Raw genomic sequence first — 52129 nt, forward strand, 5'->3', positions numbered from 1 at the left:
CCATGAAAAATGTGACCTCTAGAGATGTCACAAGGAAAAGTTTACGCACGGACGGACAGACGGACGACGGACACTGCGCGATCACAAAAGCTCACCTTGTCACTTCGTGACAGGTGAGCTTAAAAATGACAAAAATTCCTTAGCTGAAAACAGAGGCATAATTTCGTAATCAAGACCCATCAAGTGGTTAAAATGAAGAACCTATTTAAATGTTTCTTTTTCTATTTTAATCTTGAGTGACTTCCTAAATGATCCAAGCTAAACAATCTGAATAAAATTTGATAGAGGTCTATGCCAAGATGTTACTGACCAAAGGTGTACCGGTAAGTCTGACCAGTGGTTTTGAGGGTAGAAAATGTTTAAGTAAAAATGCTGACTATGGGCAATGGACAACAGAAAATGAACACCAGACCATCAATCAGCAAAGGAGTCAATATTACCTGTGGTAAGCTCATCCTCTGACTCTGACTTATCACTTTCAATATCTCTTTCATCATCATCCTCCTCCAAAATTTCTAAAAAATAAATACACAAAGAGTTGAAGAGTGTACCAAATGCTGCAGCCAACCTGCTTAGCTCAAGAGTGTAGATCTACAGATTGCGGGGTTGTAAGGAATCGATAATCGAGCAAGGGGTATGTTCTCAGTGATGATTTAATAAAGGATGTTGTGTCTGAAGTCATTCGTAGTCCACCTCTGACTCATGAGGTATATAAAACTGTTAAATTCCAGATGTATTGAAATATCTTTTACTAATTACTATATTCTACTTCAGACATTAAAATCAGAAAGCGCAATTCTACTGTCAGTCAGTCTGATAATTTCCTTAAAGTAACTGAGCCGCATCATGAGAAAATCAGCACAGTGCATATGCGACCAACATGGATTCAGACCTGTCTGCGCATCCATGCAGTCTGGTCAGGATCCATGCTGTTCACTTTCAAAGCCTATTGCAATCTGAGAAACCGTTAGCTAACAGCATGGATCCTGACCAGACTGCGCAGATGTGCAGGCTGGTCTGGATCCATGCTGGTCGCATTTGCACTGTGCTGATTTTCTCATCGTGCAGCTCAATTACTTTAAAGTTTAAAATATGCCAGAGAAAATCTAAAAGAAATACCTTGAAGGTCTACATCTAGGTCATCAAAATCGCACCCTTTGTACTTGTTAATTGTGCCACTGTTAAGGCAATTGAGTAAGTTGAAGGTCTTTGCCACATGTAATGTACTCCCTGGTGACTGGATAAATTGTCCATGAACAATGATATCATGTTCCTTGAAAGATTCCAAAACATCTTGATAATTTTCCCCGAGGTTAAGAATTTGAGTCAGTGTTGCAAGCTGTTTTCTCGCTTTTGTTGATGTTATACATTCAGGATGCTTCAAATTACAGTCACTGGCAAACTCCCTCAGCACATCACATCCTCTGTATGGCTGCTCAGCAGAGCCTGGCCTTGCAAACAGGAATGTTTTATCATCGACACCTGCTGCATCTCTATACTTGAGAAGCTTATTTAAGCAAAAAGCCATTTTTGCTGTTAACAGGATTGGCATTCTGGCTCCTTTTTCCCCTTTAATTTCAACTCTCGAATGTGACTTGCTCAGTTTCTGTTCAAACAAAGTCAATGATTTTTTTATAGTGTCATCCACTAGTCCTCCAGATTTAACAGCTAAAATATCTTTCACAGTAATTCTTTCAGCTGCTTCACTTCTTTTTCTATTGAAAAGGATGACCTGTGCAAAACAGATTTTTACAAAGTCAGCATAATATTCCATTGGGTTCTTTTCAACTTGAATACAAAGCCTTTTCACGTTTTCCTCTAAATGCTTGTTGAGCTTAATAACATCTTCTACTAATTGCACAAGCTGTGGCTTGTTACACTTTTTCTCCTCCAGAGCCGGGTTAGCTGTCGATCCTATGCATTTTTTCCACTTTAATTCATATGTTTCCAGGAATGTTTCTATCAAATTACGTTTTTTAAAGTTCCTGTTTTTTGTGGCATCAGAATATTCAATTTCAGCACACCTTTTCAAGCTTAGACCAAGATTTCTTACCAATGATGGAATACCAAATTGACAACTCTCTTCATCATATTCAGCAACATTCTTAATCGCTGCAATAAGCAAATCCCATTTTGAGGCTTTCATCAAATCCAAAATACTTTTTATGTCAGCGTCCATATTTTTAGCTGAAAGTAGAAGCCTACCAAGTTCTCTAAGTTTGCTAGAGATGTAACCTTCATGTCCCTTTTCCTCATACAGAATGTTCCCATGATGCAAAATAAAATCATCTGATTCAACTGTCCGCTTTACTTCATCATCATTCATATCAACTATCACATTCTCAAAGAGCTCTTTTGATGCTTGTTTATGTGGCATTAATAGTTTTCCTGCTCTGACATGTTTTGAATTTAAAAATGTTGGTTTCTGTACACAACAGATTTTTTGATGTTTCCACAAATCTGTTTTCTTGTAGAACCCTCTGCAAGAATGGCATGGTAATAGGCTTCGTATATCATCCACGTTAGTCCTCGATCTATACTTTGGAATAAGTGTTCCATGACCTTTGTCAATGACTTGATAATTGTGAGAAAAGTCCCCTTTGTTTACAAGTTCCTGCCAAGCAGATTTACGTTCTTTACTTCTTAATGGCAACATCAATATAATAGCAACTTCATGCTCATTTGAATGTTTGTTTGTCAAATGTCTGGCAATATTGGGCATGAGTTTTCTACAATAGAGACAAGCATGTCTTTTGTTATTCAGATTGCCTTTTGCATTCTTTACTGAAGACTGAACTGTCACTAAATTGTCTGTACAGAGCTGTGGATCAATAGCTCTATCATTATTGCCTCTTTCTGATGTTGATACCATGTCCTCATTAGGTCTGTTGCCTGTAAATCCTGTGTCATCATCAGAATCAACATCACTCATTGATATTTTGAAGTCCGGGTCTGCATCACTATCATCAATGTCACAATCTAAAATAACACAACAAAATGGAAGAAACAATGAGTGTATTGCAAATTCTACAAGCAACCGGCATACATTATCATTTTCTTAGATCTTTCTGTTTAAATATCAAGTGTTATTGACCTTGTGGAAAAAGCAAGATGAATGAAATGTTGCCAGGGTAAATGCTTTTTGTGAAGTAACTCTGAGGCAAGTCCTTTTTGTTTGTTTGTTTTGGGTTAAACGCCGTTTTTCAACAGTTTTTTAGTCATGTAACGGCGGGCAGTTAACCAAACCAGTTTTCCTGGATTCTGTACCAGTACAAACCTGTTCTCCACATGAAGCAGAGGTGGAGGACTAATGATTTCAGACACAATGACATTTATCAAATAGTCACTGAGAAAATACACCCCGCCCAAGGATCGAACTCACGACCCCGCGATCTGTACACATTGGACCTACTCAGCTAAGCGGGCAGGCTAAGTCCTTTTTCTAATCTAAAGGATCTTTACCAAACAAGTGAATGAATTATTGCCATGCAATACAAAGTTGACTTACTTGATGCAATCAACTAGTTTTAAAATCTTGTAGACATATGTGAAGTTTTAATTTTATATCTGCATTTGTTTAGCAGATAGTAACTTTCACACAAAACTTTAACCAGAACTTTCTTAAGTCCAAAAGGGGTATAATTTGGCAAAAATGCATGTCAGAGTTATTGGACTCGATACAATCAACTAGTTTCATAGCCCCAAAGACACATGTGAAGTTTCGATTCAGTATCTGCATTTATTTTGGAAATAGTAACTTGCATGTAAAACTTTAACCAGGATTTTCTTAGTCCAAAAGGTAGCATAATTTGGCCAAAATACATGTCAGTTATGGGACTTGACCTAGTGAGGTTGATAATTGCCCTAGAAAAAGAAAATAAATGTTTCAAAGCTATATGCCTTTAAATGATAGCTGTATGTACTTGCACACAACTTTAACCAGGATTTTCAAAGTCCAAAAGGGGGCATAATTTGGCCAAATTGCATGTCAGAGTTATTGGTCTTGATGCAATCAACTAGTTTCATAACCCCGAGACAGTAACTTGCATATAAAACTTTAACCAGGATTTTCTTAGTCCAAAAGGGTGCATAATTTGGCCAAAAATTCATTTCAGTATCTGCATTTATTTTGGAAACAGTAACTTGCATGTAAAACTTTAACCAGGATTTTCTTAGTCCAAAAGGGTGCATAATTTGGCCAAATTCATTTCAGAGATATGGGATTTGACCCAGTGAGGTTAGTGATTGACCTAGAAAAAGAAAAAAATAAGTTTCAAAGCTATATGCCTTTAAATGATAGCCATATGTACTTGTATGCAAAACTTTAACCAAGGTGAGACGCCATCGCCGACGCTAAGGTAAGTGGAAGAGCTAGACTATACTTCGAATAGTCGAGCTAAAAAACAAACAAGAGCTGGCCGTAAGACAGCAAATGCTTGACTATTCGAATTATTGTCCCAGAAGCAGGAAAATGTTACCCTAAATGTTGAAATATCTATAGAGTTTCAATCCAGTATCTGCATATGTGAAGTTTCAATTTAATATCTGCATTTGTTCTGCAGATGTGACTTGCACTCAAAACTTTAACCAGAATTCAGAAGTCATAAAGGGGGCATAATTTGCCAAATGTACATTTCAGATTTATGGGTCTTGACCCAGAGAGGTTGGTTATTGATCTAGGAAAATAAAAAATAGGTTTCAAATATATAATGCCTTTAAGTAATAGCTGTGTGTACTTGCACACAAAACTTTAACCAGGATTTTCTGAGTCCAACAGGGGGAATAATTTGGCCAAAAGACCTGTATTTTAGCCAAATTATGGCCCCTTTTTCTAGATCTATTACCAACTTCACTGAATCAAGTCCCATAACTCTGACATGTATTTTGGGCAAGACAATTTCTGACTCAGAGTTATGGGCCTTGATGCTATCAGCTTGTTTTATAACCAAAAAGACACATAAGAAGTTTCAATTCAATATCTGCAGGAGTTTTGGAGATAGTAATTTGCATGTTAACTTTAACCAGGATTTTCTAAGTCGAAAAGGGGGCATAATTTGCTCAAAATACATGTCAGAGTTATGGAATTTGACCCTGTGAGGTTGGTTATTGACCTAGGAAAAGAAACAAGAGGACCATGATGGTCCTGAATCGCTCACCTCTTCCCACATGACCCAGTTTTGAGTATGACGTCGTTTTTTCTATTATTTGACATAGTGGCCTAGTTTTTGAGCTCATGTGACCCAGTTTTGAATTTGACCTAGATATTATCAAGATAAAAATTCTGACCAATTTTCATGAAGATCCATTGAAAAATATTGTCTCTAGAGAGGTCACAAGGTTTTTCTATTATTTGACCTATTGACCTAGTTTTCGAAGGTACGTGACCCTGTTTTGAACTTTATCTAGATATCATCAAGGTGAACATTCTCACTAATTTTCATGAAGATCTCATGAAACATGTGGCCTCTAGAGAGGTCACAAGGTTTTTCTATTTTTATATCTACTGGCCTAGTTTTTGATCGCACGTGACCCAGTTTTGAAACTGACCTAGATATCATCAAGGTGAACATTCAGATCAATTTTCATGAAGATCCATTGAAAAATATGGCCTCTAGAGAGGTCAAAAGATTTTAATAATTTTAGACCTACTGACCTAGTTTTTGACCGCAGTTGACCCAGTTTCAAACTTGACCTAGATATCATCAAGATGAACATTCAGACCAACTTTCATACAGATCCCATGAAAAGTATGGCCTCTAGAGAGGTCACAAGGTTTTTTTATTTGACCTACTGACCTAGTTTTTTAAGGCACGTGACCCAGTTTCAAATCTGACCTAGATATCATCAAGGTGAACACTCTGACCAATTTTCATGAAGATCCATCCAAGGGTATGGCCTCTAGAGAGGTCACAAGGTTTTTCTATTTCAAGACCTACTGACCTAGTTTTTGATCGCAGTTGACCCAGTTTCAAACTTGACCTATATATCATCAAGATTAACATTCAGACCAACTTTCATACAGATCCCATGAAAAATATGGCCTCTGGAGAGGTCACAACCTTTTTTCATTATTTGACCTACTGACCTACTTTTTGATGGCACATGACCCACTTTCGAACTTGACCTAGATATCATCAAGATGAACATTCTGACCAATATTTATGGAGATCCATTCATAAGTATGGCCTCTAGAGAGGTCACAAGGTTTTTCTACTTTTAGATCTACTGACCTAGTTTTTGACCGCACATGACCCTGTTTCGAACTTGGCCTAGATATCATCAAGATGAACATTCAGACCAACTTTCATACAGATCCCATGAAAAATATGGCCTTTAGAGAGGTCACAAGGTTTTTCTATTATTTGACCTACTGACCTAGTTTTTGATGGCACGTGACCCACTTTCGAACTTGATCTAGATATCATCAAGATGAACATTCTCACCAATTTTCATACAGATCCAATGAAAAAATGGCCTCTAGAGAGGTCACAAGGTTTTTCTATTATTTGACCTACTGACCTAGTTTTTGACGGCACGTGACCCACTTTCAAACTTGAACTTAATATCATCAAGGTGAACATTCTGACCAATTTTCATGAAGATCTCATGAAATATATGGCCTCTAGAGAGGTCACAAGGTTTTTCTATTTTTAGATCTACTGACCTAGTTTTTGAAGGCACGTGACCCAGTTTCGAACTTGATCTAGATATCATCAAGGTGAACGTTCTGACCAATTTTCATGAAGATCTTGTGTAATATATGACCTCTAGAGAGGTCACAAGGTTTTTCTATTTTTAGACCTATTGACCTAGTTTTTGATGGCACGTGACCCAGTTTCGAACTTGACCTAGATATCATCAAGATGAACATTCTGACCAATTTTCATGAAGATTTTTTGAAATATATGGCCTCTAGAGAGGTCACAAGGTTTTTCTATTATTTGACCTACTGACCTAGTTTTTGATGGCACGTGACCCACTTTCAAACTTGAACTTAATATCATCAAGGTGAACATTCTGACCAATTTTCATGAAGATCTCATGAAATATATGGCCTCTAGAGAGGTCACAAGGTTTTTCTATGTTTAGACCTACTGACCTAGTTTTTGAAGGCACGTGACCCACTTTCGAACTTGACCTAGATATCATCAAGATGAACATTCTGACCAACTTTCATAAAGATCCCACAAAAAATGTGACCTCTAGAGTGGTCACAAGCAAAAGTTTACGGACGGACGGACGCACGGACAACGGACGACGGACGCTGCTTGATCACAAAAGCTCACCTTGTCACTATGTGACAGGTGAGCTAAAAACAAGTTTCATAGCTATATGTCTTTAAATGATAGCTGTATGTACTTGCATGCAAAACTTTAACCAAGGTGTGACGCCGACACTGAAGCCAGGGTGAGTAGAATAGCTAAACTTCGAATAGTCAAGCTAAAAAAAGTAGATCAGTAGGTCATGGTCAAAGTCAAATGACCCCTAATTACTTGGGGGGTCATCAGGTAATTATTATTACACTGTCTAGGAAGTATGGTCAGATAATTTTTGAATTTTTTACTAAATGAGTGACCCCCCGAGGCAGGGTCTCTTTTCACCCTTGGGACATTATTTGAACAATCTTGTTAGAAAACCACAAAGCACTGCTACATACTGAATATGAATGGCTTAGGCCTTGCACTTTCAGACAAGAAATTTTTTAAAGTTTTTTCCTGTATATAAGTCTATGTAAAACTTGTAACCCCTGGGCGTTGCCTCTTTTCACCCCAGTGTAATAATTTGGAACAATCTTGGTAGAGGATCACAAAGCAATGCAACACACCAAATATCAAAGGCCTAGGTCTTGCAGTTTCAGACAAGAAGATTGATAAAGTTTTTTTCTATATAAGTCTATGTAAAACTTCGAAGCCCCGGGGGGCAGGTCCTCTTTTCATCCAAGTGTAACAGTTTGAACAATCTTGGTAGAGGACCACTAGGCAATGCTACATACCAAATATCAAATGCCTAATGGTTGTACGCCATTTTTCAACAGTATTTTAGTCATGTAATGGCGGGCAGTTAACCTAACCAGTGTTCCTGGTTTTTGTACCAGTACAAACCTGTTCTCCGCAAGTAACTGCCAACTTCCCCCACTTGAATCAGAGGCGGAGGACTAATGATTTCAAACACAATGTCGTTTATCAAATTGTCATGGAGAACATATGCCCTGCCCGAGGAATGAAGTTTTAGACAAGAACATTTTTTAAAGTTTTTACTTTCGGTTGCCATGTAAACCAGAGTTCTGTGTGGAATTCAATTCTTTGAACAATTTTTAATGAAGATCATCCAAGGAACATCTCTGTGAAGTTTCATCAAAATTGGTCCAGTGGTTAAGGAGATGTTGTTTAAATGAAAGTGTGGACGGACAGACATACGACAGATTGACGGAAGCCAGATGATGGGTAGTCACAATAGCTTACCCTAAGCACTTTGTGCTCAGGTGAGCTTTAAAAAAAAAAGAGAGAAAAAAATAGTTGATTTTTCTCCACTGTTAGTCCTCCCACCCCCACCACTCCCCGTTCTGTGTACAAAAAGGACAAAATATAGCCATTGCTTTTTTCTAAAAACTGGTCAATTTTTTCTTCTCTTAGTTTGTTTCCCATTTAAGGCACAGGTGCTCCCAAATCATGTCACTGAACATGGTCTCGTGACTTTAGGCGATATATTTTTTAAGAACTTTATGTGTAATTTTCATTAAGTCAAGGACCATAACTCTGGCCTAGCTGAGTGAAATCCAAAAGAGAACATCATGTGTACACCTTCACATGCTATAAAACAATCTTCTAACGTTTATGACTGTAGGTAAGGAACATTTTTAGATACATGGGGCACAAATTGATTTTTTTTCCTAGTCAAGGGATCTTAGGCGCACAAATTCACATGCTCTAAACTGAACAACAAGAGGACCATGATGGTCCTGAATCGCTCACCTGTCCTCACATCACCCAATTTTCATGAAGATCCATTGAAAAATATGCCCTCTAGAGAGGTCACAAGGTTTTTCTATTATTTGACCTAATGACCCAGTTTTGAACTTGACCTAGATATCATCAAGGTGAACATTCTCACCAATTTTCATGAAGATCTCATGAAGAGTATGGCTTCTAGAGAGGTCACAAGGTATTTCTATTTTTATACCTACTGACCTAGTTTTGACCACACGTGACCCAGTTTCAAACTTTATCTAGATATCATCAAGGTCAACATTTAGACCAATTTTAATGAAGATCCATTGAAAAATATGGCCTCTAGAGTGATCAAAATGTTTTTCTATTTTTAAACCTACTGACCTAGTTTTTAAACGCAGATGACCCAGTTTCAAACTTGACCTAGATATCATCAAGATGAACATTCAGACCAACTTTCACACAGATATCATGAAAAACATGGTCTCTAGAGGGGTCACAAGGTTTTTTTATTATCTGACCTACTGACCTAGTTTTTGATGGCACATGACCCAGTATCAAACCTGACCTAGATATCTTCAAGGTGAACATTCTGACCAATTTTCATGAAGATCCATTGAAAAGTATGGCCTCTAGAGAGGTCACAAGGTTTTTCTATTTTTAGACCAACTGACCTAGTTTTGGACCGCACGTGACCCAGTTTCGAACTTGAACTAGATATCATCAAGATGAACATTCTGACCAATAAAGATCCCATGAAAAATGTGACCTCTAGAGTGGTCACAAGCCAAAGTTTACGGACGAACGCACGGACGACGGACGCCACGCGATCACAAAAGCTCACCTTGTCACTTTGTGACAGGTGAGCTAAAAAAGATCATCTAAAGAAGGCACGTGACCCAGTTTCGAACTTGACCTAGATATCATCAAGGTTAACATGCTGACTAATTTTCATGAAGATCCATTGAAAAGTATGGCCTCTAGAGAGGTCACAAGGTTTTTCTATTTTTAGACCTACTGACCTAGTTTTTGACAGCAGTTGACCCAGTTTCAAACTTGACCTAGATATCATTAAGATGAACATTCAAACCAACTTTCATACAGATCCCATGAAAAATATGGCCTCTAGAGAGGTCACAAGGTTTTTCTATTATTTGACCTACTGACCTAGTTTTTGAAGGCACATGACCCAGTTTCGAATTTGACCTAGATATCATCAAGGTGAACATTCTGACTAATTTTCATGAAGATCCATTGAAAAGTATGGCCTTTAGAGAGGTCACAAGGTTTTTCTATTTTTAGACCAACTGACCTAGTTTTGGACCGCACGTGACCCAGTTTCGAACTTGAACTAGATATCATCAAGATGAACATTCTGACCAATAAAGATCCCATGAAAAATGTGACCTCTAGAGTGGTCACAAGCCAAAGTTTACGGACGAACGCACGGACGACGGACGCCACGCGATCACAAAAGCTCACCTTGTCACTTTGTGACAGGTGAGCTAAAAAAGATCATCTAAAGAAGGCACGTGACCCAGTTTCGAACTTGACCTAGATATCATCAAGGTTAACATGCTGACTAATTTTCATGAAGATCCATTGAAAAGTATGGCCTCTAGAGAGGTCACAAGGTTTTTCTATTTTTAGACCTACTGACCTAGTTTTTGACAGCAGTTGACCCAGTTTCAAACTTGACCTAGATATCATTAAGATGAACATTCAAACCAACTTTCATACAGATCCCATGAAAAATATGGCCTCTAGAGAGGTCACAAGGTTTTTCTATTATTTGACCTACTGACCTAGTTTTTGAAGGCACATGACCCAGTTTCGAATTTGACCTAGATATCATCAAGGTGAACATTCTGACTAATTTTCATGAAGATCCATTGAAAAGTATGGCCTTTAGAGAGGTCACAAGGTTTTTCTATTTTTAGACCTACTGACCTAGTTTTGGACCGCACGTGACCCAGTTTCGAACTTGAACTAGATATCATCAAGATGAACATTCTGACCAACTTCCATAAAGATCCCATGAAAAATGTGACCTCTAGAGTGGTCACAAGCCAAAGTTTACGGACGAACGCACGGACGACGGACGCCACGCGATCACAAAAGCTCACCTTGTCACTTTGTGACAGGTGAGCTAAAAAAGATCATCTAAAGAAGTGGTGTATGGCAATTTCTTCTAAAGCCCAGCATCCGTAAAATGGACTAATGTGTGTCGGTTTAGCATCTTTTTCAACAATGTTTCAGTCATATAAACAACATCGCCTACTTGCAGCAGTGAGCACAATGCCCAAATATATAGTGCTGCCTCACTGAAATTTAATGTCGTAGATTTGTACTCGACCCAGACAATTATACTGACACTGGGCTGACCAGTCCTGGACCTATCCTATTAATGCAGAGTGCCAAGCGAGGAAACTCTCTGAACCATTTTTCACCTCTTTGCTGATTTTGATATAAATCCAACTTTAGGATACTGTTATTTTTTTATTTAGGTGTGGTTTAGGGCACGAAGTCTTTTCCCAGATATTTCAAAAATATTAGTTCTAAATAACATTAAAAAATTATTTTCCAGTACATTACTATATGAAATATTAGGGTCAATGTCATTCCAATTCCAAAACTAAGGTCAAGGATGTACTTTGATTCTCCCACCAACTGTTATGTAATTCATATTGTTCCATTAAAAATTAGTTGTCTGAGAACTGTACAGAAGGCAGTACTATATTTTCTATTGGAAAGTGATACTGACACAACTGCTCTTCACAGATTTAGTATTGATAGATCTGTTACTACCCAAACAATTACAATATGAAGCTCAATAACCATTAACCATCGAAAAAAGCTATTAACTTAGTGTTTTACAATGAAACAGAAATGTCAATAATACCTGTGATAAGTTCATCCTCAGATGCTGACTCACCAAAGTCAATTTCACTTTCATCATCTTCTTCCAAATTTTCTACAAAAAGTATATTAACTTATTTCTTCACCAAGAGCTATAGATGGTGCATAATGCTATGTTTTAATGACAAAAACAACAACAAACCAAGTGCAAAACTGAAGCACATATTGCTTGATATGTAACAAGAATTCCAGAATGTCACAATATATGCCCATCACAGCAAATATACACTAGCACCTGTATTTGCAAATGGAATTTTAATTCTGTGGCTGTGTAGTAATTATTGTAATTCTTTTGTTTTTTAAGTCCACAAAAAAAGATTAACAATCCTTACCAGGTAGAGATAACTTTAAATACACCTAGTAAAACTTGAAAGTTACATCTATGTTGTACCACAGAAAAGTGGTCTTGGTTTTCTCTATGATTAATTATAAAAGTTACATTATAAGTTATTTATAGTAACAAGTAAGGGAAGACTTATCTTAAGATTTTTTTTTTTTTTTTTTTTTTAATTTCTTAGTCTACACAAAAATCCTCACTAGATACTGATAGGTCAAAATACACCTCAAAATTGGATATAACATGCATGTTGTACTACAGAAGAGTGGTCTCCATTTTTCCCTATGACCAGAAATTTAATCAAGAGGGTCATGATGACCCTGGATCGCTCACCTGAGTAATATGAGCTGCATGTTTCAAATGTCAAACTGATGATAAAATATTAAGAAAGTCAGTAGGTCACATTCATGGTCAATGAAATTCAGTTTTGCGATTTGTGTGCAAAATTATGTATGTCATCAAAACTTCAAGGCTGTATCTTAAACAAGAGGACCATGATGGTCCTGAATCGCTCACCTATCCCAACATGACCCAGTGTTGAACTGAGTATGACGTCGTTATTTCTATTATTTGACAAAGTGACCTAGTTTTTGAGCACATGTGACCTAGATATCATCAAGATAAAAAATTCTGACCAATTTTCATGAAGATCCATTGAAAAATATGGCCTCTAGAGAGGTCACAAGGTTTTTCTATTATTTGACCTAATGACCTAGTTTTTGAAGGCACGTGACCCACTTTTAAAATTGACATAGATATCATCAAGGTGAACATTCTCACCAATTTTCATGAAGATCTCTTGAAAAATATGGCCTCTAGAGAGGTCACAAGGTTTTTCTATTTTTCGACCTACTGACCTAGTTTTTGATGGCACATGACCCAGTTACGAACCTGACCTAGATATCATCAAGCTGAACATTCTCACCAATTTTCATGAAGATCCATAGAGAAATATGGCCTCTAGAGAGGTCACAAGGTTTTTCTATTTTTAGACCTAATGACCTAGTTTTTGACCCAACGTGACCCAGTTTCGAACCTGACCTAGATATCATCAAGGTGAACCTTCTGACCAATATTCATGAAGATCTCATGAAAAATATGGCCTCTAGAGAGGTCACAAGGTTTTTCTACTTTTAGATCTACTGACCTAGTTTTTAACCCCACGTGACCCAATTTTGAAATTGATCTAGATATCATCAAGGTAAACATTCTGACCAATTTTCATGAAGATCCATTGAAAAATATGGCCTCTAGAGAGGTCACAAGGTTTTTCTATTTTTAGACCTACTGACCTAGTTTTTGACCGCACATGACCCAGTTTCGAACTTGACCTAGATATCATCAAGGTGAACATTCTGACCAATTTTCATGAAGATCCATTGAGAAATATGGCCTCTACAGAGGTCACAAGGTTTTTCTATTTTTAGACCTACTGACCTAGTTTTTGACCGCACGTGACCCAGTTTCGAACCTGACCTAGATATCATCAAGCTGAACATTCTGACCAATATTCATGAAGATCTCATGAAAAATATGGCCTCTAGAGAGGTCACAAGGTTTTTCTATTTTTAGATCTACTGACCTAGTTTTTAACCCCACGTGACCCAGTTTCGAACTTGACCTAGATATCATCAAGCTGAACATTCTGACCAATTTTCATGAAGATCCATTGAGAAATATGGCCTCTAGAGAGCTCACAAGGTTTTTCTATTTTTAGACCTAATGACCTAGTTTTTGACCCCAGGTGACCCAGTTTCGAACTTGACCTAGATATCATCAAGGTGAACATTCTGACCAATATTCATGAAGATCTCATGAAAAATATGGCCTCTAGAGAGATCACAAGGTTTTTCTATTTTTAGACCTACTGACCTAGTTTTTGACCCCACGTGACCCAGTTTCGAACTTGACCTAGATATCATCAAGGTGAACATTCTGACCAATATTCATGAAGATCTCATGAAAAATATGGCCTCTAGAGAGGTCAAAAAGTTTTTCTATTTTTAGACCATTGACCTAGTTTTTGACCCCACATGACCCAGTTTCGAACTTGACCTAGATATCTTCAAGGTGAACATTCTGACCAATTTTCATGAAGATCTTGTGAAATATATGGCCTCTAGAGAGGTCACAAGGTTTTTCTATTTTTAGACCTACTGACCTAGTTTTTGACGGCACGTGACCCAGTTTCGAACTTGACCTAGATATCATCAAGGTGAACATTCTGACCAATTTTCATAAAGATCCCATGAAAAATGTGACCTCTAGAGTGGTCACAAGCAAAAGTTTACGGACGGACGCACGCACGGATGGACGGACGGACGACGGACACCGCACGATCACAAAAGCTCACCTTGTCACTTTTTGACAGGTGAGCTAAAAACAAGAAAGTAGGTCAATAGGTCAAGGTCACAGTCAAGTGACATCATATTACTTGGGGTCATCAGGTAATTATAATTAAACAGTCTTGGAAATAGGATCAGATGATTTTTTAAGTATTTTTCCTATATAACTCACATATTAACTAAAAGACCCCAGGGCGGGGCCTCTTTTAACCCCAGGGGCATTATTTGAACAGTTTTAGTAGAGGACTACTTGACAATGCATCATACCAAATATCAAAAGCCTAGGCCGTATGGCCTCTTTTCACCCAAGGTGTACAATTTGAACAATTTCGGTTGAGGATCATAAGACAATGCTACAAACCAAATATCAAAGGTCTAAGTGTTGTGGTTTCAGACAAGAAGATTTTTAAACTTTTTTTATAAGTCTATGTAAAACTTGGGACCCCCGGGGGGGAGGGGGGGGACATAGTTCACCCTAGGGGGATAATTTGAACACTCTTGGTAGAGGACCACTAGATGATGCTACATACCAAATATCAAAGCCCTAGGCCATGTGGTTTTGTACAAGAAGATTTTCAAAGTTTTCTTTATATGTCTATACTAGATGCCCACGGGCAACATGTCTAGCCCGCCAGCTGTCAAAAGGACTGGGAGTTGCACATGACACTCCCTGTCTCACTGAGGCAAACATTTATGCCAAATAAAAAAGAGATTGCAAAAAGTTACAATATAAGTTATGTAAAGTAACAACTAAGGGATGTAAATCTAAAAAAAATAAAAAATTCTAAGTCCATATAAAAATCCTCATCAGTAGAGATAGGTCAAAATTCACCTGAAAATTGGATGTAACATGCATGTTGTACTACAGAAAAATGGTCTTGATTTTTCCCTACGACCAGTAATAAAAAAGTTACAAATATAAGATATTTATAGTAACAACAAAGGGAAGTAATTCTAGGATCTTGCGCATGACACTCCCATCTCATGATGATGACCAATTGTGCCAAGTTACATCAAAATCCCTCTATGCATCAAAAAGAAATGCTCCAGACAAACTCATTCTTGTATCTGACTTTTGACCTCTAAGTGTGACCTTGATCTTAGACCTAGGGACCTGGTTCTTGCGCACGACACTCCGTCTCATGATGGTGAACAATTGTGCCAAGTTACATCAAAATCCCTCCATGCCTGAAGAAGAAATGCTCCGGACAAAGTCATTTTTGAATTTGACATTTGGCCTGTAAGTGTGACCTTGACCTCTGAGATAGGAACCTGGTGTTTGCGCACGACACTCCGTCTCACTGAGGTTAACATTCATGCCGAATATAAACAAGATTGCTCCATGCATGTCAAAGTTATGGTCCGGCCGGACAAACAAATCTGGACAGACGCACGCACGCACATACACCGAACAGCCATTTGGACAACTATGTCTTCGCATCCGCAAGCTGGCTCGACAATAACAAGAGGACCATGATGGTCCTGAATCGCTCACCTCTTCCCACATGACCCAGTTTTGAGTATGACGTCGTTTTTTCTATTATTTGACATAGTGACCTAGTTTTTGAGCTCATGTGACCCAGTTTTGAACCTGCCCTAGATATTATCAAGATAAAAATTCTGACCAATTTTCATGAAGATCCATTGAAAAATATGGTCTCTAGAGAGGTCACAAGGTTTTTCTCTTATTTGACCTATTGACCTAGTTTTCAAAGGTACGTGACCCTGTTTTGAACTTTACCTAGATATCAAGGTGAACATTATCACTAATTTTCATGAAGATCTCATGAAAAATATGGCCTCTAGAGAGGTCACAAGGCTTTTCTATTTTTATACCTACTGGCCTAGTTTTTGACCGCACGTGACCCAGTTTCGAAACTGACCTAGATATCACCAAGGTGAACATTCAGATCAATTTTCATGAAGATCCATTGAAAAATATGGCCTCTAGAGAGGTCAAAAGATTTTTCTAATTTTAGACCTACTGACCTACTTTGACCGCAGTTGACCCAGTTTCAAACCTGACCTAGATATCATCAAGATGAACATTCAGACCAACTTTCATACAGATCCCATGAAAGGTATGGCCTCTAGAGAGGTCACAAGGTTTTTTTATTATTTGACCTACTGACCTAGTTTTTTATGGCACGTGACCCAGTTTCAAACTTGACCTAGATATCATCAAGGTGAACATTCTGACCAATTTTCATGAAGATCCATTCAAGGGTATGGCCTCTAGAGAGGTCACAAGGTTTTTCTATTTCGAGACCTACTGACCTAGTTTTTGATCGCAGTTGACCCAGTTTCAAACTTGACCTATATATCATCAAGATAAACATTCAGACCAACTTTCATACAGATCCCATGAAAAATATGGCCTCTAGAGAGGTCACAACGTTTTTTCATTATTTGACCTACTGACCTACTTTTTGATGGCACGTGACCCACTTTCGATCTTGACATAGATATCATCAAGATGAACATTCTGACCAATTTTTATGGAGATCCATTCACAAGTATGGCCTCTAGAGAGGTCACAAGGTTTTTCTATTTTTAGACCTACTGACCTAGTTTTTGACCGCACATGACCCTGTTTCGAACTTGACCTAGATATCATCAAGATGAACATTTAGACAACTTTCATATAGATCCATGAAAATATGGCCTCTAGAGAGGTCACAATGTTTTTTCTATTATTTGACCTACTGACCTAGTTTTTGACGGTACGTGACCCACTTTCGAACTTGACCTAGATGTCATCAAGATGAACATTCAGACCAACTTTCATACAGATCCCATGAAAAATATGGCCTTTAGAGAGGTCACAAGGTTTTTCTATTATTTGACCTACTGACCTAGTTTTTGACGGTACGTGACCCCACTTTCGAACTTGACCTAGATGTCATCAAGATGAACATTCAGACTAACTTTCATACAGATCCCATGAAAAATATGGCCTTTAGAGAGGTCACAAGGTTTTTCTATTATTTGACCTACTGACCTAGTTTTTGATGGCACGTGACCCACTTTCAAACTTGACCTAGATATCATCAAGGTGAACATTTGACCAATTTTCATGAAGATCTCATGATATATATGGCCTCTAGAGAGGTCACAAGGTTTTTCTATTTTTAGACCTACTGACCTAGTTTTTGACCGCACGTGACCCAGTTTCGAACTTGACCTAGATATCATCAAGATGAACATTCAGACCAACTTTCATACAGATCCCATGAAAAATATGGCCTTTAGAGAGGTCACAAGGTTTTTCTATTATTTGACCTACTGACCTAGTTTTTGACGGCATGTGACCCACTTTCGAACTTGACCTAGATATCATCAAGATGAACATTCAGACCAACTTTCATACAGATCCATGAAAAATATGGCCTTTAGAGAGGTCACAAGGTTTTTCTATTATTTGACCTACATGACCTAGTTTTTGATGGCACGTGACCCACTTTCAAACTTGACCTAGATATCATCAAGGTGAACATTCTGACCAATTTTCATGAAGATCTCATGATATATATGGCCTCTAGAGAGGTCACAAGGTTTTTCTATTTTTAGACCTACTGACCTAGTTTTTGACCGCACGTGACCCAGTTTCGAACTTGACCTAGATATCATCAAGATGAACATTCAGACCAACTTTCATACAGATCCCATGAAAAATATGGCCTTTAGAGAGGTCACAAGGTTTTTCTATTATTTGACCTACTGACCTAGTTTTTGATGGCACGTGACCCACTTTCAAACTTGACCTAGATATCATCAAGATGAACATTCAGACCAACTTTCATACAGATCCCATGAAAAATATGGCCTCTAGAGAGGTCACAAGGTTTTTCTATTTTTTGACCTACTGACCTAGTTTTTGACGGCACGTGACCCACATTCGAACTTGACCTAGATATCATCAAGGTGAACATTCTGACCAATTTTCATGAAGATCTTATGAAATATATGGCCTCTAGAGAGGTCACAAGGTTTTTCTATTTTTAGACCTACTGACCTAGTTTTTGACCGCACGTGACCCAGTTTCGAACTTGACCTAGATATCATCAAGATGAACATTCAGACCAACTTTCATACAGATCCCATGAAAAATATGGCCTTTAGAGAGGTCACAAGGTTTTTCTATTATTTGACCTACTGACCTAATTTTTGATGGCACGTGACCCAGTTTCGAACTTGACCTAGATATCATCAAGGTGAACGTTCTGACCAATTTTCATGAAGATCTTGTGAAATATATGGCCTCTAGAGAGGTCACAAGGTTTTTCTATTTTTAGACCTACTGACTTAGTTTTTGATGGCACGTGACCCAGTTTCGAACTTGACCTAGATATCATCAAGCTGAACATTCTGACCAACTTTCATAAAGATCCCATGTAAAATGTGACCTCTAGAGTGGTCACAAGCAAAAGTTTACGGACTGACGCACGCACGCACGCACGGACGACGGACGCCGCGCGATCACAAAAGCTCACCTTGTCACTTTGTGACAGGTGAGCTAAAAACCATGTGACCCCCAGGGCGGGGCCATATTTGACCCTAGCGAGATAATTTGAATAATTTTGGTAGAGGACCACTAGATGATGTACACACCAGATCCCAAAGCCCTGGGCCCTGTGTTTTGGACGAGAAGATTTTTAAAGTTTTTCCCTTTTTGGGTTTTGCCATGGGAACCAGAGTTCTGCATGGAATTCAATTCTTTGAACAATTTTTAAAGGGGGCCAACCAAGGATCATTCCTGTGAAGTTTGGTGTAATTCTGCCCTGTGGTCTTCAAGAAGATTTTTTTAGAAATTGTTGATGGATGACGCACTACGCACAACGGACATCAAGTGGTCACAATAGCTCACCTTGTCACTTCGTGTCAGGTGAGCTAAAAAAAGTTACCATATAAGCTATTTATAACAACAACAAAGGGAAGTAATTCTAATCTAGGGACCTGGTTCTTGCGCATAACACTCCATCTCATGATGGTGTACTATTGTGCAAAATTACATCAAAATCCCCACATGCATGAAGAAGAAATGCCCAGGACAAAGTTTTCATTCTTGTATCCTTTGACTTCTAATTGTGACCTTGACCTAGAGACCTGGTTCTCGGGACCTGGTTCTTGTGCATGACTACACTTCATGATGGTGAACAATTGTGCCAAGTTACATCAAAATCCCTCCATGCAGGAAGAAGATATTCCCTGGACAAAGTCATTCTTGAATTTGACTTTCGACCTCTGTGACCTTGACCTTAGACATATGTATCTGGTTCTTGCGCATGACATTCCATCTCATGATGGTGAACAATTGAGCCAAGTTACATCAACATCCCTCCATGCATGAAGAAGATATGCTACGGACAAAGTCTGTGGTCTGTGTGTGACAATCTAGACTGTCAGAGTAGTAGTAGTAAGTAAAAGCTCTTAACCAGTCTTTAACAATGAAACAAAAAATGTTGATAATACCTGTGCTAAGCTCATCCTCCGACTCTGACTCTACAGTTTCAACATCATTTGCCAACATTTCTATAAAAAATATAAATTACTTCTTAAACAAAAATATGTTATCCAACACATCTCAATATGACACTGAATGAGTACTGATAGCTTGAAACAAGTGTAAATCCCAGGTATCATCAAGAACAGTGTCAGCCAGTTACAACAGATAATGCTGAAAACATTAATATTAAGTAAATACTTAAAGACATGAAATGGGATTTTTTTTCCAGAATTTATGCAAAATCAACAACAGAATAGGATTTGCAAATCTATGTATGCTAGCCATTCATGTTTAATGTGCCGATCCTATTCTGTCATTCATTTCGCAATAACTCTAAAAAAAAATTATTTCATTTCTTATTTTTACATTTTATTTCCGTTCCATTTGTAATCAAGGTTATATTATTGCAAACATCAGTTAAACAGCAACCTGTTATCACTAAGCAGCACTGTTGTAACTTCGCGCCTTTCCTTTAGCTGAACATTCTCATAAAATAAACATTTCAATGGAAAAGAATAGGGCAAATGTAAATATCTTAAATTTAAAGTTATACTTGATAGTACCAAAGACACTGAACAAAAAAGAAATGCAGAAAAAAAATGCAAATGATAATGCTAGAACATGTACAGTGACTCTAAATGATAAAAGTTTCAAGTTTAAAAATCAAATGATGTATGCCACTATGTGAAGTGAGGGAAAAAATGTAACAAAAATACCTTTATCTTCTATGTCTATGCGTCAAAATCACATCCTTTGTACTTGTTAATAGTGCCAGTGTTCAGGCAATGGAGTACTTTGAAGATCTTTGCCCCCTGTAATGCACTCTCTGATGACGGGTTTTAAATTGGTCGTAAACCCTGATATCATGTTTCGGGAAATTTATTTCAATATATCCTGATCAGTTTCCCCGAGGCTAAGTATCTGAGCCAGTATAGTCAGCTGTCTTCTCACATGGCTGACATTACACAATCAGGGGCATTTCAAAAATTTCAGTGACTAGCAAACTCCCTCAGAACATCACATCCTCTGTATGGATGCTCAGTACAGGAAGGCCTTGCAAATAAGAATGTTTTATCACTGATACCTACTGCCTCTCTGTATCTGAGAAGTATGTTTAAACAAGATGCCATTTTTGTTGTTAACAGCACTGGTACTTTGTTTCCTTTCCCTTTTCCCAAAGATTTCAATCCTCAAATGCGACTTGCACAAAGTCTGCCCCAAACACGGTCAAGATTTTTTGTAGTGTCATCCAGCAGTCCTCCAGATTTAGATCTAGAAAACCTTTTACCGTAATTCTTTGAGCATCTTCCCCTTCTGTTTCTATTAAAAAGAGTTATCTGTGCAAGACAAACTTTCGCTAAGTCCGCATAATATTCTAGAGGGCTCTTTTCAATTTGAACACAAAGCCTTATCACATTTTCCTCTAAATAATTGTTGAGCTTAACAACGTCTTCTACTAATGACAGAAACCGTGATTATTACACCTGTTCTCTTCAAGTGTAGAGTTAGCCATTGATCCTATGCACTTTTTCCACTTTAATTCATACATTTCCCGAAAGGTCTCAGTTAAATTTTGATTTTCCAAGTTCCCATTTTTTGTAGAATATGAATATTCAATTTCAGCACACCTTTTTAGGCTTAGGGCCAAGATTCTTGCCAATGATGGAATACCAAACTGACGACCCTCTTCATCATATCAGAAACATTCTTACAGCTGCAATAAGCAAATCCCATTTTTGATGCTTTCATCAAATCCAAAATACTTTTTATATCAGCGTCCATATTTTTAGCTGAAAATAGGAGCCTACCAAATTCTCTAAGTTTAACCGAGATGTAAATGTGGTCATTAACTTCATGTCCTTTCTCATCATACAAAATGTTACCAAGACGCAAAATTAAATTATCTGATTCAACTGTTCTCTTTATTTCATCGTCCTTCATTTTAACTATTACATTGTCATTAAGCTCCTTTGTTGCATTTTCATGTGGCATAAATAGTTTTTCAGCTCTGACCTGTTTCAATTTTATATCTACAGGTTTCTGTACATTACAGATTTTTTGATGTTTCCAAAAATCGTTTTTCTTGTAGAACCCTCTGCAAGACTGACATGGTATTAGACTTCGTACATCTTCAACATGCTTTTTAGATCTATACTTTGGAATAACAGTTCCATGCCCTTTGTCAATGACTTGGGAATTGTGGAAATAGTCTCCCTTATTTACAAGCTCCTCCCAAGCAGTTCTAGTTCTTTGCTTTTTATCGGCAATATCAATATCTTAGCGACTTCGTGCTCATTTGAATGTTTCTTTGTCAAATGTCTGGGGAATATTTGGAAAACAGTTTTCACAAAAAAACAGCTGTTTTTTTGTTATCACGATTGCCTTTTGTATTCTTTTTTGAAGACAGAATTGTCACTGACTTGTCTGTACAGAGCTGTGGATCAACAGCACAATCATTGCTGTCTCTTTCTGATGCTGATACCAAATCCTCCTTAGTGATGTTGTTATTTACATTTTTGTCATCATCAGTATCATCATCATCACTGGATGGTTTATAGACTGGGTCAGCATCACTGTCATCAATGTCACTGTCTAAAATAACACAAAATATCAAATTTTATTCGAAACCATCAATGAACTGCAAAATAATTTTTTAACCTGTCTGTTATTTTCTACGAGCAAGTAAACCAACCTATATTATGAGTTTGTTACATTCTATTACTAATTTCTTTTTATATAGCAATCAAGATAGTTACTGCATTTGTGTAAAGTCAGTAGGAAGTCTGTTTTCTAGTCCAGAAATGATACATTAAAAGTCTTTTCCAAACAAGTGTTTAATAATATCATAGGGTATTCTGTGTAGTAATACAAGAGGACCATGATGGTCCTGAATCGCTCACCTCTCCTCACATGACCCAGTTTTAAACTGAGTATGACATCGTTTTTTTCTATTATTTGAAACAGTGACCTAGTTTTTGAGCTCATGTGACCCAGTTTTGAATAAGACCTAGATATCATCAAGATAAAAATTCTGACTAGTTTTCATGAAGATCCATTGAAAAATATGGCCTCTAGAGAGGTCACAAGGTTTTTCTATTATCTGACCTAATGACCTAGTTTTTGAAGGCACGTGACCCAGTTTTGAATTTGATCTAGATATCATCAAGGAGAACATTCTCAACAATTTTCATGAAGATCTCATGAAAAATATGGCCTCCAGAGAGGTCACAAGGTTTTTCTATTTTTATATGTACTGACCTACTTTTTGACCGCATGTGACCCAGTTTCGAACTTTACTAGATATCAAGCTGAACATTCAGACCAATTTTCATGAAGATCCATTGAAAAATATGGCCTCTAGAGAGGTCACAAGGTTTTTCTATTTTTAGACCTACTGACCTAGTTTTTGACCACAGTTGACCCAGTTTCAAACTTGACCTAGATATTATCAAGATGAACACTCAGATCAACTTTCATACAGATCCCATGAAAAATATGGCCTCTAGAGAGGTCACAAGTTTTTTTTTATTATTTGACCTATTGACCTAGTTTTAGAAGGCACGTGACCCAGTTTCGGTCTTGATCTAGATATCATCAAGGTGAACATTCTGACCAATTTTCATGAAGATACATTCAAAGTATGGCCTCTAGAGAGGTCACAAGGTTTTTCTATTTTTAGACCTACTGACCTAGTTTTTGATTGCAGTTGACCCAGTTTCGAACTTGATCTAGATATCATCAAGATGAACATTCCGACCAACTTTCATACAGATCACATGAAAAATATGGCCTCTAGAGAGGTCACAAGGTTTTTTTATTATTTGACCTACTGACCTAGTTTTTCAGGGCACGTGACCGAGTTTCGAACTTGACCTAGATATCATCAAGGTGAAAATTCTGACCAATTTTTATGAAGATCCATTGAAAAGTATGGCCTCTAGAGAGGTCACAAGGTTTTTCTATTTTTAGACCTACTGACCTAGTTTTCGGTGCACGTGACCCAGTTTCGAACCTGACCTAGATAGCATCAAGAAGAACTTTCTGACTTCCATAAAGATCCCATGAAAAATGTGACCTCTAGAGTGGTCACAAGCAAAAGTTTATGGACGGACGCACGGACGAATGACAGATGCTGCGCGATCACAAAAGCTCACCTTGTCACTTTGTGACAGGTGAGCTAAAAAACAAGAGGGTCATGATGACCCTGGATCGCTCACCTAAGTAATATGAGCTACATGTTTCAAATGACAAACTGATGATAAAATATTAAGAAAGTCAGTAGGTCACGTTCATGGTCAATGAAATTCAGTTTTACGATTGTGTGCAAAACTGTGTATGTCATCAAAATTTCAAGGCTGTATCTTAAAAAACAAGAAAGTAGGTCAGTAGGTCAAGGTCACAGTCAAGTGACATCATATTACTTGGGGTCATCAGGTAATTATAATTAAACAGTCTTGGAAATAAGATCAGATGATTTTTAAGTATTTTTTCCTATAGATATAACTCACATAATAACTAAGTGACCCCAGAGCCGGGCCTCTTTTAACCCCAGGGGCATAATTTGAATAATTTTGGTAGAGGACTACTAGACAATGCATCATACCAAATATCAAAAGCCTAGGTCATATGGTTTCAGACAAGAAATTTTTTTAAGCTTTTTCCTAATTAATAGTATATAAGTCTATATAAGACTTGGGACCCCCAGGGCAGGGCCTCTTTTCACCCCAGGGGTACAATTTGAACATTTTGGTTGAGGTCCATAAGACAATGCTACAAACTGAATATCAAAGGTCTAAGTGTTGTGGTTTCAGACAAGAAGATTTTTAAACTTTTTTTCCTATATAAGTCTATGTAAAACTTGGGACCCCCGGGGCGGTGCCATATTTAACCCTAGGGGGATAACTTAAACAATCTTGATAGAGGACCACTAGATAATGCTACATACCAAATATCAAAGCCCTAGGCCATGTGGTTTTGTACAAGAAGATTTTCAAAGTTTTCCCTATGTAAGTCTATATAAACCATGTGACCCCGGGGGCGGGGCCATATTTGACCCTAGGGAGATAATTTGAATAAACTTGGTAGAGGACCACTAGATGATGCTACATACCAAATATCAAAGCCCTAGGCCATGTGGTTTTGTACAAGAAGATTTTCAAAATTTTCCCTATATAAGTCTATATAAAACATGTGACCCCCGGGCGAGGTCATGTTTGACCCTAGGGGGATAGTTTGAACAACTTTGGTAGAGGACCACTAGATGATGCTACACACGAGATATCAAAGCCCTACGCCTTCCGTGCAATTAAAGTAATGGAGCAGAAACAAATTTTAACTCGGCCTTAAACAGTGACCTTGACCTTTAACTGATAAGCATTGGTCATGTGTTGACATAGGATCTAAACTAGCAGATGCACAGATGGACGGACGGACAGATGGACAGCACTAAATTAATATGACTTTGTCTACCCTATATAATTCTAAGACTAATAATTACTTTCTATATACAACAAACATGTATCATCAGTTTCTAAATCGCTACTACTACCAACATCTTTTTATTTAGATATCAACACTCACTGACTGAGGAGTGTGAAAGGAAAAATTGCTCCTAACCATTTGTACAGTCAGTGTGTGTTTGGGTTAAGCGCCCTTAACCCTTACCATGCTAAATTTCTATTATAGACTGGTCCATCTTCCAGTTTGGGCAGTACCATTTATCATTTGAAGGGGTGTTTACTAAAAATTTACTGACTGAATAGCGAACAGTGCAGACCATGATCAGACTGCACGGATGTGCAGGCTGATCTTGGTCTGCACTGGTCGCAAAGGCAGAATCATCTGCCGCCAGCAGGTTAAGGGTTAACTACAATTTTTCAAGTGTGTGTGTGTGTGTGTGTGTTTGGGTTAAGCGCCTTTTGCAACAATTTGTCAGTCAGACAAAAGGCTGTCTACTTGTAGTAGTGAGCACAATGCCAAATTGCCATGCAATACAGTCTCCTACAAGAAAGAGACTAATTATCTCAACAGCAGGTCAACCAGGCCAATGATCAATTTAAAGTTCACAAATCTTTGATAAATACCTTTACAGGCACAAATTTTTGACATAATCAAGGACCATAACTCTTGGTAAGTTCAGAGAAACATTAAACAAAACTTAACTACAAAACTTAACATGCTGATTTAAAATCCTGTGAGGTTTGATGACTAAAGGTCAAATACATTTTGAGATATGCATGACACAGATTCAGACAAACAGATACACATCCAAACAGATGTACAGGCATGGGCAGATCTGAATTGGGGAAGGGGCATTATTTTATGAACAGAATATGAAACTATATTTGAAAAAAGTGCATGCCCCTCCCCCCCCATACTTCTTCATTTGAATCGAAGTGGTAACTGATATGTAGTATCTGGGTACAAAAGAAAACCCTGCTGACCTTTGACCTCTAAGTGTAACCCTGATCTTTGACCAAAAGATATTAGAATCCCTAGATGGATGGCAGAGTTAAGGACCATACAGAAAAAAAGCCCTACGGCCTCCAAGTGAGACCTTGACCTTTAAGTTGAGATCTGGTTATTTGGCATGACATGTTATCTCATTATTGCAAACATTTAAGTAATATTAGAATCCCTTGATGGATAACAGAATAATAGGCCAGACAGGAAACAAGAGGGCCATGAAGGCCCTGTATCACTCACCTGACCTATTGACCTGAAGATCATCAAGATTAACATTCTGACCAAGTTTCATTAAGATATTGAGGATATTACATGAGTGTCTTTTCATATTGAATTTATTAAACAAGTTGAATAAAATGATAAAATGCGAGGCTCTGTTGAGCATTTTATCAATTTTATTCAACGAGTTTAATAAATTCAATGTGGAAAGTCACAAATGTAATATTCTTTTTATCACGTTAGCCTTTCCTGGTGAAACATCAAAAATTCTACTTCCTTTTACAATATAAACAAGTCAATTTGACCAAAGTCTCCTATACTATATGTCATAGGTCATAGAATAAGAATTGTCTAAGGTCTATAGTATCAATACAATTTATATATTATATTCCAATATTTTATGACGCATTTTCCTCTACGACCTATACATCCCAATACAATAATTTACTGACAGATGCCGTACCATACTAATCCTATAACGTCACATAACCCTTCCCGTGAACCCCTTTGTTACTGTTGTCCGCCATTATCTAATAGATAGATTGATAGGCATTGTATTGTAATAAATATATTATATATATATTTCCAGGTACGTTCCATATAATATTTAATACACACTATATATGTAATGTCTTAGTTAAGTCATCCATTGTTTTATACTGCGACTGTAATATGCTTTTAGTGAGAAATCGTATGTTATGTTTTACGTGAACCACTTTGTTATTGTTGTCCGCCATTATCTAATAGATAGATTGATAGGCATTGTATTGTAATAAATATATTATATATATATTTCCAGACTTCCTCATACAGAACCCATATCACATAAAAAACCCCCGTGACATATAAACGACGTCGACATCAAATCTTTATTACACTAGTGTATTATCATTTTTATTTAATGGCTTTATGACACTCCCGCGACGTCAAACGTGATAAATGGTCATAAATGTGGTCTCTGAAGTGTTAACTAGCTTTTCCTTTGATTTGACCCGGTGACCTAGTTTTTGACCCCACATGACCCAGATTCGAACTTGACCTAAAGATCATCAAGATTAACATTCTGACTAAGTTTCATGATGATAAAGTCATAAATGTGGCCTCTAGAATGTTAACAAGCTTTTCCTTTGATTTGACCTGGTGACCTAGTTTTTGACCCCACATGACCCAGATTCAAACTTGACCTAAAGATCATCAAGATCAACACTCTGACCAAGTTTCTTGAAGATATAGTCATAAATGTGGCCTCTAGAGTGTTAACAAGCTTTTCCTTTGATTTGACCAAGTGACCTAGTTTTTTATCCCACCTGACCCAGATTTGAACGTGATCTATAGTTTATCAAGATTAACATTCTGACCAAGTTTCATTAAGATATGGTCATAAATGTGGCCTCTACAGTGTTAACTAGCTTTTCCTTTGATCTGACCTGGTGACCTAGTTTTTGATCCTACATGGCCCAGATTCAAACTGGACCTTGAGATCATCAAGATTAACATCCTGACCATGTTTCATGAAGATACATCATAAATGTGGCCACTACAGTGTTAACAAGCTTTTCATTTGATTTGACCTGGTGACCTAGTTTTTAACCCCAGATGACCCAATCTCGAAATTGTCCAAGATTTAATTGAGGGTAACATTCTGACCAAGTTTCATTAAGATTGGGCCAAAATTGTGACCTCTAGAGTATTAACAAGTAGTGTTTCATAATCGGACCCAAAGTGCAATCGATTATCAAATCGAATCGGAAGGGTACAATCGATTGATTATTAATCGAAACTCTCATATATATATTATACATGGTATTGTTAATTGGTTTCACCACCGTCTACACACTCAAGAACAGTAATGACAATATATTGTTCTTTAATTTATTTCAGTTGAAATGTATACAAAATGTACATGTAATGACTTGTAAGAGTAACATTCAAAACAACAAGAATCAGTATTTGTCTGTAAAATTGTATTGTCACACATTTCGAACTAACAATTTTCTTCAACCTTGGTATATTGATTTGATTATCTCAGGACAATAATTAAAATTGAAATGTGAAATAAAATACATTGGTCACCATTCTTGTTTAAGAGCTTTTTCCACTTGAAAATAGTCAAAATCAACAAAATATCTAAAAAAAAAAAAAAAAAACATCTTGAAAAGCAGATTTTTCCAAAACAAAAACAGTGATCTTTATTTCATACTTTTTATTTTCTATTTCTTCCCAACTGTTTGTACACACACACACAAAACAAAAATATTTACAGTAAAATGAAACACACACACACACTAGCTGTTGGCACATATATCTCCAAGAATTATATTTCTGCTTTTAAAAACCAACGAGTCCACAATATTTTTTTTTTAAATCACACCACGAGTGACCTACAGAGATATCTAAAAAATAGTGCATCACATCAGCAGTACATTCATGTCAAAGATCAAAGCGGTACTCTGTTTGAAGTTTTGGAATTTTGATTGACAGGTAGAAGGGGTTACATCTGGGTGTGATGTAACACTGTGTATTGCAAATATTACGAATCTTATGAATTTCTTTCGCCAGTTAGGGTTATTGGATTAATAGGATGTTTTAACTTTTATAAATTTTTTGGGGTAAGAAAATTTTGTTATTGTAATATTTTGACATGTTTATTTGACTTGTGAAGTATCAGTGTAGTTTTATCCTCGGGGCAGATTGAAAAGATTATGCAGAGAAAAAAGACTGAACCAGAAATTAATATTTGTTTGAATAATTGTTTGAGAAATTATGATTGTAATAAATTCACGATTGTTACATATACGCAGCTGACAGAATGACAGCATCTTACAATCAGTCAAGTTGATTCTAACTATCTTTTGTGATGTGTGACAAATCCATTTAAACAAGAATATAATTATATTTCCCCTCGATTTTTCTCATTTTTTTGTTGGTAAACAATTGCTTCACATACTATCCGAACTTACAGGAACAGAAAATTATCCAAGTTCCCGGTATTTCAATGCAAACAAGTGCTCTTCCTTGACCAAAAATTTTGGTAAAATGGCGGAACAACTCCCGCCGTCGGAATCGGGTCCTGAATATGTGTAGCCCTATTCAGCAGGTTAAGTAAATTAATACATGGAAAAAAGATCTATTATTACCCGACAATCGATTGCATCTCACACAATCGATTGTCGCCGACCTGGAAAAATTAGCGACACTTATTCGATTGTCGGTTACAATCGGGAAATCACTATTAACAAGCTTTTTCTTTGATTTGACTTGGTGACCTAGTTTCTCAACCCAGATGACCCAATATCGAACTCATCCAAGATTTTATTGAGGGTAACATTCTGATCAAGTTTCATTAAGATTGGGCCAAAATTGTAACCTCTAGAGTGTTAACAAGCTTTTCCTTTGATTTGACCTGGTGACCTAGTTTTTAACCCCAGATGACCCAATATCAAACTCATCCAAGATTTTATTGAGAGTAACATTCTGACCAAGTTTCATTAAGACTGGGCCAAAACTGTGACCTCTAGAGTGTTAACAGTCAAATTGTTGACAACGATGGATGGACGACGGACACGGGGCGATCACAAAAGCTCACATTTGAACACTTCGTGCTCAGGTGTGCTAAAAACGTATGAACTATGACCTGAGAGTGCGACTTTGACCTATATGCTAGGTGTTGCGCATATCAAGTCATCACATTGTGCAGGGATCATCCTACAAGGCGATTTGAGCGATATCGTCACTTTGAAGTCGGCCACTTTGCCTAATTATCGCCTCCGGGCGAAATCCAAATCGCCGAGTTCTTCAGCGAGTTATTATCTGTTTACTTAAAGTTGTAAAACTTGATGCAGATTCTAGATTAAATTATCGATAAATCCATAGTCAACCCCGCCTACTCGCCTGTCAAACTTCAGCCAATCCTGGCATTAATATCCCACAGTGTCAATCAATAATATTGTAAGCCGCCGCCATTTTGAAAATTTTCAATCGGCGTGTAAAAAGCCGATAAACTTAACAAGAGCATGATCTTAAGCAACAATTGTATATTATTCTTTTATTTTATTACAGATTACTTCAAAAATTATTTTAATTACCATGATTACGGTTAATTTCTGTATATGAATTGCTCGGGTACTGTGGATAAAAAATAATTTCGCGGACGTCAGAACTGCCGTACAAAATATTGTAAAAAGATCGCCATTATCTACGAGTTTGGTATTATTTTCGAAAAAATAATAAATAAATAAATTAAATGTATAAATCGGAACAAGTTGATGCAAAAATCAGGCATTTTAAAAGTACGAGAATCGAAACATGAATGAAAATTTTCACGGCGTTTTGAACGTGCACCTGTTAAATGTACCATTTTTGGACATGTACATTTCGGATAAAATTTAAAGACGACTTTTTCATAGCTAAGTTTATACTTTATAAATATAGAAATTCATGAAAATGATAATGCAAGAATCAGTTTCCTTAAATAATTACTGTTTATAAGTTACAGCTAGGCCCATAAAAAGTGGATATATATAGGCAGGAAACTGAATGCTATGCCAATTTTTCTCCTTAAATTCCTCAACTTCTCCCTGAATTCTGTGGAGGGAGAAGTCACTTCTCCCTAAAATTTTGACCCAGGATGATCCCTGATTATGGAACACTTTTTGGTACCATGTAATATAAGAATCCCTTTAAGGATGACTGTGTTATGGACCAGATAGGAAACAAGAGCTGTCACAGGAGACAGCGCGCTCGACTATTTCGATGCTGGATAGTGAAACTGGGCACATCTGAGGAAACAAGAGCCATGTCAGACATGGCTAATCCCCCCACCGGGCAGCTGTATTTGCGAATGGAATGTTAATTTTGTGGTTGTTTAGTAATCATTGTAAGTCTTTTGTTTTTTAAAGTCCACAAAAAAACTCCTTACTAGGTAGAGATACCTTATATATAATAAAATTAATAAAATACACCTAAAACTGGAGAGTAACATCTATGCTGTACCACAGAAAAGTGGTCTTGTTTTTCCCTAGGTCAATTATAAAAATGTTACAATATAAGTTATTTATAGTAACAACTAAGGGAAGTTAATCTTTAAAAAAAAAAAAAAAAAAAAAAAAAAAAAAAAAAAAAAATTGCAAGTCCACACAAAAATCTTTATCAGGAAGAGACTGGTCAAAATACACCTCAAAATTGGATTTAGCATGTTTGTTGTACTACAGAAAAGTGGTCTCGATTTTTCCCTACGACTAGTAATGAAAAAGTTACAATAAAAGCTATTTAAAGTAACAACAAAGGAAGTAATTATAAAGAAGGGAACTGCGCATGACACTTCGTCTCATGATGGTGTATAATTGTGCCAAGTTACATCAAAATCCCTCTATGCATGAAGAAGAAATGCTTCGGACAAAGTCATTCTTGTATCTGACCTTTGGCCTCTAAGTGTGACCTTGACCTTAGGCCTAGTGACCTGGATCTTGCGCGTGACACTCCGTCTCGTGGTGGTGACGTTTGTGCCAAGTTATATCAAAATCCCTCAATGCATGAAGAAGAAATGCTCCGGACAAGGTTTTAATTCTTGTATCCTTTGACCTCTAAGTGTGACCTTGACCTTAGACCTAGGGACCTGGTTCCTGTGTATGACACTCCGCCTCGTGGTGGTAAACATTTGTGCCAAGATATATCAAAATCCCTCCATGCATGAAGAAGATATGCTCCGGACAAATTTTTTTAAGAAAATATGATAAAGGGGAATAACTCAAAAAATAGGCAAGGTAGAGTTATTGTTCTTGCACACTGCACTTCCTCCAATGTGTTCTATCAGTGTATGAAGTTTGAAGAAAATCCCTCCAGTACTTTTGGGTTATGCTCCGGACAAAATGTTTTAAGAAAATATGATAAAGGGGAATAACTCAAAAAATAGGCAAGGTAGAGTTATTGTTCTTGCACACTGCACTTCCTCCCAATGTATTCTATCAGTGTATGAAGTTTGAAGAAAATCCCTCCAGTACTTTTGGAGTTATGCTCCGGACAAAATTTTTTAAGAAAATAAGATAAAGGGGAATAACTCAAAAAATAGGCAAGGTAGAGTTATTGTTCTTGCACACTGCACTTCCTCCCAATGTGTTCTATCAGTGTATGAAGTTTGAAGAAAATCCCTCAAGTACTTTTGGAGTTATGGTCCGGACAAAGATCGTTGCGGACGGACGGACGCACGGACGGAGAGCATTTCTAATATCCCCTTCACCTTTGGTGGGGGGATAAACTAGAGCTGTCACTGGAGTGTTAAATGACTCCAATTGTGGATGAAGATATTGCACAATAGCCTGTGTCTATGTCAAAAATATCAACTTAAAGTAATAAGAGAGGTAAAGATAAAATGTATCAAAACACTATACAAGAGAACCATGATGGTCCTGAATCGCTCACCTCTTCCCACATGACCCAGTTTTGAGTATGACGTCGTTTTTTCTATTATTTGACATAGTGACCTAGTTTTTGAGCTGATGTGACCCAGTTTTGAACTTGATCTACATATTATCAAGATAAAAATTCTGACCAATTTTCATGAAGATCCATTGAAAAGTATGACCTCTAGAGAGGTCACAAAGTTTTTCTATTATTTGACCTAATGACCTAGTTTTTGAAGGCATGTGACCCACTTTTTAATCTGACCTAGATATCATCAAGGTGAACATTCTCGCCAATTTTCATGAAGATCTCATGAAAAATATGGCCTCTAGAGAGGTCACAAGGTTTTTCTATTTTTCGACCTACTGACCTAATTTTTGACCGTACATGACACAGTTTCGAACTTGACCTAGATATCATCAAGCTGAACACTCTCACCAATTTTCATGAAGATCCATTGAGAAATATGGCCTCTAGAGAGGTCACAAGGTTTTTCTATTTTTAGACCTACTGACCTAGTTTAAGAAGGCATGTGACCCACTTTTGAACTTGACCTAGATATCATCAAGATGAACATTCTAACCAATTTTCATGAAGATCTCATGAAAAATATGGCCTCTAGAGAGGTCACAAGGTTTTTCTATTTTTCGACCTACTGACCTAGTTTTTGAACGCACGTGACCCAGTCATGAACTTGACCTAGATATCACCAAGCTGAACATTCTCACCAATTTTCATGAAGCTCCATTGAGAAATATGGCCTCTACAGACGTCACAGGGTTTTTCTATTTTTAGACCTACTGACCTAGTTTTTGACCGCACGTGACCCAGTTTCGAACTTTACCTAGATATCATCAACATGAACATTCTGATCAATTTTCATGAAGATCTCTTGAAAAATATGGCCTCTAGAGAGGTCATAAGGTTTTTCTATTTTTAGATTTACTGACCTAGTTATTGACCCCACGTGATCAAGTTTCGATCTTGACCTAGATATCATCAAGGTGAACATTCTGACTAATTTTCATAAAGATCCCATGAAAAATATGGCCTCTAGAGAGGTCACAAAGTTTTTCTATTTTCAGACCTACTGACCTAGTTTTTGACCGCACGTGACCCAGTTTCAAACCTGCCCTAGATATCATCAAGGTGAACATTCTGACCAACTTTCATGAAGATCCATTGAGAAATATGGCCTCTAGCGAGGTCACAAGGTTTTTCTATTTTTAGACCTACTGACCTAGTTTTTGACCGCACGTGACCCAGTTTCGAGCTTGACCTAGATATCATCAAGATGAACAATCTGACTAATTTTCATGAAGATCCATTGAGAAATATGGCCTCTAGAGAGGTCACAAGGTTTTTCTATTTTTAGACCTACTGACCTAGTTTTTGACCGCACGTAACCCAGTTTCGAACTTGACCTAGATATCATCAAGATGAACATTCTGACCAACTTTCATAAAGATCCCATGAAAAATGTTACCTCTAGAGTGGTCACAAGCAAAAGTTTACGCACGGACGGACGCACGGACAGACGCACGGACGGACGCTGTGCGATCACAAAAGCTCACCTTGTCACAAAGTGACAGGTGAGCTAATAAGTATATCCTAAGAAAAAAGGGGCATAATTCATTAAATATTGGTGCCAGAGTTATGCAGCTTGTGTCATATAGTGTGGGTGATGATGTTGAACAACTATTTTAAGTTTGAATCAAATCCATTCAGTAATAACAGAGATAAAGTGAAAGTGCATCTAAACTTTAACTTAAAATTCTAAGTAAAAAGGGGGAATAATTAATGAAAAATTGGTGCCAGAGTTATGCACCTTGCATCATATGGTGTGGGTGATGATGTTGAACAACTATTTTCAGTTTGAATCAAATCCATTCAGTAATAACAGAGACAGAGTGAAAGTGCATCAAAACTTTAACCTAAAATTCTAAGTAAAAAGGGGAAATAATTCATGAAAAATTGGTCCCAGAGTTATGCACCTTGTGTCATATGATAAGAGTAATGATGTTGAACAATTGTTTAAGTTTGAATCAGATCCATTCAGTAATAACAGAGATAGAGTGAAAGTGCATAAAACTTTAACCTGAAATTCTAAGTAAAAAGGGGAATAATTCACGAAAAATTGTGCCAGAGTTATGCATCTTTTGTCATATGATGTGGGTGATGATGCTGAAAAACTATTTTAAGTTTGAATCAAATCCATTCAGTAATAACAGAGGTAGAGTGAAAGTGCACCAAAACTTTAACCTGAAATTCTAAGTAAAAAGGGGGAATAATTCATGAAAAAATGGTGCCAGAGTTATGCACCTTGTGTCATTTGATGTGGATGATGATGTTGAACAACTATTTTAAGTTTGAATCAAATCCATTCAATAATAACAGAGATAAAGTGAAAGTGCATCAAAACTTTTAACCTGAAAATCTAAGTGGAAAGGGGGGATAATTCATGAAATATTTGTGCCAGAGTTATGGCCCTTATGTCAGATGATGTGGATGATGATGAGGAATAAGTATTTCAAGTCTGAATCAAATCCATCAAGTAATTACAGAGATAAGTTGAAAAAAGAGAAAGTGCACCAAAACTTTAACCAAGGTGGGGACGCGGAAAGACGCCGACGCCGACGCCAGTAGGATAGCTCTCCTTATACTTCGTATAGTCGAGCTAAAAATCACTACTTATATTTGACCTCAAAGTGTAGCTTTAACCTTTGAACTAATGTTTGGGTTTTTGCCCATGACATATCCTCTGGTTACTGGAAACCTTATGTTCCAACTGATATAAAAATCTCTTGATGGATGGTGGAGTTTACAAAATGGGCCAAAATTTCATCAAAAAGAAGGCAAGAGTTAAACAAGACCTGTCTGTAAGACAGCCAATGCTTGACTATTCGAATTATTGTCCCAGAAGCAGGAAAATATTACCTTAAATGTTAAATTATCTATAGAAATTCAATCCAGTATCTGCATTCATTTTGGAGATAGTAACTTGCATGTAAAACTTTAACCAGAAGTTTTAAGTTCAAAAGGGGACATCTCAGAGTTGATGCAATCAACTAGCTTTATAGCCCCTATGGCACATGTGAAGTTTCAATTTTAAATTAATATCTGCATTTGTTCTGCAGATAGTAACTTGCACGCAAAACTTTAACCAGGATTTTCTAAGTCCAAAAGGGGGCATAATTTGGCCAAAATGAAGGTCAGAGTTATGGGACTTGATGCTATCAACTAGTTTTATAACCCCGAAGACACATGTGAAGTTTCAATTTAATATCTGCATTAGTTTTGGAGTAACTTGCATGTAAAACTTTAACCAGGATTTTCTAAGTCCAAAATTTGGCATAATTTGCGCAAAATACATGTCAGAATCATGGGACTTGACCCAATGAGGTTCGTAATTGATCTAGAAAAAGAAAAAATAAATTTCAAATCTATATGCCTTTAAGTAAAAGCTGTATGTACTTGCACGGGGGCATAATTTGGCCAAAATGCAGGTCAGAGTTATGGGACATGATGCTATCAACTAGTTTTATAACCCTGAAGACACATGTGAAGTTTCGAATCAATATCTGCATTAGTTTTGGAGATAGTAACTTGCATGTAAAACTTTAACCAGGATTTTATAAGTCCAAAAGAGGGCATAAGTTGCCCAAAATACATGTCAGAATTATGGGACTTGACCCAGTGAGGTTGGTAATTGATCTAGAAAAAGGGGGCATAATTTGGCCAAAATGCAGGTCAGAGTTATGGGACTTGATGCTATCAACTAGTTTTATAATCCCGTAACTTGCATGTAAAACTTTAATCAGGATTTTCTAAGTCCAAAAGGGGGCATAATTTGCTCAAAATACATGTCAGAGTTGACCCAGTGAGGTTGGTAATTGACCTAGAAAAAGAAACAATACCTGTAAGTTTCAAAGCTACATGCCTTTAAATGATAGCCATATGTACTTGCATGCAAAACTTTAACCAAGGTGTGACCCCGATGCCGACGCCAGGGTGAGTAGAATAGCTAGACTATTCTTCGAATAGTCAATCTAAAAATATTGTCATTCAGATGGTACCATCATGGTGAGGACATATTCGAAGTTACATTCAGTCATGACAAGTAATAAATGAGATATGAGCTTGCTAATAATTGTGAACAAGGTGTCTACACACAAGGTGGATGCTATGGGTACGGCAATAGCTCTGCTGACTATCATAGCTAGCTAATAATAAAACAAAAGTATTCTAAGAAAGTCATGCAAAAATTTAATATTTTAAAATACTCACCTGATTTCTTCATTTCTGGATCAACCATGTCTTTATAGCGACTGTTAGGAACCACAGACCTTGAGTGTCTTCTGGTTGACACCATATTAGACAGTACTGGTTCAACAGCATCATCTGATGTGTTTACTGTAATGATACAAACATTCAAATTGAGTGCTAGTTTTAAACTTAAAGAAGAGTAGATGCGTTAAAATGTCACAATACAATACTTCTTCTGGTTTCTTTAAATTGAAGTAAAAACAAGAATTACTTAAGGCCAAATGAATCATTTTTCAATAGAGCTATGATGACCTTTTAATGCCCATCTAACTTTTACAGATCAAACAGGAATAACAAGAGCTGCCTGCTGACAGCGCGCTCAACTATTCGAAGCATTGATGAAAGTATGGGGTCAAAATATTACCAGAGATCTTCAGACAAAAAATTGGCCTTTTAAACTTAGCCTTGGAATCATCAAAATAAACATTCTGACCAAGTTTCATGAAGATTGGATCATACATGTGGCAACTACAAACTTTTTCTTTGCTTTGAGTTGTGACCTATTTTTTCACTCCATGTGACCCAGTTTCGAACTCGGGAGTTTCGGGAATCATCAAGATAAACATTCTTACCAAGTTACATGAAAATAGCATCATAAAAATGGCCTCCAGTGTTAACAAGCTTCTCTTTAATTTGAGCAGGTGACCAAGTTTTTGACCCACTTTCGAACTTGGCCTAGGAATGATCAAGATAAACATTCTGACCAAGTTTCATGAAGATAGGGTCATAAATGTGACATCAAGTGTTAAAAAGTTTTTCCTTTGATTTGACTGGGTGACCTAGTTTCTGAGCCCATGTGACCCAGTTTCAAACTTGGCCTAGGAATGATCAAGATAACATTCTGACAAAGTGTTATGAAGATGTTTGGATCTGATGGATTCATCATGGAATCCAAGATCTATTGTTGTTAAAGATATTTTGCAAGTCTATATCAAATTAAACCATAAATGAAATCTCTATATGGCTGTAAAAGCAAAAATAGCAATTTTGGCCCTTTAAGGGGCCATAACTTGGAAACCCATGATAGGATCTGGTCAGTTTAAAAAGGTCAAAAGGATATTATGCCAATACAAGTTGTGTGCAAGTTAGATTAAAATCGATTGCAAAATGTGGTTCACAAGCCATATTAGCAAATTTTGGCCCTTAAAGGGGCCTTTACTCTGGAACCCATGAGGGAACCTGGCCAATTTTCAAAAGGAACTGAGATGTTATGCCAATACAAGTTGTGTGCAAGTTTGATTAAAATTGAAAGGAAAATGTAGTCCCTATTAGTATTATGTTCACAAGAAATTGTGAATGGACGAGGGACGAAACAGATCAAAAAGCTCACCTTGTCACAAAATAAGCTATTTATAGTAGAAACAAGGGGAAATTATTCTTTAAACATGAGCTGTCCATAAGACAGCACACCCAACTTTTCTCAGTGCTTGACTCTGAACTAGAGCTTTGTCAGTAAAAAAAAATCCAAGTTAGAAAGGGACATAATTCTGTCAAAATTCAAATCAGAGTTATGGGAATTGTGTCTCCTGGTGTAGACTTTGATAGTAAATAACTAGTTTGAGTTTCAAGTCAAAAGCTTTTATATTAACAGAGACATAAATTTGACTTTCTCAAAAATTTTAACAAAAATTCTAAGTTAAAAAGGGGCATAATTCTGTCAAAATTCAAACTAGAGTTATGGAGATTGTTTCCCCTGGTGTAGACTTTGATGGTTAATAAGTATTTTAAGTTTCAAGTCAATAGCTTTGATAGTAACAGAGATATTTGACTTTATCAAAAAAGTTTAACAAACGGCGACACCAACGCCAATGCCTACACCGGGGAGAGTGCAATAGCTCTACTTTTTCTTCGAAAAACTGTTAGTCAACAAAAAAGAAACATCTAAATAAATGAAAAGATTAATCAATGCATGTTAATATTATGGCTCAAGACCTTACATGACCTTTCACCCTAAGTGAGACCTTGACCTTTGAGACAGGGGCCTGGAGTATGCACATGACTCTGTTTCATTGAGGCAAACATTTAAGCCAAATAAAAATAAGAAAGTCATGCAAAAATTTATTTTAAATACTCACCTGATTTCTTATTTCCTGGGTCAATTGTGTCATTATAGGGTCTGTTAGGAACCACAGACTTTGAGCGTCCTCTAGTTGATACCATATTAGACAGTACTGGTTTAACAGCATCACCTGTTGAGTTTACTGTAAAAGAAACATTCAAACTGGCTGATAGTTACAATCTTAAAGAAGAGTAGATTAAAATGTCAAAATACAATACTTCTTCTGGCTTCTTTAAATTGAAGTGAAAACAAGAATTACCTAAGGCCTAATGAAACATTTTTCAATAGAGAGCTCTATAATTGCCTTTAAAAGTTTAACACTCACCTCACTTTTACAGGTCAAACAGGAATAAAACTTCAAATATCTTGACTTAACTAAAGTTATTTTACAGATCATCCACACAAAAAACAATGCCACAAAAAGTCTTTACCAGGTACAGAAGTTATTCTATAAAAAAACCTGTAAGTTCACAAAAAAAGGATCTGCTAAATAAATGAAAAAACTGACCAATGCATGTTAATATTATGACCCAAGATCATACATGACCTTTCTACCCAAAGTGTGACCTTGACCTTTGAGATAGGAGCCTAGGATATGCACATGACACTCTGTCTCACCAAAGCAAACATTTAAGCAAAAAATAAGTAAGATTGTTTAATGCATGTCATAGCTATGACAAGAATAAGCTCTAAAATGAAATTTAACCCTTAAGTGTGACCTTGACCTTAGCGAAAGGGACCTGAGGTTTGTGTTCGACACTTATACCAAGAAATATTGCTCCTAATACATATCAAAGTTATGACCTGGACAAGCTTTAAAATGACCCTGGACCCCTAATTGTGACCTTGACCTTTGAAATAGGAAACTGGGGTTTGCATGTGATACTCTGTGTCATGGAGGGAAACATTGATGCAAAACAAAAACAAGATTCCTTTACACATATCAAAGTTATGGCTTGATCAGGACCTGACATGACCTTTGACTTCAAAGTGTGATCTTGACCTTTGGGATAGGAATCTGAGGTTATGTGCATGACACAAAATTTGCTCCATGGAAGTCAAAGTTATTGTTCAGAGAAACAACTCAACACATGCATGCAATAAGACACCAATGCATTTACACACATACATGAAACAGACATTTGGATGACTTTGTCTTCACTTTCTGCAAGCGGGCTGAAAAAAATGGGATTGGACAGATGTCCCTTGGACACTTCACCATAAGTGGTTACAAAAGGTTTCGTGTAATCTATAAAGTAAGTGTCTCCAAATACCACTTCAATATCAAGAGCTCTGGCAACTGATCCAATGACCTTGTTTTTTTACCCAAGATGATCCAGTAATGAAGGCATTATTCAGGGTAGTATTCTGACCACGTTTCATTAAGATTAGGCTAAAATTGTAACAGCCAAACTGTTGACAATGATGACAGATGTAGGACACAGGCTGATCACAATAGCTCACCTTGTGCAAATGCCCACCCACTTAGCTCAGTAGGTAGAGCGTTGGTCTACAGATCACGGGGTTGTGAGTTCGATCCTTGGGAGGGGGGGGGGGGGCGTGTGTTCTCCGTGACTATTTGATAAACGACATTATGTCTGAAATCACTAGTCCTCCACCTATGATTCATGTGGGGAAGCTGGCAGTTACTTGTGGAGAACAGGTTTGTACTGGTTCAGAATCCAGGAACACTGGTTAGGTTAACTGCCCACCGTTACATGACTGAAATACTTTGAAAAACGGCGTTAAACCCAAAACAAACAAACAAACATCTTGGGCAACTACTTAAATGAGCTAAAAAGTTGATAATAGAGGTCTTTGTCTGATTTTTTTTCTCACCTTTTGGCTGTGCCATTTCCTTGTCTTTAGCTTCAACTTTTAAGGGTCTTAAACTTACAAAACATTTGCGAGTGCTGACAGCTGATGAGGTGTTTGAAACATCACCCAATATGTCTTTTCTTGCCGTTGAACTAAAGAGTGAAGCTGTAGCCTTTTGACTTCTACCTGTTCCTTTCTTATACTTCCGTAGAACAGTTTTACTACTTCTAGTTCTTGCCTTTTTTGATTTTCGTATTGTTCTCTTCAGAATCACTGACTGATTTTTTTCTGTTTTTGAATTAGAAGCTTGTTTACACTTTTCAACAGATATGGAACTTTGTTCTATTCTTCTTTTCTCTTCTGAATGCACTCTAAAAGAAGTACTCAAAGATTCATTATTATAATTAAAATCAAACTTTCGATGTGATCGAGACCTGGACTTTGAACTGTTTAATTGTACTGCTGTAGGTTTTATTTCTGAGCATTCATTTTCAGTGTTTTCCTGTCGTACTTCAGTAGTTTCTTCAAGCATTCTTGTAAAATCTTCCTGTTCTGACATTTCTGGATGACCTGCTGGTATGTCTTCACTTTCTATGTGTTCTGAATTTACTTCAACAATATAGAATGGCTCTTCATTTTTAAAATCTTCTTCTGCTGGTTCTACACTTTCTTCATGCTCAGTTTGCTTTTCAATGGATTTGGAGAATGGATAAACAGTTGTAGGCATCTGTTCCATGTCATCTTCATAATCAATAATGAAAGAATCAAATATTTTCCCAACCTGATTTTCAATTTTCACAATGCTTGATTTTGCAATCTCTGAGATATTTATGTCACTTTTACAGTCTGTTTCAATCGATACTTCTGGTTTCATTTCATTTTTAATATCACGTTTTTCAGACATAGGTTCTGTCCTTTCTGTAGCATAATTAAATCCTTTCGGCATATTTGCCTGAGCATCCCAACACGCCATTTGCTTAGAAGGTGATGTTTTTGCAGTTTTAACTCCACTTGCCAGCACAGGAACTAATTTTCTTCATAATTTCTCTGAACGAAATAAATACAATAATTGTAGAATGCTTAAAATCAAATGTTTGATTTCATTTGTTTGTATATTTGTCAGCTAGTTTTGCAATCTGAAAATAAAAAGAAATGAAGATTACTGTTACATAAACTAGAAACTTATTTTCAGTGGGGTGAACCCTACAATATCTTGTTGTACCTGGGGCATAGTTCTGGCACCCTTTTCCACACTAACTAGTATCTTACATAAAGGCCTGCTTCTGAACCCTGAGCCTTTTGCCCAAGGGTGCAGCCAGTTATCAGAGATAGCCACTCTATGAAAATCTATAATTCCGGTTGACTGGGGTACAATCTTGGTGCCTTAGATTCAGTGTCAGTGTTCCATGTTTGATATGGCGCAACTGACCTTTGCTGAATATAGAAACAAAGTAAACAGTGTTCAAATTTAGACAAGCATAGACGCTAAATGCTGGTGGCATTTTAGAGTAGCTAATGGTCTTAGAATGTACTAGCTAATTTTAGCTAGTCAATAATATACCATGGGATGCAAAATTCATCAAATCATTTTTGGTCATGACAGGAATATCATTCTCTATGTTTATAAAGGATTTTCTAGCCATCCTTTAACCTTTAGCCTGCTGGTGGCAAGTGATTCTGCCCTTGCGACCAGTGCAGACCAAGACCAGCCTGCACATCCCTGCAAGTTGATCATAGTTTGCAATTTTTGCTATTCAATCAGTAAATTTTCAGTGAACATCATCTGGAATAATAAATGGTACTGCCCAAATTGAGAGATAGACCAGACCATTATTTTCTGAAATTTAGCAGGGTTAAGGTTAATCAATTTGTTTATGAATTTAGTACTTTTGAAGTCTTTTATTATACTTTACATACTAATAACTTGCAAAACTACATAGAATTTGTGTTAAAAATGCTGTTGCTTATAGATGCCACTGTTTAAAAACATTCTAATGTTGTTATTGTGCTCTGTAGTTGTGCCGAGACAAATATTGACAAACAGAAGTTTCAATCATGATGGCAATGATGAAATGATATGTTGGAGGATACATGTTGCACAGGAAGTCATGAGAAATGTTAGAAAGTCTTTTAGCATGATTAATTTTATAACATGAACCTTTTGGAAAAAATTTAAAATATGAAGTGTCTAGCTATCTGGTAATCAATTTATTAATGAATTATGTGTTTTTCTGGTAAAATATTGAATAGTTATACTTTAATAGATAGTAAGTTGCTTACCTTCAACAGCATTATAAATATCTCTGATGCTGAATCTTTTAGCTACCAGTTACCTAGCTAAAACAATTCAGCTTCAGAAATGTTATAATTATGCTATTTTGCATCTCTGAGCTGAAATGAACCCATTAATGAAGCCTACCGTGACCAGATCATGCCAGAAATCTGTCATGCTATAATTTCATTAAATCAAATGCCACACTCGATTCACCATGTTCACCGTTAACTTAAATTTATTTTTAATCCATTTTTCTTTTGATCCGACATAAACTGAATTTAAATCATTCTGGTAATATCGGTACCCAACGCTATCTGAAAACAGGTAACTTAGTTATACACAAAAGTTTCAAATCGGCACTGCTGTCTGAAATATTTTATCCCCATTGCAGTTGTCCCATGATCAAGGTAATCTTCCTTTTGAAAACAAATCTAGCTGTAAAAAAATTGTTACTTATTGATTTTGTTTTGTGAATTTAAACTAGATCTAAGGTAATTTAGTTATGTTTCTAATATTCAAAATTAACCATGTGCCATGAACTCCACATGACATACTTTGCATGATGTCATCAGTTTCTCACGAGAGTCAGTGCGCAAATGCTGCAGTTCGACCTGGTTAGGTAACGGTAAACCAAATGTGACTATGCCATAATGGACGTGACCATCAGAAAATAAAAATAATATCAGTCAAGTAATATCGCAAAAAGCCAATTTTATGGTCCAGCAAAATTTCAGAGTATAAAATTTCTGCTAGACCATTAATAAAATTAACTTTTGTCTATGTCTGGCTGATGTTTAAACAATTTTAGAATAGTCTGGTCCTCGCCAGTACCACTGTACTTAAGTTATAATACTGTTAAAAATCACCGTTAAAATAAAGCAAATAACTTTGTAGATTTGTAGAAAACAGTCTAATGAACTAATTCGCCTGTTAGTTACACTTGGATGGCCAAATATTGTTGAGATACGAATGGATATAAAACCATGAAATATTTAATGACCAGCTGGTCACTAATTCACTCGCCAGGCTTCGCCGAATTCCGTAAACCAACGAAAACAGTGTCACGTGACAAAAATTTAATACGTCAAAAACAACAATGGCTGATCGGCCGTGAAAGGGTTATGTGTAAAGACGGCGGACAAAATGCAGAAATTTACAAATATTTTGCTTTTCGATGCCATTTCTACAAACAATGCATTAATGTTATAAAATTAAGCCTGTTGTTAAATAAAAGGAAAGGCAGTTTACCAGAAAATGCGATACGAATGTGCTAGACATGTCTTAAAATAGATTAGCGTGGCTCTTTGTACAGTCCCGTACGAACAATCATTTAGCGTGGCTCGTATTACGGTCCCGCACGTTTCACAATCAATTTGTCTACATCTGCACAGTAGTCCCTAGCTAAAAGTTCAGCTCAAAGATGTTTATATAATATGCTGTTACGGATCTCTGAGCTAAAATGAATCCCGTACTGACACCTAACCAGGAATCGTTCCAGAAGTCTGTCATGCTATAATTTATCAAATGCAATGGACTCACCTTTTACTATACAATATTTCTAATCAATTTTCCTTTTGATCTGGCATAAATAATCCATGCAACATAATTTGAACACAAGTTTCAAATTGGTACCCCTGTCTGCAATATTTTGTCCGTCATTGCAGTTGTCATCTGATCAGGGTACTCATCATTTTGAAAAACCAATAGGCTGTAGAGAATCGTTATTTATTGACATTTTCTGAGAAATTGTATGTTGTTTTATAGACTTTATGTGATTAAATTAAATTCATAAATAGGTAAAATTTTTATACTGATTTTCAAGAATAACCACGTGCTCTGAACTGTTGCGTGACATCATGAGTTTCTCACGAGAGACTGTGCGAGATGTTGCGGTTTGATACTGTTAGTTAAACAAATGGGGTTTCGCCATAACTAAATGAATGCGACCATCAGAAAATAAAAACAGTGTCATTTAAGTTATGTTAGCCAGAACTAGATAGTCCCCATTGTCAATGACTGACTGCGACTGGGAGGCGACTGTCTGGTCGACACTGATGATTAAGCCTTCATTGAAAACACAAATTTGTGTGCAATATTAAAATCAGCACTATTATATTACAAGTTACAGGTTAAAAGATGATAAAACAGATATTTCAGGTTTAAACAATCTAGGCCACTCCTAAACTCATTAAGAGTAGCACTAGATTTAACATGATGTGGTAGGTTGTTTCAGAATCTAATGGTTCTTGGGGGAAAATTGAGTTCTTGTGATAATGGGTGCGAGAGGAGGGAATATAAAAGTGAAGGTCCTGAGAGTCTAGCCGGTACTGGTGATCTACAAAAAACAACAACAATGGAATGACGGATTTTATATAAAAGAATCAGGGATGTAAGGATGTGAAATTTCTCCTTGTTTCTAACGTTTGCCAGTACAGTTAACATTTCTGTGATGCTTCATCTACAGACATACTTGATTTGAACATATCTGGCGGCAGCCTTTCGTACTCTTTCAATTCCATATGTTAGAGACTGTTGAATGCCAAACAGTTGAGCAATATTCCAATTATGGTTAAACATGTTTTATACGGAGTTTCTTAAATTTGTACATTTATCATTTGTTTGATCATTTCTTTTCATGTATTTTAGGGTCTTGTTTGTCTTTTTTGTGATCTAACACTGCTGGTTCGCCTAAATATTAAGCATTTTTAAATTCATGGATATGTAGCTTATAGCGAAAAGCAATGTTGTTTTTTTTTTTATTTCTTTTTATATACCCTAATCACTTCGCATTATCGGAATTTAACTCCTTTGACCGGGTCTTTATGGAGGTACCGCTAGAGAGTCTCACAATCATGCATGATATTTATAGTGAGATAAACTACTGTATCATCAACAACGAGTCTTACGGTGCTTTTAAGTGAGCCTGGCAGGTGACGGACATGTTAAGAAAAGGCAAGGCCTACAGACATACCCTTGCGGTACCCTTGATACCAAATGTGGCATATCTGTTTGAAGACCTTTTGTGTTCGTATTGTATTTAAAGGAAATATTTAACCAACATGGATGTTTTTCTATATATACCTAATTGAAATAGCTTGTAGACCAGACGATTGTGATCGACTTTGTCAAACGATTTGATAAAGTCCATTACTATTAGGTCTGTCTATTTACTAGCTTCAAGGTAATCAAAAATTCTTGACTAAAATTTAATAATTGAGATTCACAACTGTGCCTTTATCGGAAGCCATGTTGGAAGGAATTAATCAAGTTTTATTATCTAGATGATTAATAATATTTGATACTAACATGCCCCATCAGTTGGAGGCAATTGCAAGTAAGAGAACTGGTTTGTGATTGCTGGCTTTGCTTCATAGGCCCTTTATGTATACAGGGACAACAATAGCCGTCCTCCAATCTTGTGGAACACTGCTGGTACCAAGTGAAGACATGTAAATGTTAGTCTCATTTTTATAGAGGAGCAATGTTTAAGCTGTGGGCGGACATTGTGTTGTAAGCTGTTTCTTTTACTTTCCTGTTTTTTGGGTTTTTTTTCAGTTTTTTGTTTATTCCTCTTCTGATGAATCTAAGTGATTTATTTGCTTTTGATGTGATGTTATCAACATATTCTGACCAAATGAGATACATGTATTTACTTAGTGTGACGCTCAGATATTTAGCAGCGTCTCTAGTTTTCAGTGGGAGAGAGAGAGAGGCAGAGAGAGAGGCAGAGAGAGAGAGAAGACTTATTATTGTAAATAATTAGTTCCAGTCTTATCAACCGAAATATGAAAGAAAAAGTAAGCATATTACATGATATTCAAACGATGATGTGAACTTCTATAGATGACAATTTTATTATTCACACTTACTGCATATGTGTCACACGATGACAACAATATTGCATGCAGACATAAAATTAGCCTTTTTCTATATTGTTTATGTGCGACTGAAAATTAAAGAAAACTTAAGAAATCGGTTGAAAACATATCAGTTGAATGACCTCAGTACAATGTAATACAAAACTGCCATACGAATAACCACCTGCGGTTTATTTCACTATTCATACGGGATCGTACGATTAGCCACTTCCTCTAGCGTAGTCACGGACGTATCCGAATGATGGCGGTTGTGTCACTGAAACCGAAAGTAACATTTTTTATATCCGTCTCCATCGGTGGAATCTATCAATTTACAAGTAAATTTATCCAGCCAATGTCTTCGTGAACGGATGTTTTATGCATTGCTGTAGAAAAATGACCTTCCTATAACTTTCGCTACGTAATCTTAGCTGGCCAGTATTATAACTTTACGATAGTGATGTAAATAAACAATTAAATTACCAAAAAATTGTTGCTGCATTTCAACAACATTTGTATGTCTGCAGCTGAAATTTCTAAGACAAATTCTGCTTATGCTGCTTAAGTATACTGGGTCAACTAAAGAGTGTTTAAGGGAGTCTACTCTGGTACTGTATTATTTGGAAAAAAAAAAACAACAATAATACTAGAGGTACTTTTGAGAAAAGCGCATGTCTCCTACAATTGCCTAATCTTCTGAATAGTAAGTCTGTCTTTGTATACTGTTTACGTGTTGGAGTAAGCGGCCTATTGGTAATTCACATGTTGGAGTAACCAGCCTATTGGTTATTATGTTCAAGGGCCATAATTCCGAAGTGCCTAGGCCGAGGGTTAGCAAGGAAAAATGTGAAGTAATACCATAAAAACTGGGATGTTGGTTGCGTATCACTGTGCCATACAGTTTTGGCAACATATTGCAATATAGTCAAAATAATTCAACGTTCAGACTGATATATTATATTTGTGACAGGCAATCTTAACTTTGAAGGACCAAAATAATGGGCCATAAATCACATTACACAGTCATGTTTTGTTTGTTTGTTTTGGGTTTAACACCGTTTTTCAACAGTATTTCAGTCATGTAACGGTGGGCAGTTAACCTTACCAGTGTTCCTGGATTCTGTTTCAGTACAAACCTGTTCTCCGCAAGTAACTGCCAACTTCCCCACATGAATCAGAGGTGGAGGCCATTCAGTCTTTAATATTATTGCAAAAGGTGTTAAAAGTCAGCCCAAATTAATAGTTAATACATTGTCAAGCAGAATTCGGTTAGAGAAGAATGATGCATGTAAAGTCAGGTATTTCTCTGAGGTCTGAATTTCTCTGAAGTTTATATGATCACGGTTCTGCAATATGTTTCTAATTTAACTAGTATACTTCAGTATTTAATCATTTACATTTTAAACATATATTTAATTTTTTTTTTCTTGACACTACATGTTATCCAAAGACCACATTGAAAATAATGGTTTCAGACACAGTGTCGTTTATCAAATAGTCATGGAGAATATACAATCAGCCCGAGGATCGAACTCACAACCCCGCGATCCGTAGACCAAACCCTCTACCAAGCTAAGCAGGCAGACGTGTACACAGTCATGTAAAGTTATTGGTTTTATTGCTTTAACATATCGGCGTGTAGACACATGGTAAACGTAAATCGTGTGTAGTATGTACACAGGTTTAAATCACCAGAAAATTCCTAATTTTGGACATTATTTAATTAATTTTACATAAATCCATGAGGAATTAAATTTGATCCCTTTCGATACATTGTTTTATTTGAATGTATGGCCAATTCGTGAAATAATTGGCATTTAAACCTATAGCAAGTAAAGCGTCAGCAGTGATGAAAATTTCATCTGGAATTGCTTCAATCATTTTGGTCTTTCGAGTGTTTGACGCAAGTGGGGATATTCATCATATTGCCCATATATGAAAAAATTATTTCAATATTTCCTAAGATGGCGTCAAATTAGTTGCAATATATCGATATACCTGTTTATAGTGACACCGCTACTTTAAATGTAATTTTAAAACAAGAGCACCGCCTTGCGGGTGCTGACGCTCATCTGATTTTTTTTGTGTAATAGAAATATTGTCCTACCCATGATTTTCTAAGTCCAAAAAGGGCCATCATTCTTGCAAAAAGCAGGATAGAGTTATGTTTCTTGATGTACAGTGTCCACTTATGATGGTGAAAAACTGTTGCAAGTTTTAAAGCAATAGCTTTGATAGTTTATGAGAAAAGTTGACTTAAACATAATACTCAACCAAGAAAATGATTTTCTAAGTCCAAAAGGGGCAATAATTATTGCAAAAAGCAGGATGGAGTTATGTTGCTTGCTGTACAGGGTCAGCTTACGATGGTGAACAAGTGTTGCAAGTTTCAAAGCAATAGCTTTGATAGTTTAAGAGAAAAAGTTGACCTAAACATAAAACTTAACCAAGAAATCTGATATTTTCTAAGTCCAAAAGGGGCCATAAATCTTGCAAAAAGCAGGACGGAGTTATGTTTCTTGCTATACAGGGTCAACTTATGATGGTGAACAAGTGTTGCAAGTTTTAAAGCAATAGCTTTGATAGTTTAGGATAAAGCTGACCTAAACATAAAACTTAACCAAGAAAACTGATTTTCTAAGTCCAAAAGGGGCAATAAATCTTGCAAAAAGCGAGATGGAGTTATGTTTCTTGATGTACAGGGTCTGCTTATGATGGTGAACAAGTATTCCAAGTTTCAAAGCAATAGTTTTGATAGTTTAGGAGAAAAGTTGACCTAAACATAAAACTTAACCAAGAAATCTGATATTTTCTAAGTACAAAAGGGGCCATAAATCTTGCAAAAAGCAAGATGGAGTTATGTTTCTTGCTATACAGGGTCAGCTTATGATGGTGAACAAGTATTCCAAGTTTCAAAGCAATAGCTTTGATAGTTTAGGAGAAAAGCTGACCTAAACATAAAACTTAACCAGGCAACGCCGACGCAGACGCCGACGCCGACGCCGACGCCGACAACCGCTCAAGTGATGACAATAACTCATCATTTTTTTTCAAAAAATCAGATGAGCTAAACAAGAGCACCGCCTTGCGGGTGCTGACGCTCATCTGATTTTTTTTTGTGTAATAGAAATATTGTCCTACCCATGATTTTCTAAGTCTAAAAAGGGCCATCATTCTTGCAAAAAGCAGGATAGAGTTATGTTTCTTGATGTACAGTGTCCACTTATGATGGTGAAAAACTGTTGCAAGTTTTAAAGCAATAGCTTTGATAGTTTATGAGAAAAGTTGACTTAAACATAATACTCAACCAAGAAAATGATTTTCTAAGTCCAAAAGGGGCAATAATTATTGCAAAAAGCAAGATGGAGTTATGTTGCTTGCTGTACAGGGTCAGCTTATGATGGTGAACAAGTGTTGCAAGTTTCAAAGCAATAGCTTTGATAGTTTAAGAGAAAAAGTTGACCTAAACATAAAACTTAACCAAAAAATCTGATATTTTCTAAGTCCAAAAGGGGCCATAAATCTTGCAAAAAGCAGGACGGAGTTATGTTTCTTGCTGTACAGGGTCAACTTATGTTGGTGAACAAGTGTTGCAAGTTTTAAAGCAATAGCTTTGATAGTTTAGGATAAAAGCTGACCTAAACATAAAACTTAACCAAGAAAACTGATTTTCTAAGTCCAAAAGGGGAATAAATCCTGCAAAAAGCAAGATGGAGTTATGTTTCTTGATGTACAGGGTCAGCTTATGATGGTGAACAAGTATTCCAAGTTTCAAAGCAATAGCTTTGATAGTTTAGGAGAAAAGTTGACCTAAACATAAAACTTAACCAAGAAATCTGATATTTCTAAGTACAAAAGGGGCCATAAATCTTGCAAAAAGCAAGATGGAGTTATGTTTCTTGCTATACAGGGTCAGCTTATGATGGTGAACAAGTATTCCAAGTTTCAAAGCAATAGCTTTGATAGTTTAGGAGAAAAGCTGACCTAAACATAAAACTTAACCAGGCAACGCCGACGCAGACGCCGACGCCGACGCCGACAACCGCTCAAGTGATGACAATAACTCATCATTTTTTTTCAAAAAATCAGATGAGCTAAAAAGAGACTTAAATCTTCGGAAATGTAGCAGGGGTGTGGTGGTACTTTCAGTCATGGCCACGCGCCGTGCACCTGTTCATATCCGTATACTGGTCCATTACTTATTTTTGGTCATCTATTTTACGAATCTTGGACGTTTCGACCCCAAGACATTTTGACCCCAAGACATTTCAACCCCAAAATTTAATTTTCTTGTACATTTCGACCCCAAAGACATTTCGACCCCAAGACATTTCGACCCCTCAGAAATAGTTGTATGTTTTCATTTTATATTTCTTCCATTTTGCATATTTTAGAATAAATGAATATATAGATCTATATAAATATTCTATTATTAAATGAATCATGCGTTACAAACACGTGCCTCTGATTAGTCCTGATAGAGTTAGATTGGATTATCACACCTATTGATTATATCAATTAATCAGTATCTTTGTAAGCACACACAAGTGACATGTGACAAATAATGTCTAACAAGGTAAGTGCAGTTAAATATGATAAGCTTTTATTTAATTTAAAAGCTAACAAAATTATGAAACAGAACAGAACATACATTTT

General features: G+C 36.7%; 2 protein-coding genes across 2 annotated transcripts; both read right to left on the bottom strand.

Annotated features, from left to right (window-relative positions):
- Window positions 1–359: 359 nt before the first annotated feature.
- Window positions 360–20885, bottom strand: LOC128553984 (uncharacterized). Its single transcript, XM_053535180.1, has 5 exons — window positions 20772–20885; window positions 20022–20081; window positions 11851–11922; window positions 1120–2979; window positions 360–515 (listed from the first exon to the last, which is right to left on the bottom strand). The coding sequence occupies exons 2-5, from the start codon at window positions 20077–20079 to the stop codon at window positions 415–417; spliced, it is 2091 nt and encodes a 696-aa protein (XP_053391155.1). The 5' UTR covers window positions 20080–20081; window positions 20772–20885; the 3' UTR covers window positions 360–414.
- Window positions 20886–22399: 1514 nt separating this feature from the next.
- On the bottom strand, window positions 22400–42471 carry LOC128553985 (bromodomain adjacent to zinc finger domain protein 2B-like). Its single transcript, XM_053535181.1, has 4 exons — window positions 41363–42471; window positions 39540–39665; window positions 37426–37551; window positions 22400–22647 (listed from the first exon to the last, which is right to left on the bottom strand). Exons 1-4 carry the CDS (start codon window positions 42312–42314, stop codon window positions 22400–22402), a joined length of 1452 nt encoding a protein of 483 aa, XP_053391156.1. The 5' UTR covers window positions 42315–42471.
- Between the last annotated feature and the right edge of the window lie 9658 nt (window positions 42472–52129).

The sequence above is a fragment of the Mercenaria mercenaria genome, unplaced genomic scaffold (genome assembly GCF_021730395.1).
Source record: "Mercenaria mercenaria strain notata unplaced genomic scaffold, MADL_Memer_1 contig_4582, whole genome shotgun sequence".
NCBI classification, from domain to species: Eukaryota; Metazoa; Mollusca; class Bivalvia; order Venerida; family Veneridae; genus Mercenaria; species Mercenaria mercenaria.

Bases quoted from the DNA above. Each gene is read 5' to 3' on its own strand.
- LOC128553985 (XM_053535181.1), bottom strand. From the start codon at position 42,314: ATGGCGTGTTGGGATGCTCAGGCAAATATGCCGAAAGGATTTAATTAT. The intron at 37,552-39,539 runs GTGAGTATTTAA...GTATCATTACAG, and splicing joins CCCAGGAAATAAGAAATCAG to TAAACACATCAGATGATGCT. The intron at 22,648-37,425 runs GTGAGTATTTTA...GTGTTATTTTAG, and splicing joins TCCAGAAATGAAGAAATCAG to ACAGTGACATTGATGACAGT.
- LOC128553984 (XM_053535180.1), bottom strand. From the start codon at position 20,079: ATGTTGGCAAATGATGTTGAAACTGTAGAGTCAGAGTCGGAGGATGAG. The intron at 11,923-20,021 runs GTATTATCAACA...TACTTTTTGTAG, and splicing joins GGAGGATGAGCTTAGCACAG to AAAATTTGGAAGAAGATGAT. The intron at 516-1,119 runs GTATTTCTTTTA...TTTATTTTTTAG, and splicing joins CCTAGATGTAGACCTTCAAG to AAATTTTGGAGGAGGATGAT.